Here is a 72,089-nt window from a genome sequence, read left to right on the forward strand (position 1 = left end):
GCTCTTTTAGCGGAGGTAAGTGCGACTAGCAGCGCCGTTTTCCACGAGAGGAAATGCAAAGGGATTGAAGCCATGGGTTCAAAAGGTGGTTTCATTAGCTGGCTTAATACTAGAGATAAACTCCAACTGGGGTACAGTTGTCGTGATGGTGGATGCAGGTGTAAAATTCCTTTCAAGAAGGATTTCGCAGCGGGGTGTGAGAATACAGACCGTCCTTGTATGTGAGGGTGAAAAGCTGAGATTGCTGCCAGGTGCACCTTTAAAGACGAATGAGTTAGCCCCTTTTCAGATAATGACAATGTATAGGCCAAGATTTGAGGCATAGAGGCAGACAAAGGTTTAAAGTTATGCTTGGTTGCGTAGATGGAAAATCTTTTCCATTTCATGGAATATGACTTTCTCGTTGATGGTTTTCGTGCATTTAATAGGACGTTTCTCACTCCCTCAGGGAATTCTGAGAAAGTATCCTCCAAGCTGTCAAGCGGAGTCTGTCCGGGTCGTGATGAAGAACCCTGCCGTTCTGTTGTGAGAGGAGATTTTTGGCCCGGGGGAAGTGATGGTAAGTATTGTCCGATAGGAAAAGGAGCGTTGTGAACCATGGTTGGCGAGGCCACCACGGTGTGATTAGAATACAATTTGTATTGTCCAGTTGAATTTTCTGTATTGATCGTGTTATCAGTGGAAACGGTGGGAAGAGGAAATGTAATGGACCTGTCCATCTCTGAATGAAGGCATCCCCTGCAGATTGTGGTGAGGGCGGACCTCTCATAAAGAAGAGAGCACATTGTGCATTGTCTGGTGCAGCAAACACATCTATTGATGGTGTTCCGAATTTCTGGAACACTGGTAGGAGGTATTGCCTGTGGAGTGACCACTCGTGGTCGTTGATGAGATACCTGCTCAATGTGTCCGCTTGTGTGTTCTGGGCACCGGGGAGATGTACTGCAGTGAGATGGATCTGATGCGCGATACTCCAGTGCCAGAGGTGCATTGCTCGCTTGCAAAGACGGGTAGATGCAGTCCCTCCTTGCCTGTTTATATAGAACACAGTCGCCACGTTGTCGGACGCTATTTGAACGTGACGGCCGTGAAGAGTTGGCAGGAATGATTTCAGAGCTCTGTGGACGGCTAAGAGCTCCAGGCAGTTGATATGGAGCGACTGTTCGTATGGCGTCCATTGCCCCTGGACTGAGAGGGTGTTTAGATGGGCTCCCCAGCCCCACCTTGATGCATCTGTTGTGACTACCGCTGACGGGCTTGGTCGTAAGAATGGCATGCCTGTCAGCAAATGATTTCGAACTGTCCACCATCCCAGAGAGGGAAGGATGTTGTTTGGGACAGTTAGGAGGGTTTGTTGAGATTGGTGTTGGGGACGATATGCACGAACAAACCAGATTTGTAGGGGCCTCATACGGAGTCTTGCATGTGGTAGGACCGCCGTTGTCGCTGCCATGAGTCCTAACATGCGTTGAATGGTGAAAGCTGTCTGTTTTGGCTGTTGCATTATTTCTGTGGCTAGTGTGTGAATAGAGGCTATTCTGTCTGTTGGGAGGTACGCCCTGTGGTCCGTGGTGCAGAGGCGAGCCCCTATGAATTGAATGTCCTGTGAGGGGATTAAATTCGATTTTTGCTGGTTGACTTGGAGACCCAGGTCTGCTAAGAGTGCAAGGGTTATAGCAATGTCTTTTTCCAGTTGTGGCCTTGAAGGCCCCACAAGGAGCCAATCGTCTATGTATGGGTAAGTTGCAATTCCGCGCTGTCTGAGGTATGCAGCGACCACCGCCATACACTTTGTAAAAGTCCTGGGTGCTGTGGAGAGTCCGAACGGAAGCGCTCGAAACTGATAATGTCTGTTTCCCACGGCAAATCTCAGGAACTTTCTGTGGCCTTGATGGATTGTTAGGTGAAAATAGGCATCCTGTAAGTCTACCAGCGCCATCCAAGCATTTTGAGGGATTAGGGGCAAAATGGATTGGAGGGTGACCATCCTGAATTTTCTGTGGTGGATGAACTTGTTGAGAGCCCTGAGGTCCAAAATCGGGCGCTGACCTCCATCCCTCTTGGGGACTAGAAAGTACCGGGAGTAGAAGCCTGTCCGATGGTACTGATCTGGGACAGGTTCTATGGCCGCCTTGGCCATAAGAGTGATGATCTCTTCTTGGAGGGGAGGGGATGGAGGGGTTGCAACAAAGTGGTGTCTTGCAGGGGGAGAATGAAACTCTATTGAATAACCTCTTAAAATGATATTCAGGACCCATTTGTCTGTGGTAATTAACTTCCAGTTCTCGTAGAACGGTAGGAGTCTGGAAGTGTTGTGAGGTGGCAGAGGTGGAGAGTCAAAGAGACTGCTTGGATGCAGTTGCAGTCTTTTTAGGTTGTTGTGGTCTTTGCTGCCGCTGGTTAAAAGGTTGCTTAGATGGTGGAGCCTTACGCTTCCAGTATTCCGATTGTCGAGGGGACCTGGAGCGTTTGAATGGCATTGGCTTCCATGGTCTGGCTTTGTAGCCCTGCTGTTGCTGTTGGGTCACACCAAGTCTTTTTGCCCGTTTGCGGCTGTCGTCGACTGTGGTGAGTATGTCGTCTGTCGTGGCATTAAAAAGGCCTTGGCCGTCGAAAGGGAGATCTTCGATTTTGAATTTAATGTCGGGTTGTAGGGAAGAGGAGCGAAGCCAGGCGTGCCTTCTCAAGGCAATGGAGGCAGCCATCGCCTTGGAGGTGCATCCCACGGAGTGACGAATGGTATTTATCTGTTGTTTGGAGACTCTATTGAGCTCCTGTAATAATGTGCATGCCTGTTTTTGAGCAGGTTCTGGTAGAGCCGAGACAAGCGTGCCCAGTTGGGAGGACAGATTGTGGGAGTAAGCAGCAAAATATGCCAAATAATTATTGATTTTGGCGTTTGCTGTGGAGATGGAATACATCTTCCTTCCCAGTGTGTCCAATTTCCTGCCCTCCTTCTCCGGGGGTACAGGATGACGAGTCTGCTTCGATTTGGAGGAAGAGTGGACTATCATCGAGTTCGGAGCCGGGTGACTGAAAAGAAACTTCGACTCCGTAGCTTGGATCTTGTATAGGGATTCGATGCGCTTTGACGTGGGAGGAATAGATGCCGGCTTGTCCCAGGCTTCTTTAATGGCATCTAGATGCACCGGAAGCATTGGCAGAAAGGAACCAGCGGGTAGGTCCGAATGGACCAAATCGTGAACTACATCCGTGACCTTGGGCGCGTCCGATGTCAGCTTTACATTAAGAGCAGAAGCCATGTTTGCGACCAAGTCCAGATATGTTTTGGCTCCGTCGGATGGTGACAAATCTGCAGGCTTTGCAATATCTGAAGCTGGGGATCCAGGAGAGGACATCGATTGCATCGAGTCCGATGACGCGTCGGATTCGACATCGGAGTTGTCAGGTTCGGGTGCTTGCGGGTCCGGTCTGGTTGGACTCGTGTTCTTAGGTTTAGAGGTCGAAGTGGAAGGAGTCGGAGATGGCTGTTTCGTTGGCTGCTTACTCCGTTGGACGGGAGTTGCTTCCTTGGATTGGTTCCCGTGGTGATCTGCACGGTACCGAGAGTGGTGGTAACCGCAGCATTGATGGGAATCCATTGATGGAGACCTCGAGGTGTAGTAGCGTCTTCTCGGGGACATGGATGGAGACCGAGATCTCGGGTTGTAGCGATAGCGGTCCCTCCCCCTGCTAGGGGATCTCTCCGGGAAACGTGTATGATGGTACCGATGTCTCTCGATGCTCGGAGATCTGGCTGGGAATCGATGAGTATCAAAGTAGCGATGAGCATCGTGTCTATATTGGATGGGATTCGACATATCGCGGAACGATCTGGGGTTGATGTGTTGTTGAGTCCACTGCAGCGGGTCTCGGATCTTCTCCAGCGAAGGGTCTGGTATGGATCCTTGCAAAGAAGGGGATCGGGACGGAACCGGGATAACTTCCTCCGTCTGCTGATGCGGTGAGTCCGTAAGCGGAGTGGCCGCTTCCTGGGTATCGGATCCGGGTGTGGACGGATCACCATGTCTGTCAGACTCGTGTTGTTCCGAAGGTTTGTTCGGAGCGGTAGGTTTTTTCGAGTCCTTCGGGTCGGTAGATTTTTTCGGCTCCTTCGGGTCGGTAGGTTTTCTCGAATCCTTCGGGCCCTTCGGATCGGAGTGCTTGTGTTTCTTGGTGTGCTTCCCAGTTTTCAATTTAATAGGCGCGACCGTTTGTTGTGACGTCTTCGCGCCGTCGCCGGTTTTCGCGGCATCGCCGGGCTTATGCTTGCTGGGAACAGTGGCCACTGAAGCTGCCGACCTTGCGCCGTCCCCTTGGGGAGACAGAAGGGGAGGCGACTTACTTGTAGTAGAGGATTGCGACATTTCAGGGTGAAGCACAGACTCCATAAGATGACTTCTCAGTCTAGCGGCCCTGTTTTTCCGCGCCTGTTTGCCGAATTGAAGGCAATGCGCACAGGCGTCTACTTTATGGGCTTCTCCCAGGCAAAATAAACAAAGTGAATGTCCGTCCGATGTAGGGATTTTTGCCCTACAACGCGAACACCTTTTAAAGGTTATTCTACTATCCCTTCCTTCCATACGCCCGGGGGGGGAGGGGGGGTAGGGGAAGGGAGGTCTGAGGTAAAAGCAGGAAAGATATTTTTTTCTTTCTTTTTTTTTTTTTTTTTGAAGAGTAATGAAGAGTATAAGAATATAAGAAGGAAAATGGAATAAAAGAGAGGAAACGACGAAGAAGCGAAGGCTAGGTTCTGAGGTAAAAGAGGAGCGCAACGAGGTAAGACTATCCCGGGCGACGGTTGGAAAGAAACTGGCTGGGTGGGGCGCCTCCCTCCCGTTCCAGGCATGCGCAGTGGATGCCTGCTCCCCAGGACGGAAGGGAGTGCGCGCCAAAAATAACGCCTAGGCTAGCTTTTAAAATCTCCGAGGTAGGGTTCGTCCTGACGGGAAAACCCATGTGTGGGACTGCACAGAGACCACGAAGAAGATCAAAAAGATGCTAGTCCTGACGAAAACTCTTAGAGCGACTCAAAACAATAACGCACGCTTAACATCCAAAGCGTGCCACCGACATTCCTCATCCGAGGAAGGTGTGGGATAAAACATGGGTAACCAAATGTCCAACTTAAGGTGAAACTAGGAAACCACCTTGGGAAGAAAAGAAACATCAGGAGCCAACAACACTCCAGACTCATGAAAAACTAAATATGGATGGTCACAACAAAAACCATGAGCTCTCCTACACGGCGTGCTGACGTGATTGCTACCAGAAAAGCAGTCTTCCAGGACAGATGCTGCAGAGAACATGTAGCCATTGGTTCGAAGGGACACCGAGTCAACCTGTCTAATACTAAAGACAAATCCCACAACTGTGGGGGTGATCTTGACGGGGGATGCAATCTGAGTAGTCCTTTTAGAAACCTCTTTGAATGAGGATGAGCAAAAACTGAATGCCCCTCAACAGACTCATGGTATGCGATATTGCTGATAAATAAACTTTAAATGAAGCAAAAGAAAGTCCAGCATCCACCAAAGATAACAGAAAGTAAAAAATCACCGATAGACCCACCCGTTGGGGTGAGACTGTAGGGTCAGCCAAAAACTGAAAAAACTTCCCCCAATTCCTGTCATAGGAAGCACGGGTAGACAACTTTCTACTATTTAGAAAGACGTGTTGGACTCTGCTGGAGAACTCATAGGGTCGATAAACCACGCCGTCAGCTTCAGATGAGGCATGTTGTGAAGAAACATGTGTCCGTCCTGGGCCGACAGAAGGTCCAGTTTCGCCGGAAACTGATAACCCCCCCTCGCTAATTGAAGCAAGATGGGGAACCAGTTCTGCCGAGGCCACCGTGGTGTCACTAGAATGCACCGTGGTCTCTCTCGCGCGATTTTGTTGACAACCCTTGTCAGCAACGGCAGAGGCGGAAACAGATATAGGAACCAATCATTCCACGGGAACATCAGGCCATCTCCCAATTACTCTGGATCCGAGCCCCCCCCCCACCCTCCCCAGGAACAGAACAGAGGACACTTCCAATTCCTGGCTGTGGCAAACACATCCACCTGAGGATACCCCCAGAGCTGAAACACGGGTTGAAGGAAGCACCACTGCATCTCCCACTCATACGGAGATGCTGCTCCTCTGCTCAACGAATCTGCCTGCAGATTGAGCACCCCTGGAAGATGCGCAGCCTTTATGTAGATGCCATGCTCCAGGCATTCCATCCACAGTTCTATTGCTAGCACACAGAGCCATCAAGAGACTGTCCCTCCCTGCCTGTTGACATAACAAAGGGCTGTGGTATTGTCTGTCAACAGGACCACCGCCTTCCCCACCACCATAGGACAGAAAGACCAAAGGGCGAAATGAATTGCCAACAGTTCCAAATACTTTATGTGGCAATGAGTCAGCTGTGGAGGCCAAGGGCCCCCCATACACAGAGAATCCATGTGAGCACCCCAGATCCACAAAGACGCATCCGTGGTGATCGTAACTGTCGTTACAGGTAGATGGAAGGGAGCTCCCTGACAAATGTTGTCTCTGGATTTCCACCACTGTGGGGTCCAGAAGATCAAGCATGGAATTGTAAACCTCTTCTGAGGTGAGTCCCGTAAAGGCCAAAACTGTCTGAGAAACCACAGCTGAAGTCCTCTCATTCTCAATTTTGCAAACAGCAGCATGCTTGTAGTTGCCGCCATCAGCCCCAGCATCCGCTGCAGTTGTTGAGCTGTGCCCCATTTTCGACTTTGAAAAAGATAGATGAGATTGATAATGTCCATCGCTCTCTGCTAAGGCAGAAAAGCGCGGTGAAGGTTTTTGTCCAGCAAAGCCCCTATAAATTGAACTGTCCTCAATGGTGTAAGATGAGACTTTGTCATGTTGACCTGCAGACCTAAGGTGTGAAGAAGGCGAAGAGTAGTTCAATATGGCCAGATAGATGTTCTTCCGACTCCCCCACGAGGAGCCAGTCGTCAATATATGGAAAAACAACTGTGTCTTGAAGCCGAAGATGTGCGGCTACAACACTCATCATCTTGGTAAACACCTGTGGTGTAGTGCACAGTCTGAATGGAAGGGCTTTGAACTGAAAATGGTTGTAACCTACTGCAAAACGAAGGAAATGCCTGTACGAAGGATGGATGCTGACATGGAAGTGGGCATCCTTGAGCTCCAATGTTGCCATCCAGTCCCCTTGGTTGATGAGGGGAAGGATTGTTTGCAGGGTCGACATTCTGAATTTCTGGTACACGATAAACTTGTTCAGATTTCGAAGGTCCATAATTGGTCTCAATCCTCCATCCCGCTTGGGAACCAGGAAATAACAAGAATAGAACCCCTCCCCGTTCTGGCCTCTATCGGGACCGGTTCTATGGCTTGTTTCTGCAAGAGGCTGCTCACCTCCACCAGCAGAGGTGGGGAAGGAGGTGTTGGGACAATCACTGACTGAGTCGGAACCGGAACAAAGTCTATCTTGTATCTTTCTGCTATGATGGAAAGAGCCCACCTGTCTATGGAGATGGACTCCCAAGCTGGAAGATATTGATGGAGGCAGATATGTGATGAAGGAGGGGCGACAATGAGTGCTACAGAAAAGTCAAAGGACCTGCTTCTGTGGGCAGGTACCCTTAGATTTGCCGGTGGTTGCAGATGCTGAAGCAAATCTGTTTTTGTTATATCTCCTATAGGGAGACCTACTCTCTTGCGAAGAGCGAGGTCTCCATGGCTGATCGGGGGAGAATTTCTGGTAGGGCCTCTTGGGCCAAGATTTATTCCATTGCTTAGGCTTGCCAGCCCTAGAGGAAGCCGGGACACCTACGTTTCTTGAGGTCTTTATGCTTTTGTCCATCTCTTGAAGGACGCTGTCAGTGGTTGAACTAAAAAGACCTTCACCCTCGAAAGGAAGGTCTTCAACGTATGCCCTGGTATCAGGCTGAAGAGCTGTGGACCGTAGTCAAGAGTGACGATGCAGGGAGACGGCGGAAGTGAAGGTCTTAGCCGATACATCCACCATATGCTTTGCTGCAGCCGGTTGTTGCTTAGCCACAGCAAAGCCCTCTTTTTGCAGCTTCTTGAACGAAGATTGCTTCTCCTTGCTCAACGAAGACGTTAGTGGTGTGAGTTGCTCCCAAATTGAGTATTGGTAGCAAGCCATGCACGCGGCATAATTGGAGACCTTTACTCTCAATGCTCCAGCTGAATAGAATTTTCTGCCCACATTATCTAATTTCTTGCCCTCTTTGTCAGGTGGAGAAGAATGGGTTTTACGTGTCTTAAAGGACGAGGAGACCACCACCGAGTTGGGCTTGGGGTGGGCAAACAAAAACTCGGCACCAGCTTCCTGAACGCGATACATATAATCCAGTCTTCATGTAGAGATTGGTGTAGATGCCAGCTTTGCCCAGGGCTCCTTCACCGCCTGCAGTATAACTTTGGTCACTGGAAGGGCCACCGTCGTCGATGTGTCTCTCTGCATTATGTCGAAGATGGTGTCATCGACGACTGGCTGCGGTTGAACTGAGGGAGAGGGAGTGTGCCATCCGCTTCACCAGGTCTCCATAAGACTTCAGATCTTCCGATGGAGATATGGGAAGGTCCTCAGCAATATGTGACTCTGGTGAAGGTTCCATTGCCCTTTCAGGATCATCGGTACTGACCTCAGAGTCCGATGATGAAGAGTCTCCTCTCACCGAGTGCTCAGAAAGTATCGGGGTCGACGCGCGATTGGGTGACCGGAGCGATACTGACGAGCGAGCTTGCACTTCCTCCATCCGCTCTCTGTGTCTCTCTGGAGGGATCAACACTGATGCCGATGCACGATGCGTTGAGTGATGTGAATCCCTCAAGAGATGCGAGGCTTCCGACCGCTGATCCCATTCTGGAAAGTCACGTGGAGGGTACCACTGGTATGGCGGTGGGTATGGGTATCCATAGGAACAAGGATACTGACGTTGATCCCATAGCGGAGGTGGCAGGAAACGTCAAACCATAGCAGCCGGTTCAAGCTCTCTCCGTCCCATAGTCAGTGGAAGAGGTGCCAGGGGTTCGTTCGGTGCCGGAGCCTCGATCTCTGATACCGAATCACTGTCACTCCGACGATGCAATCCCGATCTTGATGAATGGGTGTGCTGGGTCAGGTCTATCTCCTGCTCAGATCCCAACAGATGGATCGGCTGTGAGCCTCTGCTTCTCGACACCGAAGGACTCCGTGGACCCGGAGACTCCAGGATCTTCCGGGGTGGAGCAGCTTGAGTTGACATCAAAGCATCCCGAGAAAGAGTGCGGGAAAGTCTGTTCTTCCGCTTCTCCTTCAATTTAGACTTCTTCGAGAGGGGACCCCGAATCGTCCCAATGTTTCTTAGCCGGAGTCACCACTAACCCTTCAGAGGGTCGTTTTGTGGGTCGGCATCGCTCGGTCGGCATGTCAGTCTGCACCTGTGATTATGGATCGACCGATGTAACCATCGGAGCCTGGGTGGCTTCCCCCATTGATACCGATGGGCTCGTTGCCATTTTCAGCAGACGAAGAGCTGATTCTACAAGTGCTGCCGATAGCCTTGCCACCCGGTTTTTGCAGGTTTGCTTCGAGAAACTCGAGTAATGCGGGCATGAGTCGACTCGGTGTCCCTCGCCCAGACACAATAAGCAGAGGGAGTGACCGTCAGGAGGTGCAATTTTGCTACCACACTTGCGGCAACGTTTAAAAAAACCCCAACGCCTTTCCATAGGCATCAAAACCCACACAGAAAGATTTCTTTTATGTAAAATAATTTTATTAATTTGCAATATATTGTTATAATATTCTTAAAAGAATCCATACAAGTTAATACCAATACATTAGACTTTTCCCCCCTCCTCCTCTCCCCCCTTTTCATGGCCCCCGCCAGTGTTTACTTAAATTGGTAAAAATACAAGATAATTTTATCAAGCCAAGAATCTCTATATTAAAACCTTATAACAATAAAAAAGAAAAAGAAAGAAATGAGTATAAAAGAAGTCAAACCCTATATGTCCATCATTCTTATCCTTTTACCTTAAACAAAAGGAAATTATTTCTTTATAAATTTTAGTCCATTATTCCGCCACACTTCAGTTATTGTCAAAAGTCACTAAATGTCCCTTTACCTTCCAATGCTTTTCAACATATTTTTGATATTTCTCCCATTCCTTTCTAAACTTCTCCAAATCATAGTCTTTTAAGATTCTTGTAAGTTTGTCCATTTCACTCCAGGACACAACTTTTAAAATCCATTCCCATTTTTCTGTTATTTTATCTTGCTTCCATAACTGCACATATAATGTCCTTGCAGCTGAAAGCAGATACCACACCATCATTCTATCTTGTTTCGGAAAACTTTCCATTTGTAGTCCCAACAAAAAAAGATCTGGAGACCTCTTAATGTCATAACCTAAATTTTTTGACATTTCTTTCTGAATCATTTGCCAAAATTATCTTGCCTTTTCACAGGTCCACCACATATGATAGAAAGATCCTTCATGCTTTTTATATTGCCAACATCTATCTGACACCTGATTATTCATTTTTGCCAGTTTCTTAGGTGTCATATACCATCTATATAGCATTTTAAAGCACTTTTCTTTAATGTTGTAACTAATGTTGTAACAATAGCTTCATAGAGTTCTTCCATAAATACTCCCATGATTCCATTTGTATTTCTTTGTTAAAATTAATTGCCCATTTTATTTGAGATTTAACTACCGTACTTCATCAGTATACCACTTCAATAGTAACTTATATATTCTTGAAATCAACTTTTCATTATCACCCAACAGCATTCTTTCCAATTCTGTTTGCTCCTGTCTTATACCTTCATTTTTAATGTCCTGTTCCATCAGACTCTTAATTTGTTGCAGTTGAAACCAATTATATTTGTACTGTAATTCTTCAGCTGATTTTAGTTCCAACTTCCCTCCCTGTATCTTTAATAGTTGATTAAACATTAACCACATCCCTTCATCCATTTCTGAGGATAATTTTATTACTTCCGTTGGCACAATCCATACAGGCTTTCTCTCATCACCTTTTTTTTTTGTATTTTAACCAGGTACTTAACAGATTCCTTCTTATATAATGATGTGAGAAAAAACCATCCATCTTATTTTTCCCATAATACATATATGCATGCCAACCAAAAATATTTCCATGGCCTTCTAAAACCAACCATTTCTTATTTAATAATGTCATCCTTTTCTTAATCTACACCAAACACACTGCATCATGGTACAATTTTAGATCCGGCAGTTGGAAACCTCCCCTTTCTTTTGCATCAATTAAAATTTCATTTTGATTCTTGGTTTTTCCCAGGCCCATACAAATTCTGAAACTTTTCTTTGCCATTTGCTGAATTGTTTATTGTACTTCACAATTGGAATTGTTTGAAATAGGAACATAATTCTTGGTAGAATATTCATTTTAATTGCAACAATTTTGCCCATCATAGACAAGTTCAATTTGTTCCATTTTATCAGATCTCCATCAATTTTACACCAGAGCTTCTCATAATTATTTTTATACAAGTCTATATTTTTCATAGTAATTTCCACAACCAGATATTTTACTTTTGAAGTAACCTCACACTCTGTTGCACTTTGCAGTTCTTCCTGTTGACGTTTTGTCATATTTTTGCACAAAATTTTCGATTTTTCTTTATTTATATAGAAGCCTGCCAATTCTCCATACTCTTGTATCTTACAAAGCAGCAATGGTGTTGCACACATGGGATTTTCATTGATAAACATTACATCATCAGCGAACACTCTGTATTCATAAGAAAAACCTTTCAATTTCAATCCCTCTATTTCTTTATCTCACACAGAAAGATTTCTGAGGGAATGGGGGAAAAAATAAAACCCCGAAGGGCAAAGTCCAACAACAAGTCTTTTTTTTTTAAACAACTAACTATAACACTTAACTACTAACTAGGCAAACAACACATGAGCAATATAACAGTGAAAAAACCCAAAGGATTACCAGTACCGACCGGAGCAATCGAAAGGACATCCTATCAACGCGGCGGTCAAAAAGGAACTGACGGGATCCTCGTGCTGGCTCCGGTGAGCATGCGTACTGAGACGCCTATCTCTCTGGGTTTTTTTTCTTCTTTTCTTCTTTTCAATTGGCTCTTGGGTGTGGTAATAATTGGGATAGAGATATATTTATGTATTACTGAATGAGTGTATTAAGTCTGTAATATTGTAACATGTAATGATGAATTTTTCTTTATTGAATAAATTATTTTAAATTAAAAAAAAGGAACTGACGGGATCCTTGTGCTGGCTCCGGTGAGCATGCGTACTGGGACGCCTGTGCATGCCCACTGGTGCTGAGCATGAAAAATCCCAGGCTTTTTAGGTACCGATTCGGGGGGATCGGCGCAGGTGCTATATCCCATGAGTGTGAAGCACAGAGACCATGAAGATCTGTCATGGGTTTAGAAGAGGCAATCTTGTGGAGTCACTAGATTCGAGTCCAGGAGCAACAAGATTTTCAGGATATAAGCTTTCGAGAGTCAAACCTCCCTTTGTCAGATTTTCACACACGCCTCAAAAATCTTGATTTGAGTCCAATAGCGCCTTCGAAGCCAACAAGTTTTCATGATGTAAGCATTCGAAGGTTAAGAACATAAGCGATCAGGCCAAGGGCCCATCCAGTCCAACACTCTGTGTCACACAGTGGCCAAAAACACCAAGTGCCTTCAGGAGGTCCATCAGTGGGGGACACCAGAAACCCTCCCACTGTGGCCCTCCCAAGCACCAAGAATAAAGAGCATCACTGCTCCAGACAGAACAGGAATCAAGTTGGATCTTTAAGACAACAAAATTTTATCTAGAATGTAAGCTTTCGTGTGCTCTCTAAGCACACTTCATCTGATCAGACCACTTTTCCATTTCATCCAGCATCCTGTCTCAAACAGTGGCCAAGCAGTTCTTCTGGAGGGCCAACAAGTGGGCACAGAGGCTGAGGCCTCCCCGTGCCGCACACCTGATGCTGCTACTGAAGTTATGGAACAGCAGAAGCCTATGAGAAATGCTATCAGATATTCTCTTTTAATCTGCCAGCAACGATGACTCACAGATTGATTACCCAGCCTGCTGTGCAGAGTATCAGCATGACAGTCGGGAACAGGCCTTTAAGAAATATTGGGGGTGGGATGTACGGATGTGTTATTCTTTGGCTGCGATTTTTGTATGACGGAATGGGTAACTAAAGGACGACTAAGCCGTGCTGTGATTTTGCAAACACTTTCTTTACTTAAGTGTAGCGACTTCAGGATTGGAGGCAGGAGTTAAGGAAACACATTGCAAAAAACCCCCCAACAGATTTTGAAAAGAGATTTGAGGGAGAAGAAAGGCATCCTTTTCAGTTCGAGTCTAATCTGACAGGTTCCTGTGCAAAAAAAGGACGGCTGTTGCTAAATCGGCTTCTCCAGTCTGAGCAAGGCTTCTCATTTAGAACTCGGAGGGACGCGTTTTCCGAGCCATCACGATTTTTCATAAAAGTTTCCTTTTGAAGAGAGATTAACATGCCTAAATTGGGCTCTAACCATTTCGCAAAAGAACAGATGGTGTTTTTCCATATCAAATGGGACTACGAAACAAGGCTGTCTTGGATTCTCAGCACTGGGGAAAATTTTTTTTTCAACAAACGAAAAGGCGTCTAGTCCTCATGGTTTTAGATAAATTTGATGTGTACAATTTAGATATGTACCAGCAGGAACTATTTGCAGCCCAGCAGGAACTCATTTGCATATTAGGTCACACCCTCTGACATCACCATTCTTTCACACAGGGCTTTTGTAGAAAAAGACGAGCAGGAACTCATTTGCATGTTAGGCCACACCCCTGATGCCAAGCCAGTCGGGACTGTGTTCATGCTAAAAAAAAAAAACACGTGCAAAGAATTTTAACCATTTTTTTGTATTTTATTTTAACGGTATGTATTTTAACCGTGGTGCAGAGTGGTAAAGCTGCAGTACTGCAGTCTGAACTCTGCTCACGACCTGAGTTAGATCCCAGCGGAAGCTGGTTTCAGGTAGCCAGCTAGAGGTTGACTCGGCCTTCCATCCTTCCGAGGTCGGTCAAATGAGTACCCAGCTTGCTGGGGGGAAAGTGTAGATGACCAAGGAAGGCAATGGCAAACCACCCCGTAAAAAAGTCTGCCGTGAAAACACTGTGAAAGCAACATCACCCCAGAGTCGGAAACAACTGGTACTTGCACAGGGGACTACTTTTACCTTTTTTTTTTTTTAATTTTAACTGTTGTTAGCCGCCCTGAGCTGACAGGGGAGGGTGAGATGTAAATATGATAAAATAAATAGAGATATATCCAGAATACCAGGACTGCCTGCAAAAGGCTGAGCCATTCAAGGGGAAAGTATTCATTATTACTTCATCCCCACCTGCCCGCCCTCCCCCCCCCCCCCCAATTTCTGTGCAATGAAGACCCAAAACAGCATATATCCTTCTCCTCGCTTCCATTTTAACCATTCCATTTGGTGTAGTGGTTAAGTGTGCGGACTCTTATCTGGGAAAACCAGGTCTGATTCCCCACTCCTCCACTTGCACCTGCTGGAATGGCCTTGGGTCAGCCATAGCTCTCATAGACCTTCTTCCCCTGTAGTGGTTAAGTGTGTGGACTCTTATCTGGGAGAACCGAGTTTGATTCCCCACTCCTCCGCTTGCTCCTGCTGTAATGGCCTTGGGTCAGCCATAGCTCTCATAGACCTTCTTCCCCTGTAGTGGTTAAGTGTGCAGACTCTTCTCTGGGAGAACCGGGCTTGATTCCCCACTCCTCCACTTGCACCTGCTGGAATGGCCTTGGGTCAGCCATAGCTCTCATAGACCTTCTTCCTCTGTAGTGGTTAAATGTGCAGACTCTTATCTGGGAGAACCGGGCTTGATTCCCCACTCCTCCACTTGCACCTGCTGGAATGGCCTTGGGTCAGCCATAGCTCTCATAGACCTTCCCCTGTAGTGGTTAAGTGTGCAGACTCTTATCTGGGAGAACCGGGTTTGATTCCCCACTCCTCCACTTGCACCTGCTGGCATGGCCTTGGGTCAGCCATAGCTTTTGCAGGAGATGTCCTTGAAAGGGCAGCTGCTGTGAGAGCCCTCTCCAGCCCCACCCACCTCCCAGGGTGTCTGTTGTGGGGGGAGAAGACATAGGAGATTGTGAGCCGCTCTGAGTCTCTGATTCAGGGAGAAGGGCGGGGTATAAATCTGCAATTCTTCTTCTTCTTCTTCATTTTATCCTCGCAACAAGCCTCTGTGGTAGGCTTTCGAGAGTACGTGACTGGTTCAAGGTCCCCAAGCAAGCTTCCATGGCAGAGTGAGGATTTGAACGTGGGTCCCCAAAGCTCCTAGTCCAAAGCTATAACCACCACCCCACAGTGGGAAGGGCTGCAGTGGATGTTTTTGCACCCTGCACTTGACAAGGCCTTCCCATGTTTCTCTAGATATTACCAACATGCCACTTCTTTTTCACCATCTTGATTCAAGTAAGATTGAACGTGCACTTGAATATCCCCATTTGTATGAACCTGGGCAGTATAATAAAAAGTAGACACATCAGCATAGCAACAAAAGTCCGTATAGTCAAAGTGATGGTATTCCCAGTAGTAATGTATGGCTGTGAGAGCTGGACCATAAGGAAGGCTGAGGGCAGAATAGATGCTTTTGAGCTGTGGTGCTGGAGAAGACTCTTGAGAGTCCCTTGGACCGCAAGAAGATCATATCAGTCAATCCCAAGGGAAATAAACCCAGACTGCTCCCTGGAAGGTCAGATGCTGAAGCTCAAATACTTTGGCCACCCAATGAGAAGGGAGCACTCACTAGAGAAGATCCTGATGCTGGGCAGAAAGCAAAAAAAGAAGGGGACGGCAAAAGATGAGATGGCTGGACAGCGTTACTGATCTAACTAACACGAATTTGAGCAGACTTCAGAGGATGGTGGAAGACAGGATGGCCTGGCGTGACTTGGTCCATGGGGTCGCAAAGAAAGAGCAAAAGACTTCAATGAGGTATAATGCCCTGGAGTCCACCTTCCAAAGGTGCTATTTTTTCGGAGGAGAGGCTGCTGACACTGCTCTCTGGAGAGGCTGCAACAGGAGGGTTCCCACACTCAAGGTGTGCGAGTCTTGGATATTAGAGGAAGGAAAATGTATACATAGTCGTGTTAGGGCTGTTTATTTGCACCACTTTAAAGAGTCGGACTCGACTGTGCAACTGAACAACAACAAGTTTCTTATTTCACTGTTGTACTAATGTTTAACTAACCACTTGTTTTTCTAGAGCACTTATGTTATAACTTCTTGTTAAACTGCCTCGGTCCTCATCTCTCTTTGGTCATGGTGAAAAGGTTTTGTTAAAAAAGATACAGTGGTTGGGTGCGTGCTCTGGGCCCTGCCAGACAGATCCTTACCAGAGTGGTGGCGTGGCAGCAGGCAGAAGGCCCTCCCTGGTCCCCTGCTGTGTGACGGGTACAAACAGTGTCATACAGAAAGAAGAGGGAGCTTCAACACTTAGCTCCCAACTGCAGAGATGGCTATGAAAATGAAGAAGTGTACATTTTGGCAGGATGAAAACAACTCTTCTCTTTTGCTGTAATAAGAAAACAGAGGCCAGATGGTCATCTGACAGCAGTGAAGATCCTGTGAATTCAGGGCGATGTCTTTGTAAGTTTCCTGCTTTGTGCAGGGGATTGGACTAGATGACCCTGGAGGTCCCTTCCAACTCTTATGATTCTGTTTGTTGAGCTTTCCCCTTCATTCCTCCTAACCTTTTAGCCACAGGATATAGTGGGCACCACCAAGGAAGAATTAATCCCAACTAAAAAAAGGCATGCTTTCATTAACAGGGCTGACAAATGCAGAAGCCTGGTTCAGAAAAACTTTTCAAAGGATCGATTTAGGCGGGGAGCTGTGTTGGTCCGAAGCCACAGAAAGACAGGTTGCTTACCTGTAACTGTAGATCTTCGAGTGGTCATCTGTGCCGCCATGAGTGTGAAGCACAGAGACCGCGAAGAAGATCCAAGTTTGAGTCTAGTGGCACCTTTTTAAGACCAACAAAGCTTACACCCAAAATTTAAACCTTGCCAATCTTAAAAAGTGCCACTGGACTCAGACTTTATTTTCAGAGGACAGTGGTTTCAGGGGGTGTGAGTGGCTTGTATCCACCCACCACAAAGCAGGCAGGGACATAATTCCACAGCTCCACTCTACACGGTCACTGTCATATATCTAAACCAAGAATCGATCTTACGTTTTGAAGATCTCTTGAGGCAATGTGGTGGTGGGGGGTCAGCATGCAAGACAGGATACGAGAGACCCCGGTTCAAATCCCCGTGGTGCCATGAAATGTACTAGAGAGACACGGGCTAATCACTCATCTCGCAGGGTTGTTGTGCAGGTAAAACGGGGGAAAGAATGATGTGCACCATCCTGAACTGCTTGGAAGAAGATGGGACAAACACGCCCAAGGTTAAGTGTGATGGGTTGTTATGCACATGCCAAGATTTGACCATCAAGTGGAGGTCTTTCAGATAATATGCATGCCTCTACCCTGTGAGGTCAAGCCCAAGCGCACTGCTCAAATGGTTAGGAATTACTGTGTGTGTGGAAAGTGCCATCAAGTCGCAGCTGACTTACGGCGACCTCAACAGGGTTTTCAAGGCTAGATACTAAGAGGGGTTTTGTCACTGCCCGCCTTTGCAACCCTGGCGTCCCTTGGTGGTCTCCCATCCAGATACTGACCGGGGCCGACTCTGCTTAGCTTCCAAGATCTGATGAGACTGGACTATCCTGGGCCCTCCAAGTCAGTTAAAAATTAACATGGGAGACAAAAGATCATAGACGAAACCAGAGGTGGAATTCTAGCAGGAGCTCCTTTACATATTAGGCCACACACCCTGGATGTAGCCAATCCTCCAAGAGCTTACAATGCTTTTTTGTAAGCTCTTGGAGGATTGGCTACATCATGGGTGTGTGGCCTAATATGCAAAGGAGCTCCTGCTAGAATTCCACCCCTGGATGAAACCATGGCTGTATCTTTGACTGACTTGGCATTCAGTTTGGTGTAATGGCCAGTTTGGTGTAGTGGTTAAGTATGCACTCCTATCTGGAAGAACCGGGTCCGATTCCCCACTCCTCCACTTGCAGCTGCTGGAGTGGCTCTTGAAAGGGCAGCCTCTGCGAGAGCTCTCTCAGCCCCACCTACCTCACAGGGTGTTTGTTGTGAGGGAGGAAGGTAAAGGAGATTGCGAGTTGCTCCGAAACTCTGAGACTGGGAGTGGAGGGCAGGATATAAACCCAGTATCATAACCACCTTCACAACTGAGAACCAGTTTGGTGTAGTGGTTAAGTATGTGGACTCTTATCTGGGAGAACCGGGTTTGATTCCCCACTCCTCCACTTGCACCTGCTAGCATGGCCTTGGGTCAGCCATAGCTCTGGCAGAGGTTGTCCTTGAAAGGGCAGCTGCTGTAAGAGCTCTCTTAGCCCCACCCACCTCACAGGGTGTCTGTTGTGGGGGAGGAAGGTAAAGGAGATTGTGAGCCTCTCTGAGACTCTTCGGAGTGGAGGGCGGGATATAAATCCAATATCTTCATCTACCTCACAGGGTGTCTGTTGTGGGGGAGGAAGGTCAAGGAGATTGTGAGCCGCTCTGAGACTCTTCGGAGTGGAGGGCGGGATATAAATCCAATATCTTCATCTACCTCACAGGGTGTCTGTTGTGGGGGAGGAAGGTAAAGGAGATTGTGAGCCTCTCTGAGACTCTTCGGAGTGGAGGGCGGGATATAAATCCAATATCTTCTTCACCTTCTTCTACTTATACATTATTTATGACCACTAAACCTGGTTTCGCTCATGATCCCAACCCTCCAAAAGTAACTTTTTATTGCAGGAAAACTACAGCAGAAGAAATACTTTCTGCACCCCCCCCCCCAATGAAATCCTTACTTGGTAGTAAAAGTTACTGAAATAGAGACAGTATTTATGAGCCAGAATGTGTCCATATAAGGAATGGTCAAAGAGATAACTTTGTGAGTGATGGATTTCCTCTCCTACTTATGTAAAATTATCTGGTTCCCATTTTACTGGTTACAGGCCAAGACTCCAGACCTCATTGATGTTCAAAAGCAAACGGGCATCTGCGGGCAGCGAGAACCAAGCACCACCATTCCATCCATTTCTGCCCACCTGATTGACTGATAGAGCAGAGAAATGACCCACTTTAATGTGCAACTGGATTTCAGCAACATCGACATTTCTCTCCAAGGAAACGCAGAAAGCGGGAATGTTTTCGAACACCCGCCTTCAAAACGGGGCCTCCCAAATTGGAAGTGTTGCAAGAATTCATGTTTATCAACGCTTCTCACATCCGATGCGGGAAGTCTATGTTGCTTTGGGCAATGTTTTTGGGCTTGGCTTAGACATCGCTTTCAACAGATGCTGAAAAGCACTGTCCAGTCAATTCTCATCGGTATTGCGATCTTGGAGCAGGCCTCGCTGGTGGGTTTAAACAGCTGCACATCAAAAAGGTGCTGGGATATGTCTTTTTCCTCACGGCAAGGATTATACTCGGGGAAAAGGCTTTCCAGAAGCAAAGGGCGGGAAAATACCAGACGTCGTCTTTAAACAAAGATAACATTTACAGTGGTGGACAGCTCCATCGAGTCACAGCCGACTTGTGGTGATCCTGCCTGGTTTTCAAGACAAGAGGCATTCAGAGGTGGTTTGCCATCGCCCGCCTCTGCGTAGCAACCTTGGCTTTCCTTGGTAGTGTCTCCTCCAAATACTAACCAGAGCCAACCACGCTTAGCTTCCAAGATCTGACATGATTAGGCTAGCCTGGACTATTCCAGGTCAGGATGACAGCATTTACACTGGCAAGTTATTGCCTTCAGAACCACAAAACATCACTTCATATAGCTTTCAATGCTGCTAGCAACTCCTATTCATTCAGGGCAGGCCAGAGAAAGTACGTACTTCTTTACACAACTCATAGTCAACTTAGGGAACGCAGTGCCACAGGATGCGGTGAGAGATGGCTTAAAGCTTAGTTGGTTTTAAAATGGAATGTGTTCATGGGCAACTGGTCAGTTTGGCCATCCCTTGATCTCTCTGCCAGAAAATATCAGGGACCTTTAATGCAACTCCAAAGGGCCTGTAAGGCAGAGATGTTCCTCCAGGTTTGTAGTCGAGGGCTGGAGCAGTTTGTTTATCTGGCTGGCAACTTCCTTTCCTACTCCCCCCTCCAAATGCTTTGTCCTCCCGCCCACCCCCACCCACCAAGCAAGATGCCGATGGGCATTTAGAGTGGCATCTGAGCTTTATAATTTTAACCCGCTGTGAGCCAGGATGGGCAATTAATTACATAATAATCTTCTTCATCATCGGGTTAGAAGCCAAGATGGGTGAATGGGACTGCAATGTTGGGAGATACTGTGCCTCCATCCCACATGATGTTGTTGGCATACTATGCCCTTTTAATGCCAACAGGGGGCTTTGTCTCCCTTGAGTCTCCCCACAGCATATCAGAGTTGGAAGGGGCCCCCAGGGGTCATCTAGTCCGACCCCCTGCACAATGAAGGAAACGCAAATACCTCCCCCTAAAATAAAATCATAGTTGGAAGGGACCTCCAGGGTCATCTAGTTGCCTGCTGTAGGAAACAGGATGCTAAGACCAGCGTTCCGACCCAGAAAGGCTTTTCTGATGCGTTCTGAGAAGTTGAGACTTTAGTCTAGAACACATGAACAGCTAACAGAGGGGTGAAGAACTCAGAAAACTCAAGTTATCTTCCACTGTGCCCCAATGCTAGTTTGTTCTGCTATCGCTGCAATGTGTTTTATCACTGTATCTAAAGAGCGTCTTGCACCAACCACAAAAATAGCTAAATTGGGCCACCCATTAACCAAGTATTGGGTTCTACCTGGAAACTCCTGGAGGAGTATTTTGTGAAGGGGGAAGGTTTCAACATTTTTTTCCTTTCTCCCATGATTCCTTGCAGATCCTGCCCCCCACCCATTGCATGTCATGGAGAGCCAGTTTGGTGTAGTGGTTAAGTGTGCGGACTCTTATCTGGGAGAACCGGGTTTGATTCCCCACTCCTCCACTTGCACCTGATAGCATGGCCTTGGGTCAGCCATAGCTCTGGCAGAGGTTGTCCTTGAAAGGGCAGCTGCTGTGAGAGCCCTCTCAGCTCCACCCACCTCACAGGGTGTCTGTTGTGGGGGAGGAAGGTAAAGGAGATTGTGAGCTGCTCTGAGACTCTTCGAAGTGGGGGGCGGGATATAAATCCAATATCTTCATCTACCTCACAGGGTGTCTGTTGTGGGGGAGGAAGGTAAAGGAGATTGTGAGCCGCTCTGAGACTCTTCGGAGTGGAGGCGGAATATAAATCCAATATCTTCATCTACCTCACAGGATGTCTGTTGTGGGGGAGGAAGGTAAAGGAGATTGTGAGCCGCTCTGAGACTCTTCGGAGTGGAGGGCGGGATATAAATCCAATATCTTCATCTGCCTCACAGGGTGTCTGTTGTGGGGGAGGAAGGTAAAGGAGATTGTGAGCCGCTCTGAGACTCTTCGGAGTGGAGGGCGGGATATAAATCCAATATCTTCATCTACCTCACAGGGTGTCTGTTGTGGGGGAGGAAGGTAAAGGAGATTGTGAGCCGCTCTGAGACTCTTCGGAGCGGAGGGCGGGATATAAATCCAATATCTTCATCTACCTCACAGGGTGTCTGTTGTGGGGGAGGAAGGTAAAGGAGATTGTGAGCCGCTCTGAAACTCTTCAGAGTGGAGGGCGGGATATAAATCCAATATCTTCATCTACCTCACAGGGTGTCTGTTGTGGGGGGGAGGAAGGTAAAGGAGATTGTGAGCCGCTCCGAGACTTTTCGGAGAGGAGGGCGGGATATAAATCCAGTATCTTCATCTACCTCACAGGGTGTCTGTTGTGGGGGAGGAAGGTAAAGGAGATTGTGAGCCGCTCTGAGACTCTTCGGAGCGGAGGGCGGGATATAAATCCAATATCTTCATCTACCTCACAGGGTGTCTGTTGTGGGGGAGGAAGGTAAAGGAGATTGTGAGCCGCTCTGAGACTCTTCGGAGTGGAGGCGGAATATAAATCCAATATCTTCATCTACCTCACAGGGTGTCCGTTGTGGGGAGAGGAAGGTAAAGAAGATTGTGAGCCGCTCTGAGACTCTTCGGAGTGGAGGCGGAATATAAATCCAATATCTTCATCTACCTCACAGGGTGTCTGTTGTGGGGGAGGAAGGTAAAGGAGATTGTGAGCTGCTCTGAGACTCTTCAGATTGGAGGGCAGGATATAAATCCAATATCTTCATCTATCTCATAGGGTGTCTGTTGTGGGGGAAGAAGGTAAAGGAAATTGTGAGCCGCTCTGAGACTCTTCGGAGCGGAGGGCGGGATATAAATCCAATATCTTCATCTACCTCACAGGGTGTCTGTTGTGGGGGAGGAAGGTAAAGGAGATTGTGAGCCGCTCTGAGACTCTTCGGAGCGGAGGGCGGGATATAAATCCAATATCTTCATCTACCTCACAGGGTGTCTGTTGTGGGGGAGGAAGGTAAAGGAGATTGTGAGCCGCTCTGAGACTCTTCGGAGCGGAGGGCGGGATATAAATCCAATATCTTCATCTACCTCACAGGGTGTCTGTTGTGGGGGAGGAAGGTAAAGGAGATTGTGAGCCGCTCTGAAACTCTTCAGAGTGGAGGGCGGGATATAAATCCAATATCTTCATCTACCTCACAGGGTGTCTGTTGTGGGGGGGAGGAAGGTAAAGGAGATTGTGAGCCGCTCCGAGACTCTTCGGAGAGGAGGGCGGGATATAAATCCAGTATCTTCATCTACCTCACAGGGTGTCTGTTGTGGGGGAGGAAGGTAAAGGAGATTGTGAGCCGCTCTGAGACTCTTCGGAGTGGAGGGTGGGATATAAATCCAATATCTTCATCTACCTCACAGGGTGTCTGTTGTGGGGGAGGAAGGTAAAGGAGATTGTGAGCTGCTCTGAGACTCTTCGGAGTGGAGGGTGGGATATAAATCCAATATCTTCATCTACCTCACAGGGTGTCTGTTGTGGGGGAGGAAGGTAAAGGAGATTGTGAGCCGCTCTGAGACTCTTCGGAGTGGAGGGCGGGATATAAATCCAATATCTTTATGCCTGAATGTAGAAAAGAGCAAGCCCAGGAGCACCTTGAAGATTTGTGGCAGGTGAGCTTATGTGAGTCACTGCTCGCTTCTTTAGATACAGGGTTGTTGCAATGGGGGAGAGGGGAACAATGTAGGCTGCTTTGGGTTCCCCCCTGGGGAAAATGGCAGGGCATAAATGTGGTAAATAAAACAAAGAATACCGTCAATAGTGGGCAAGCGCTGGAGGAGCTACAGTGAAATGAGAGAACTGAATCCTGAGGGGGATACTTGACTGGAGAAGAAGCAATTCGGCAAGCAGAGTGGATTCTCTACTGGGTTGAGAGACCAGCTTAGCAGCAGACAGAACAGACAGGCAGGGAGAGAAATGCACAGGAACAAAAATAGCAAAGGAGAGTGCGTAATGAGAGACGACACAGCCTCCAAGCTGATGTGCAGAGGTTCTGGGCATGCAAGCAGCGCAGGGCGATTTTAAATGCTTCCCACCGAAGTTCAGTTCGAGAAGAGAGCTACCGCACACTTGCATTTTTTAAAAAAGATTCGTTGCGCGACGTTCACGCACATCGGTGTGTAGCGGAGGGCCAAAACTGCCGCTGGGTTTGCAGTTTCTGAAAAGGACTTTTTAAGAGAGCCAGTGTGGTGCAGCAGCTGGAGTGTCAGGCTAGGATCTGGGTTCGAATCCTGGATCTGCCACAGAAGCTTGCTGGGTGACACTCTCAGCCGAACCTCCCTCACTGGATTGCAGCGAAGATTTAAAAAAAAAAATAAAGAGGAGAATGACATAAGCCGCTTTGATGCTCCACTGGGTAGAAAAGGCCAGGTATAAATGAATGGAGGTCTCTTAGATTTTCAACTGGGGAGAAAAGCCAGGTGTAAAAAAATAATAACTCAGCAGAACACTAGATCGCCCCCTAACCTTATCCAAGGACATAGAAATACTGGTCTTTTTTTTTTAAATACCATCTTAAGAACATAAGAGAAGCCATGTTGGATTAGGCCAACGGCCCATCCAGTCCAACACTCTGTGTCACACAGTGGCAAAAATTTTTATATATACACACACACTGTGGCTAATAGCCACTGATGGACCTGTGCTCCATATTTTTATCTAAACCCCTCTTGAAGGTGGCTATGCTTGTAGCCGCCGCCACCTCCTGTGGCAGTGAATTCCACATGTTAATCACCCTTTGGGTGAAGAAGTACTTCCTTTCATCCGTTTTAACCTGTCTGCTCAGCAATTTCATCAAATGACCATGAGTTCTTGTATTGTGAGAAAGGGAGAAAAGTACCTCTTTCTCTACTTTCTCCATCCCATGCATTATCTTGTAAACCTCTATCATGTCACCCCGCAGTCAACGTTTCTCCAAGCTAAAGAGTCCCAAGCGTTTCAACCTTTCTTCATAGGGAAGGTGCTCCAGCCCTTTAATCATTCTAGTTGCCCTTCTCTGGACTTTCTCCAATGCTATAATATCCTTTTTGAGGTGCGGCAACCAGAACGGCACACAGTACTCCAAATGAGACCGCACCATCGATTTATACAGGGGCATTATGATACTGGCTGATTTGTTTTCAATTCCCTTCCTAATAATTCCCAGCATGGCGTTGGCCTTTTTTATTGCAAACGCACACAGTCTTGACATTTTCAGTGAGTTATCCACCACGACCCCAAGATCTCTCTCTTGGTCAGTCTCTGCCAGTTCACACCCCATTAACTTGTATTTGTAGCTGGGATTCTTGGCCCCTATGTGCATTACTTTGCACTTGGCCACATTGAACCGCATCTGCCACGTTGATGCCCACTCTGCCAGCCTCAACAGATCCCTTTGGAGTTCCTCACAATCCTCTCTGGTTCTCACCACCCTGAACAATTTAGTGTCATCCGCAAACTTGGCCACTTCACTGCTCACTCCCAATTCTGTTCATTTATGAACAAGTTAAAGACCATGGGACCCAGTACCGAGCCCTGTGGCACCCCACTGCTTACCGTCCCCCACTGCGAAGACTGCCCATTTATACTCACTCTCTGCTTCCTATTACTCATCCAGTTTTTGATCCACAAGAGGACCTGTCCTTTTACTCCATGACTCTCAAGCTTTCTAAGGAGCCTTTGATGAGGAACTTTATCAAAAGCTTTCTGGAAGTCAAGGTAAACAACATCTATCAGGTCTCCTTTGTCCACATGTTTGTTCACCCCCTCAAAGAAATGTAACAGGTGAGGCAAGATCTTCCCTTGCAGAACCCATGCTGAGTCTTCCTCAATAACCCGTGTTCATCAATGTGCCTACTCATTCTGTCCTTGATAATGGTTTCTACCAACTTTCCCGGTATTGAAGTCAGACTGACTGGCCTGTAATTTCCCGGATCTCCTCTGGAACCCTTTTTAAAGATGGGGGTGACATTTGCTACCTTCCAGACCTCAGGAACGGAGGCAGATTTCAATTAAAGATTACAGATTTTTGTTAGAAGATCCACAAGTTCAACTTTGAGTTCTTTCAGAACTCTCGGATGTATGCCATCCGGACCTGGTGACTTATTAGTTTTTAATTTGTCTATCAGTTGTAGGACCTCCTCTTTTGTCACCTCAATCTGACTCAGGTCTTTCAACACCCCTTCCAAAATTAGTGGTTCTGGAGCGGGCAAAAAGTTCTCATCTTCCACAGTGAAGACGGAGGCAAAAAATGCATTTAGCTTCTCAGCCATTTCCCTATCCTCCTTCAGTAATCCTTTTACCCCATGGTCATCCAAGGGCCCCACTGCCTCCCTGGCTGGTTTCCTACTTCTAATATATTTGAAGAAATTTTTATTGTTGGTCTTTATGTTTTTTGCAATATGCTCCTCATAGTCCCTTTTTGCCTGCCTGATCACAGTCTTGCATTTGATTTGCCACAGCCTGTGTTTTTTACTAATCTCACTTGGACTGGTTTTCCACCGCTTAAAAAGTCTTCAAAAGTCCTTTTCCCCTAGGAACCTCCTGCTCCAATAATATCTGTTCACATTTAGCCAAGAGCTCTCTGCAACGTGATCATTACCCTGTTTACTTGTCTTAGCTGAGCACATAACAGATAAGCCCCTTCCAGCAAAAGTAACCTATTCTAGGTTACTCTCCCTGTGCAAAAAGCTCCCCCCCTCCAACACCTAGAGGAAAAAAAAAAGTTTGTGCAGCACAAAAGTAGAGGAAACTCTTTTTATTTACGTCTTTGCAAAGTTACAGCAGTAAACAAGTACACATCCGAGAGTTCAAACTGAGGTCTGGAAAAAAACAAAACCAAAGAATTCTGTTGTATTAGGAGCTCTCCGACACAGCAGGGTGAGTAACTCAAAGTGGACTTGCAGCTAGCTTGCTGGCTGCTGTTTCCTAGGCACGTCGGTGAAGGCAGTGTGTTTGAGTCTGTCCGTAACAGCGTGTGAAGCCCCTGGAAAACAAGAGAACAAAAAGACACACATCTGGATATATTCTTGGAGGTAATCATTATTGGCGACTCCAGGGAGACACTCACATTGCAGGTGGTGAAAAGTAGCAATTAGAAACCTTACTGATTTAGGTGAGAGAAAACAACAGTGGGGTTGGATATAACCATATTTTCCTATCACTGTAAAGAAGGGAGGAAGGGTGTGTGTGTCCCTCCCTTTGAGCACAGAAAAGGCTCTGCTAGAGGTTATGGGACACACGCAGAGGAGCACATGGGATGCGGAGAGCTATAATAAGGAGGATCGATTTAAGCTGACCGGATCCAAGTATTCTCTGCAAATAAAGAGATAGGATTGTTTCTCTCCTCCCACCCCCCCCTGCTGTGTGCTGGGAAAAAAGATGGAATTGAACTGTTAAGTGATGACCAATGGCTTGAATTCTGGAGAGAGCACATTAAATCAAAGTCTTCAAAGGTGGGATAAAAAAGGTAGTCCCCTGTGCAAGCACCAGTCGTTTCCGACTCTGGGGTGACGACTCATCATGGCAGTTTCACGGCAGACTTTTTGCAGGGTGGTTTGCCACTGCCTTCCCCAGTCATCTACACTTTACCCCCAGCAAGCTGGGGACTCATTTTAGCAACCTCGGAAGAGTGGAAGGCTGAGCCGATCTCGAGCCGGCTACCTGAACTCAGCTTCCAATGGGATCGAACTGAAGTCGTGAGCAGAGAGCTCTGCAGCTGTACCACGGGGCTGCTTAAAGGTTCAAAGGTGGGATACACCAACTTATAAAACTCACATGGCTGATGAAACACAGTGACTGCCTGTTGGCAGGGCTTGCCTTAATTCTACCTGGCCACAAGTTCACTCGTCTCTGTATTGTGAGCCGTTAAGTCACTTCTGTCTTCTGCCAAGCCTCCAAATTAATCACCACCCAAAATGTCTTAGGCAGAACAGCATTGTTCACGTCTTGGCAAATTGAAGGCTGCGGCTTCCCTTACTTGAGTCAATCCAGGTTGAATCTTCCGCTTTTCCTGCCGCCTTCAACATTTCCAAGCTTTGCATAATGAACATATGAAGCTGCCTTAAACTGAATCAGACCCTCGGTCCATCAAAGTCAGTATCGTCTACTCAGACTGGCAGCGGCTCTCCAGGGTCTCCAGCTGAGGTTTTTCACACCTACTTGCCTGGACCCTTTTTAGTTGGGAGATACCTGGGACCTTCTGCTCACCCAAGCAGATGCTCTACCACTGAGCCACCGTCCCTCCCAACATGAACATACACACATGAACATGCATGAAGCTGCCTTCTACTGAATCAGACCCTCGGTCCATCAAAGTCAGTATCGTCTACTCAGACTGGCAGCGGCTCTCCAAGGTCTCCAGCTGAGGTTTTTCACGCCTCCTTGCCTGGACCCTTTTTAGTTGGAGATGCCAGGGATTGAACCTGGGACCTTCTGCTTCCCAAGCAGATGCTCTACCACTGAGCCACCGTCCCTCCCCCAAGAGTTACTGCCTTCCAGTGACTCTCGCCTTCTCACAATGTGACCAAAGCATGATAAGACTCGGCTTAGATATTTTCGCTTCCAGGGAGAATTCAGATCTGATTTGGCCTCACGCCCACTTATTTGACTTTGGGCAGTCCGCAGTACCTGTAACGCTCGATGTTCTCCCTGTTCGCTTTCATGTCCATACAAAGTTGTGAGGGAGTGCTAAAGACAAGTCCATTGCATCACAAACGTATCTAAATCAAGGAGCCCAAGCCAGAGGAAAGGGTAAAGGGTCATAAGGGTCAAGGTAGTCCTCTGTGCAAGCACCAGTAGTTTCCAACTCTGGGATGACATCACATCATGACATTTTCACAGCAGACGTTTTTATGGTGCGGTTCGCCATTGCCTTCCCCAGCCATCTACACTCCCCCCCCCCCCCAGCAAGCTGGGTACTCATTTTACCAACCTCGGAAGGATGGAAGGCCGAGTTAACCTGGAGCCGGCTACCTGAACCCAGCTTCCACCGGGATCGAACTCAGGTCGTGAGCAGAGCTTAGGACTGCAGTACTGCAGCTTTACCGCTCTGCGCCACGGGCCCCTTAAGGGGTCATAGCTCAAGCTCGTCTGATCCACACGTGCGCCAAAGTGCACTCACAACTCCATGCTGCAGACAGAAGATACCATGTCCAAAATATCCAGGTCTTTTTCTGTAGCAGGAACTTCTTAGCATATTAGGCCACACACTCCCTGATGTAGTCAATCCTCTAAGAACTTACAGGGCTCTCAGTAGAGGGCCTACTGTAAGCTCTAGGGGGACTGGCTACAATGGGGGGGGGTGTGGCCTAAGATGCAAAGGAGATTCTGCTAGAATTCCTTACACGGCTCTCAGTACAGGGCCTACTGTAAGCTCTAGGGGACCTGGCTACATCAGGGGTGCGTGGCCTAAGATGCAAAGGAGATTCTGCTAGAATTCCTTACAGGGCTCTCAGTACAGGGCCTATTGTAAGTTCTAGGGGGACTGGCCACATCAGGGGTGTGTGGCCTAAGATGCAAAGGAGTTCCTGATACAAAAAAAGCCCTGAAAATATCTAAGCTAAGGAACCAACCGACCGACCAGCACAATACTGGAGGAGAAAGGTATCGGAGCTTGGCCCGTTCCCCCAGCTGTGCTGGTTTTTGACTTGTGGGAAGAACATTTTATGCAAACTTGAATTCTTTTTTATCACTTCATTCTACAGCCTGTGTAACCTTAGATCAGGAGTCACCAACACAGTGCCCATGCGGCCAGCTGATGCTTTCCTGGTGCCCACCGTTTTTAGAAACTGGGCAGGGTTCGGTGGCGATTCGGCCCAGTAAGGCTTCTGATTGGCTGTGCAGATTTTTTTTTTTTAAAAAGAAGATATTGGATTTATATCCCGCCCTCCACTCCGAAGAGTCTCAGAGTGGCTCACAATCTCCTTTCCCTTTCTCCCCCACAACAGACACCCTGTGAGGTAGATGAAGATATTGGATTTATATCCTGCCCTCCACTCTGAAGAGTCTCAGAGTGGCTCACAATCCCCTTTCCCTTCCTCCCCAACAGACACCCTGTGAGGTAGATGAAGATATTGGATTTATATCCCGCCCTCCACTCTGAAGAGTCTCAGAGCAGCTCACAATCTCCTTTACCTTCCTCCCCCACAACAGACACCCTGTGAGGTGGGTGGGGCTGAAGAGGGCTCTCACAGCAGCTGCCCTTTCAAGGACAACCTCTGCCAGAGGTATGGCTGACCCAAGGCCCAAGGCCACTCCAGCAGGTGCAAGCGGAGGAGTGGGGAATCAAACCCAGTTCTCCCAGATAAGAGTCTGCACACTTAACCACTACACCAAACTGGCTCTACACCAAATGTGGCTTTGTTGCAGTTGTCGCAAACAGATCTCCTCTCCGGAGGAGGTGAGGGCCCTGCGGAACCTTGAACAGTTCCGCAGGGCCTGCAAAACAGCCCTCTTCCGGTTGGCACATAATTAATTGTTATCGGAATGCCTGAACATTCAAATCTCGAACATCAGATTATTCAATACTGGAATATTGAAGAACTGATTTAAGGAAGGTAGCATAGTACATACTGAAGTGAGTTTTACGTGTTTTTATGTATTTTATAAGTATTTTATATATTTTATTGTATAATTATAATTATTAATGTATTATTAATGTATTTTAAATTGATTTTGTTAGCTTTTTGTGTTGTGAGCCGCCCTGAGCCCGCCTCGGTGGGGTAGGGCGGGATATAAATCAAATCAAATCAATAAAAAATCTTTACTGAAGGTAAACTGTGGCAGCCATTTATGTGGCCAGCTCCGCCTCTAGAGGAAGCCATTTTGTGGCCGCACCCACCACACTACGGCTGAACACTCCATGCGATCAGAATTCCAAAGGCGCCTGCAAGCTGGGGACCCCTCTTCCTTAGATTTTTTTTTAAGCATTAATTGCGTTCATAGGAAACACCCACTGAGGTCTGCGGATGAATCCAACGGAATCTCCCCATTCACAGGCAATATATCTTCCACACCAAGATGCTGGGGAAGACATGGGCTTCAGTGCGGTGGTAAACCTGTGCGTGATTTGTACCATATGTATCGAGGCGCAGTTTAGTTTTAGCGTTGATGTTCTGATTTTTTAACCGCATTTTAATTACGTAATGCAGGGGACCCCAACCATTGGTCTGTGGACCGTAGCCTGCTAGCAACCGGACCACGGAACAACGCGGAGGTGCTGCACTGCCCCTGCCCACCCAGGTGGATGAAACAGGCAGTGCCGCCTCAGGCGAGGGTCTTTAAATGGGAGGGGGAGATTGGCCTTCTGCTGCCTGGATACCTAGCGGGGAGGTAGCAGAAACAGCCCAAGTCTCCCCCTCATTTAAAGACCCTCATGGGAGCGGGGATGGGGCATGGGCAAGACCCCCAGTGCTGCCCCCTTCTGATCTGTGAAAAAATTATCTTCCACTAAACCGGTCCCTGGTGCCAAAAAGGTTGGGAGCCCCTGATGTAATGGATTCGATTGTGTGGTTTTACGATGGAACCCACCCCCGAGCCTGCTTGCCGGGAGGGTAAGATACAAGCGAAAGCAAATACATATACCATTTCCATCTACAGGCAAGAACCTGCACAATCCATACTGAAATATTCCCTGCACGTAAAGAGATAGATGTCAGAGGAAGGGTTCGATAATACTCTTTCTATTAGGGTTTGTAGAATCTTTCGGGCTCAAGTGCCGTGTTCTACTGGAGAAAGTTTTTCTTCCAGACGTTTTGTTCTCGGCTGCGGAGAGCATCCTCAGTGGCGTTGACCTCACTCAATGCACAGCAGCCAAGAAGGTCAGAGCGCCTGCTCCGGGTGCAACGCCACTGAGGATGTTCTCCGCAGCCGAGAACGAAACGTCTGGAAGAAAAACTTTCTCCAGTAGAACACGGCACTTGAGCCCAAAAGATTCTACAAATCCTAATGATGTTACCAGCCGTGAAAACCTGAAATCTTTGATAATACTCTTTCTCTTTGACATTTTGTTTTCCATTCTTTTTTTTTTAAAAAAAATACGGAGCACCATCAAAACCCATCTACGGTCTGAAGCAATACAGTCCAACCACGGGTCTACCGTGGCAGCAAGAATTATGCCTGGAGGAGTGGCCGTGACCATCTGGCCCTGCATGTAAACCTCCAGGACCATTTGGTTAGTTACCATTGGAGACAAAGATGGCCTTTGATCTGATTAGACAACTGGAGTTCTTACATTCTAGCAATTATGTCTTGATGGAAGAAAGCCTGGAGTGTGAAAACCTGACCTGGGCTGGCACTGTTATTCCAGAGCACAGGAGTCTTTTCACTCTGGTGTCTTCAAACTTCTAAATTTGTCTCCTGAAAAGCTACTGTATTCCCAATTATATCTCACAGCCCCGTTCCCAGGAAGGTGATATTCAATAAAAGTTCACGACAGGCCATTTCCAGATGTACTGCAACATCTTGTTTGGGCTGTCTTTTAATAGCTGGGCTTAAACAGATAAAGATCATTTTAATTCTAACACTGTAGTTAGGAGATCAGCGGGTATTTATGAATTGTGACGCTGCTTGGAATGAGACAAAATGAAGACGCGCAATTTCACAAAGGTCCTTTTTTTGGGAGAAAAAAACCCAAACCTCCTAAACCTGGCTTTATCAATTAATGCAAGGGTCCCTAACCCTCAGGCTGTGGACTGTTAGCGACTGGACCGTGAGCTGCATAATTATTTCATTATATATTACAATGTAGTAGCAATAATAATAAGACGATGACATTGGATTTATATCCTGCCCTCCACTCCAAATTTCAGAGTCTCAGAGCGGCTCACAATCTCCTTTACTCCCCCCCCCCCACAACAGACACCCTGTGAGGTGGGTGGGGCTGTGAGAGATCTCACAGCAGCTGCCTTTTCAAGGACATCCTCTGCCAGAGCTATGGCTGACCCAAGGCCATCCCAGCAGCTGCAAGTGGAGGAGTGGGGAATCAAACCCGGTTCTCCCAGATAAGAGTCTGCACACTTAACCACTACAGGGGAAGAAGGTCTATGAGAGCTATGGCTGACCCAAGGCCATCCCAGCAGCTGCAAGTGGAGGAGTGGGGAATCAAACCCGGTTCTCCCAGATAAGAGTCTGCACACTTAACCACTACAGGGGAAGAAGGTCTATGAGAGCTATGGCTGACCCAAGGCCATTCCAGCAGGTGCAAGTGGAGGAGTGGGGAATCAAACCCGGTTCTCACAGATAAGAGTCCGCACACTTAACCACTACAGGGGAAGAAGGTCTATGAGAGCTATGGCTGACCCAAGGCCATTCCAGCAGGTGCAAGTGGAGGAGTGGGGAATCAAACCTGGTTCTCCCAGATAAGAGTCTGCACACTTAACCACTACAGGGGAAGAAGGTCTATGAGAGCTATGGCTGACTCAAGGCCATTCCAGCAGGTGCATGTGAATGAGTGGGGAATCAAACCCGGTTCTCCCAGATAAGAGTCTGCGCACTTAACCACTACAGGGGAAGGTCTATGAGACCTATGGCTGACCCAAGGCCATTCCAGCATCTGCAAGTGGAGGAGTGGGGAATCAAACCCGGATCTCCTAGATAAGAGTCTGCACACTTAACGACCACACTAAACTAATAGGAATAAAGCGCAAAATTGTATCATCCTGAAATCATGCAATTGTCTTCCATAAAACTGACCCCTGGTGCCAAAAAGGTTGGAGACCGCTGAGTTAATGTACTCAAAGTCCTTTTGGGGGGGGGGATTATGGAATTAAGTTGCATTTATACTTCTACAAATAGAAACATTTAGATGCAGGACGAGTCAAAGATCTGAGGTCCTGTCTGAATTCTGGGAACACTAATTAGTTTGTTTAATCAATTTAATTGGCTGACAATCAGAATGATGGCGCTTTAGACTGTCAGACTGGAACCTGGGAATTCGGGTTAAAATCCCTACTATACTAGGGAAGCTCTCTGGATGACCTTGTGCCTGCCACACTATCACCCTAGCCTGTATCTTGGAGCTGTTGGTAAGAAAACAGAGCCGAGAACAACACTGTAAACTGACTGGGGAGAAAAGTAAATATCTTGTTATGGTCAAGGCATTTCACTGTAGGGAAAACCATTCACCACTAGCACTTCACGCAGGTCAAATGTCACAGAAACAGCTTCCATACAGCTTCACTTCCAACAGGGGTGCTTTCTAAGTTCACCTGCCAACCAGAGCAAGGGAGCATGAGGCAGAGTAGTGGGCGCCACCGTTCCCTCTAAGCTGCAGAGTCCTGTGAGCAAAAATTGCTTCGTGAGCTCCTGGCATTAAAGTTGTGAGCTACTGCATGTTTTACTGTGCTCTGGGGTCATCCTCCTTCCAGAGCAAAGACAAAAATGGGCGAGCTGGAGGCTAAAAATCTGTGATCTAGCTCACGCGAACTCAGCTTGGAGGGAACACTGGTGGGCGGACATGTTGAATCAGCTGCTATTCGTAACACGTACTCCTGTCTCTAGAGCGAGGCCGACAATTTACTTTCATGGGGTGCTCTTCCACGCCCTTACTCTCTGGGGATCAGACCATTTTCGCAGACGACCAGGATGCCAATTAAGCCTGTCGAACACTCCCTAGCATTTGGCTGCAACAACTGTTTCGTTTAAAAACACATTGGCAGAAATCAGCGACAGGAAAACGTAGCCATGGAGTTGGCACGATGTCGTATTTAGAGATGGGAATGAACCTGGAAAATGGAGGTTCGACCCCACTTCGTGGTCCATGAAGTCACACGAAACACGAACCTTCATAAACCTCCCTGTCTACTGAACTGATTAGATTGGTGAGGTTCGAAGTACGATCTGAAATCTTCCCCCTCTTTCTGCTGGGGAGGGGGCTCCCTGAGGTCAGCAGAATTGGGGGGGGGGGGGAGATCTTGCAAAAGCCATTTAAAGGGAACATTCCCTTTAAATGGCTTTTGCAAGTGGGTGCCACGCGTGAGTGAAGTCCAAGCGGTGAGTTCATCACTTCCAACTGTGTACGCTGCCTGCTTGCAAAAGCCATTTAAAGGGGATGCTTGGAAGTGGGAAGGGGGAGGAGCGAAAGGGACGGCTTAAAGGGCTTCCATCTATTTCAGCCTAACAGAAGAAGAAGAAGATATTGGATTTATATCCCGCCCTCCACTCCGAAGAGTCTCAGAGCGGCTCACAATCTCCTTTACCTTCCCCACCCCCAACAGACACCCTGTGAGGTAGATGAAGATATTGGATTTATATCCCGCCCTCCACTCCGAAGAGTCTCAGAGCAGCTCACAATCTCCTTTACCTTCCTCCCCCACAACAGACACCCTGCGAGGTGAGTGGGGCTGGAGGGGGCTCTCACAGCAGCTGCCCTTTCAAGGACAACTTCTGCCAGAGCTATGGCTGACCCAAGGCCATGCTAGCAGGTGCAAGTGGAGGAGTGGGGAATCAAACCCGGTAAGAGCCTGCACACTTAACCACTACACCAAACTGGCTCTCCAAACTAATAGTTGACAGGCACACCAGCCCCTCTGTTAGGCTAAAATGAATGCAAACCATTCCAGCGTTCCCTCTCTCTCTCTTCCCCTGCATCCTTCCATGGACTCCCAAAACCTCTGAAACCATGAGGAGGGTTCGTGGGTAGGGATGGGCACAAACCTCCAAGTTCTCGAACCAGCTATGTTCTTCAGGAAATTAGGTTTGTGCCCATCCCTAGTTTAGAGAGTGTTGGACTAGCATAGGAGTCCCAGATGGCCCCTTGGATTCCTTTATTAATCACCAGTTGAAAAGAATCCAACTGGACAGCTATGCAGAATTTACTAGCCTGTAAAATGAAATTGCTAGCCTGTTTGTCTACACATAATCATAGCGGATATTTGTGGCACATGGAAGGCATGGGGAAAAACCCAGTTTTTTCCCATTTTAAAGACAGTTCCAATTCAAGCCTGAAGGAGAAAATTATCTCTACCACAAGCAAAAAGTCAAGCCTACATTCTGATACTTTAGTTGTGTTACTGAACAAATATGCAATGATCAAAAGACCAGAGTAAAAGAAGATGTTGAGATTTGGCCCCTTTATTTCCTTTCAGAGGTAATAAATGTGCAGCACTTGAAGAATCACAGAGATACGACATAACAGCAAAGACCCCAATGCTCAGGGATACTTCCAGAATACTAAATAAGCAACAGTGTATGGCAGACTATTTTCAACCAAAACAGGCTGGCCATGTCTTGCTCTTGTATTGCTGTAATTTGCCTTATTGTCTTTGGATCAGGCCAAGCATAAATGCACATAACAGGTTGTTGGGTATGAAGTTCAGTTGCCTGAGACTTTTTTTTTTTTTTAACAGCAGGTTTCCATTTCTAACTTCTGCAAAAGTGCGCTGGAAATGCTTACTGAATTCTCAGAAGCCTCTGGGCTGGAAAAATAAGATTTCCAGCACTGAAGGGTGGGACTTCAGTGCCCTACACTTTGGCCTTCTCTGTAACGGTCACCAAAACCAGAAATAAAATTATACAACAGAAGGGAGGTCATGCAAATCTACACAATGTGTGCACTGAGCAACTGCCCTTTCTTTGGTGCAGAATTTTAATTTTCTTAAAAGCACAAGGACTGCAGATTTATACCCCGCCCTACTCTCTGAATCAGAGACTCAGAGTGGCTTACAATCGCCTATATCTTCTCCCCCCCCCCCAGCTACAACAGAAACCCTGTGAGGTGGGTGGGGTTGAGAGAGCTTTTACAGCAGCTTCCCTTTCAAGGACAACCTCTGCCAGGGCTATGGCTGACCCAAGGCCATTCCAGCAGCTGCAAGTGGAGGAGTGGGGAATCAAACCCGGTTCTCCCAGATAAGAGTCTGCACACTTAACCACTACAGGCTCCCATCAAGCCCCCGAGCAACTGGCTGTAGTCTACTTCCTTCTCCCTCTCTCTTGCTTCCTTCTGCATCTCAACTTGATTTGCAAGGCTTGCTTAATTGCACAGGAGCTACAGAGCAAAACCTCGATTTTCTCCATTGGTTGAAGCTCCTCCCCCTCCCAGTCCCCTGGGGAGGGAGGGAAAGAGCCAGAGCTTCCTTTGCCCAGTTCCCTGGATCCCCCGGGAGAAAGACAAAGAAAGCACCTAAAAGAACAATGTTTTAAGCATGTTTTATTTTTATTTTTAGTTGTGTTTGTCTGTAATTCATATCTCTGCTACCTAATCTTAAATAGGTATATGCATGGTCCAGCCTGACAAGGCCTCATTTATGTCAGATCCAGCCCTCATGAATTTGATGCCCCTCCTCTAAGTATTTCTAGCAAGTACAACCTCTCTGCTCCTTTTTGGTGCAACCTCTTCATAAGCAGATGACTATTTTCTGGCATTCAAGCCAAGAAAAGAGTCACCTACACCTAGAAATGATAGTGTCAGGTGGGTAGTCATGTTGTCCTGCAGCAGAAGAACAAGATTCGAGTCTAACCGCGCTTGAAAGACCCACGAGATTTCCTGGGTGTGAGCTTCTCAGTCATGACCTGGATAGCCTAAGCTACTCTGATCTCAGTGGATCTTGGAAGGGAAGCAGAGTTGGCCCTGGTGAGTACTTGAACGGGAGGACACCAAGGAAGTCCAGGCTTGCTCCACAGAGGCAGGGAATGGGCAACCATCTCTTGCCTTGAAAACTCTACGTGGTCGCCGTAAGTCAGGTGTGATCTGATGACACTGGGGTGTGAACTGGCAGAGACTGACCAAGAGAGAGATCTTGGGGTCATGATAGATAACTCACTGAAAGTGTCAAGACAGTGTGCGTTTGCAATAAAAAAGGCCAACGCCATGCTGGGAATTATTAGGAAGGGAATTGAAAACAAATCAGCCAGTATCATAATGCCCCTGTATGAATCGATGGTGCGGTCTCATTTGGAGTACTGTGTGCAGTTCTGGTCGCCGCACCTCAAAAAGGATATTATAGCATTAGAGAAGGTGCAGAGAAGGGCAACTAGAATGATTAAAGGGCTGGAGCACTTTCCCTATGAAGAAAGGTTGAAACGCTTGGGACTCTTTAGCTTGGAGAAACGTCGACTGAGGGGTGACATGATAGAGGTTTACAAGATAATGCATGGAATGGAGAAAGTAGAGAAAGAAGTACTTTTCTCCCTTTCTCACAATACAAGAACTCGTGGGCATTCGATGAAATTGCTGAGCAGACAGGTTAAAACGGATAAAAGGAAGTACTTCTTCACCCAAAGGGTGATTAACATGTGGAATTCACTGCCACAGGAGGTGGTGGCGGCCACAAGTATAGCCACCTTCAAGAGGGGTTTAGATAAAAATATGGAGCACAGGTCCATCAGTGGCTATTAGCCACAGTGTATGTGTGTATATAACATTTTTTGCCACTGTGTGACACAGAGGGTTGGACTTGATGGGCCGTTGGCCTGATCCAACATGGCTTCTCTTATGTTCTTATGTTACCCTCTGATGAAGGGAGCTCTGACTCTTGAAAGCTTATATGTTGGAAATCTTGTGAGTCTTGGAAATCTTGTGAGTGCTGCTGGACCTGTATTTTGCTACACCTTCTAGGCATAGAAAGCAAAGTTCTTTGATGAAGAAGTTGCAGGGATGGAACTCCTCTCTATTCCCCCCACAGACTAAAGGAAAGGAGGTTCTTTATATCATTTGTTTTGAGAATCAGTTTGGTGTAGTGGTTAAGTGCTCGGACTCTTATCCGGGAGATCCGGGTTTGATTCCCCACTCCTCCACTTGCACCTGCAGGAATGGCCTTGGGTCAGCTGTAGCTATCATAGGAGCTGTCCTTGAAAGGGTAGCTGCTATAAGAGCTCTCTCAGGGTGTTTGTTGTGGGGGGGGGGAGAAGTTAAAGGAGATAGTGACTGCTCTGAGATTCTCTTAAGATTCAGAGTATAGGGCGGGATATAAATCCAATATCTTCATCACTTTGGCTTGTTTCTGACACAGTGACCATCACAGATCTGAAGAACGAAAGCTAATGCGGCTTGCACAATCTGCTTAAGTCTCAAATTCAAAGTATTTCTTTCTACGCCTATTTTGGCAGGGACCAGAAATCATGCATCATGTTGTAGCAGGGGATTGCTCCCATGAAATATATACCAAAACAAAACTCACTAAGAAATGTTTGTGACAGTTCAGTGTTTATCTGAGCCTCGCACGGATTTCAAGGGGTGATGGAGACAAACTAAAACTAATTATCTGAAAAGGAGTGTGTCCGATAAAGGGTGGGATCAAAAGAACCAACGAATTCAAAGTCTTGAGCACGACAATCGGGGCTTTCTATTTTTGTCTTTTTGTTTTAGAAGCTCAAGCCAGTGGGCAGCCAGTGCCGTGGAATCAAGTTTCAGATTTATTTTAATTTGCGATTTATACCCCGCCCTATCCTGCAAGTGGGCTCAAGGCGGCTTACAACATTAAAACATTACAATAACAATAAATAAAACATACCAAATTAAACGTATAAAAAACCCATCAAATTTGGGCCTGGGGGGACCCAGGTTTGAATCCCCCAACTCTGCCATGAAATCCATTGGGTAAGCTTGAGCAGCCGTGGCCTAACCTACCTCACAAGGTTGTTGTGAGGACAAAATGGAAGAGGCGAGAACCACATGTGCTGCGCTGAGCTCTTTGGAGGGCAGGATAAAAATCTGACAGATAAGAAGCCCCCTTCATTTACTAACGAGGAAATCCCTGGTGTATCTGTAACCCAAACTCTGGGCTTTCTTTTTTTGTAGCAGGAACTCCTTCGCATATAAGGCGCACACCCCTGATGTAGCCAATCTTCCAAGAGCTTACGGGGCTCTTCTTACAGGGCTTACTGTAAGCTCTTGGAGGACTGCCTACATCAGGGGGGTGTAGCCTAATATGCAAAGGAGTTCCTGCTATAAAGAAAAGCCTGCCCAAACTCAAAATAAAAATGGGTACCTACCAGCCCACCTACGGAAACAGGTTGTCTTCTCGGTTCTCCAAGGTGTCCAGCGTTTCCTAACAAGAGAAAAGATTTCTTTTTACAAACCATAACAGCTTTAGACTTTCAAATTCTAACAAGTCAATAAATAAAAAGTCATGACGTTGCAATTTAAAAAAACAAATAAACCAAAAACCTAAGAGAAAGTTTTAGGGGAAAAAAAAAAGACAATTCTAATGTTTTAAGTTCTTAGTTACATTATTTGTCCATAAATGCTAGGATTACCAGTTACTAGTTATGAGGTTTTACATTTGTTTAATAGGGAATAATTGGCACCAATTAAACTGACCGAGCTAAGGCTTTTTAGATGCCTAAAACAAATTAAGCTTTTTAATATGAAGTTTTAGGTGGAGATCTTAAAGCCTCTCTCTCATCTAAAATAGAACTTGCTAATTGGCACGCTTCCTGCTTTTTTTATTGGTTATATTAAGATAAATTAAGTGAGATTAAAATCTTATTTGATTTATTTACCTTTTGCAAATGAAGACCGTTTTAAGGGTTACACATCCTCAGCATCTGACGAAAGCGACCTCAATTAGTCAAATCAGAAAGTCTTTAAAAGCTTTGCATTTATTGCTTCCAGCACGGAGCGAGGTGGTCATTAACGTACCAAAATTCTCAAAACACAAAACAATAAAAAAAGTCCAAAAGTTGTGCTAGTGAAGAAATGCTCAACAAGATGAAAACTAAATCCACAGGTTTTTTTTATTATTTGTTTTTTCTTTTCATAAAAATGCATTAACTATTTTAAACCAAGATTTTTGTTTGTTTGTTTCATTTAAAGATGTGGTGTTCCAGCAAATCGAGACCATTTGGATATTTCCTCTAACAAGCCTTTAGAAGTCTTTATTGCATGTATATAAGATGAAAGTATAGGCGTATATATAAATATATATATATATATATGAAATATACCTTTAAGTTTATACCATTTTTTTAAAGAAAAAGATGCACAACGTTTTAATAGAAGTCATTTTTATGTTGATCGCTGTTAAAATCGCTGTCTCCCTGTTTACCACTATTTATGAAGGTTTTAAAATAAATAATGCATACTCTCACACACACTTGGTTTGCTTTTTTTCTTTCAAAAGTTTATTTAGTATCAAGCAAGAGTAAACTTTGCTTAACACTACAGAACATTTTCAAGACTCAAGTTACAAAATACCACATTATTTGCATCGGTGATCTGCCTTCCCTTTTTACGCATGTTTGCAAAGAGAAAGACTTAGCAAAATGGTCGAAGGATAAAAACTAGAAGAACTAAACTGCTGAAAAAACCTTTAAAATAAAAGGTTACGCTTAAGGTTAAGAGAACGGATTAACATATTTAAGTAAACCTAGCTGGTTTTAACGCTAGTTAAATCAAATGCTATTTTTTTTCTCCCCCCCCCCCCCTTCTCCTTTTGATCACCTACTCTCCCTTTCCCCCCCTCCCCAAAATACAATCTGGAAATAACAAAGCTCCATAGGGTTTCACGCATCTTCCTGTCCGGGTTTTTCATTCAGCAAAAAATAGATAAAGCTCAGTCCGTCCATTCAGATTAAGCACTTTTGACTTTAATAAAAAGGGAGATTGTTCATAGAAAAAATTACTTTGAACAGTATACAGGACTGGTGGAGATTGGGTATTTCACAACATCAGACAGTATAATCAGTATCTGGCATATGGCTGCTCTCTGTAGGCTCCTTTCGCTGTCCGGGATGGAGGCGCCTTGTGTCTTGAGTTGGCCCAGTCTTCCTGCCCTGAAATAAGGAAGCACAACAACAGCGTTACGACTTCTCCCCCCAAAAACCCGTGCGATTGGTTTTTCCCTGCTGGAGATAAACAGATCGATCTGAAGGTATCCATCCCACTCAACAGTCCCCAGCCCCGGTGCCCACCAACGCATTTTCCAGGCACATAGTTCACTCTTCCTTAAAGCAAAGACCCAACCTTTGCCATCTGCAAAGGGCTTCGGCCAATCTTTGCTTTCCTCCATTCTCACTGGAGCAGGAAAGAGCTTGGGAGGCATCATCATCATTATTATTATTACCTTTAATTTATACCCCGCCCCCTCCGCAAGTGGACTCAGGGTGGCTAACAGTTCAAAATTTCAGACAATAAATACAATTAAATGATCAAGCTACAAACAATAAACACTTTTAAAACATTTTAAAACCATTTTACGGGATTGTCCTTTACTAACAGTTAAACTCGTAGTAGTTCCAATATTTCAGTAGTATAGGTGGCCGTCCTCTCCCGGTTTAAGTGCCAAAGGCCTGTCAGAATAACTCGGTTTTGCAGGCCCTGCGGAATTGAGAGAGGTCCCGCAGGGCCCTTATGGCCTCCAGGAGTGCATTCCATATTTCAGGTGCTACCACTGAGAAGGCCCTAGACTGTGTAGAGCACAGCCTGGTTTCCCTTGGTCCGGGGATTGAGAGCAGATGTTGCGTCCCTGAACGCAGTGCTCTCTGGAGAACATGTGGAGAAACGTGGTCCCAAAGATAGATAGGTCCCCGATCATATGGGGCTTTAAAGGTCAATACTAACACCTTGGAAAGGACTCAGAACACAATAGGTAGCCAGTACAGTTCTTTCAGCACCAGCTGAATGTGCTCCTATCAAGGGAGCCTCATTAACAGCTGTGCTGCTGCGTTCTGCACTAGCTGCCGTTTCCGGGTCAAGGGTAGCCCCATGTAGAGAGCATTACAGTGATCTATTCTCGAGGTGACCGTGGCATGGATTACCATTGCTAGGTCGTCGTGTTCCAGGAAAGGGGCCAACTGCCGAGCCCGCCGGAGATGGAAAAAGGCGGATTTGGCAGTGGCTGCAACTTGAGCCTCCATTGTCAAAGAAGACTCAAGAAGCACTTTCCAAGCTCTTGACCTTAGGGGCCGGTATCAGTGGCACCCCATCATCAAGACAGCCATCTTCATTATAGAAGAATGTTTCATTTTGGAACCTGCCAGCATTCTGTGATTGGCCACTGTGATTCTGTGATTGCACCCCCACCCCCATGACAGCCATTTTGTGATGGCCCTTCCCACCTGACCTGTTTTCTAGTATCACAAGTGCCCAGTGTCTCATCAAGGTTGGGAAAACTGATTTTGCTTCCAAGCCACATATGTATTCTTCTCTGACATCAGCATCCCAAAGTCAAGGATCAAGACATCAGCACCCCAAAGTCAAGACATAGTTCTCATTGAGGCTAACCGGGATGTACTACTTTAAATTTCCGGGGGCTTAAAATAACTGAAAGCTCCTCTCTCATTTGAGTGTGGACTATTCCATCACAAGCCTCCGCAACACTAATATAAAACAGCCCGGACCCAGGTTTCTATATTTACTTCATTCATAGCCTGTCCAGCATTGAGCATCTTATAAATGTAATAGGACTTAGATTAAATAATTAGAAACCAAAGGAAAACAAAAAAACAAAAACTGCCTATGACAAACCTTAACGTGGAAAATGGGTTACAAAAGTAGGAGGCAATGACACAAAAAAAGCGAAGTGACCCAATAAAACAATATGACAGATAAAAATCCTGTTCTCCTATACAAGCATCGTTTTGAGCAATTCCATTACACTGCAGTTCTAATCCAGGGGTGGCCAAAGCGCGGCTCGGGAGCCACATGTGGTTCTTTCACACATATTGTGTGGCTCTCAAAGCCCCCACTGGCCCATCAGATGGCATGGAGAAGGCATTTCTCTCTTTAAATGCATTCTCCAAGAAGCCACTGGCAAGCTTGGTTGAGAGTTCTCTCAACCAAGCGTGCCAGTGGCTTGGAGAATGCATTTAAAGTTGCTTTCTTTCCACCTCTTCCTCCCTCCCAACTCAACCATCTGATTGATGTTCATGACCTGCGGCTCTCAAACATCTGACATTTATTCTATGTGGCTCTCATGTTAAGCAAGTTTGGCCACCCCTCTTCTAATCCTTTTATTAAAATGCTCTCCTGAACATTCCTTTGTTGCACCATCTAGGGCAGGATGTTCTACAAAGTGTGAGCCGCAGCAGAGAACGTGTGAGAAAGGGATCGTTGCAGACCTTAGCTATTTGTTGGGCGGAACCTTCCAAAGGCTCTTGCTCAGATGTCCAAACGGGGGTGTCTATGGGACCGCCTTTCTCCATATGTTCTCCAGAAAGCACTATGCTCAGGAACACGCCTATTATCTATCCCTGGACCAAGGGAGGCCAGACTGTGTTCCACACGGGCTAGGGCCTTCTCAGTGGCAGCACCAATAATGTGGCACGCCCTCCCAGAGGCCATAAGGGCCCTGTGGGATCTCTCCTAATTCCGCAGGGCTTGTAAAACTGAACAGGCCTTTAATACCTAATGGGAGAGGACTGCCACTCCACACTGCTGAGCGACGTCACCTATGAGAAATTATGTCCACCACAGGATCACTGTCAGAAGAACTTTTAAGTAGCACCATGAAATGTATTTTAATTGTTAATTGTTTTAAAATTGCAATTTTAAATTGTGTTTAATTGACCGTTAGCCGCCCTGAGTCCGCTTGCGGAGAGGGCGGGATAGAAAACTAAAGTAATAAAATAAACAAAATAAGTCTCAAGGACACCTTCGCCAAAGAGAGCATGGGGCAAGAATCCGTTCCTCAAATTCCATTATCCCTTAAAAAGTTCCTGACAAATTTTGAATAAGCAACAAAACAACAAATTTCAATGGGTGACCTCAAGGTAGCTGTTTTACTGCAAAGGAACTTCAAGAACAGAATGGAGAGAGAAATTGCTGAATTACGAATTGTTATGAAACTTGGCACAAACACCTCCCCAGGACTGAACAGGGATATTGGTTTTTTAATCTAATTACATAAGCTAACCCCGGTCTCAGTGAGTATAGCTATACATCCACAGTATTCCAATGTATTTCTCTTTAATAATAGTGTATCAGAATAATATTTTATATACTCAAATAAGGGATATTAGGCTTTTTTTATTTTATTTATTTTTTTATGATTTATATCCCGCCCTTCCCACCAAGGTGGCTCAGGGCGGCTTGCAACAGGTAAATTATCTCATTACATAAATTATCTCATTACATATTAATTAATTTATCTCATTACGTATATTTAACCCATCTTCATTTTATGTATTCTTTTTTCTAATGGCAAACTAGAATAATGTTTATAATGTATAGATTGATGTTGAGAAGTAAATTAGGTGGACAACAACAAGGAAATACATGTCCTTTTGTAATTTACCTAGACTTGCAGAAACACCAATTGGCAGGCAACTTTTATTACTTTTTATGGCTATCCAGACCAAACGGCCTTCTAAACTGCCACTGTTCCACCATATGACCCCAGCTTTGTATGGGTTTGCCCTCTTAATCGACAAACTGCATGTATTTCAGCCCACTGTACCTGATCCCCTCGTCTTAAGAAGTGTGCTTTTAGCACGTGGAAATTTGCGTTCTGAATTAAACTCTGTTGGTCTTAAAAGTGCAACTCGACTCCTGCTTTGTTCAACTGCTTCAGACCAACACGGCTGCCCCACTTGGATCTATCTGAATATCCACCGTTCATCTTTCCCTCTTTTAAAAAGCAAAGAAACACACAAAGCATCTTGTTGCGTAAAGACGGGGTTGGGAGAGGGCAAAAAAAGATGGTTTACACATTCATTTAATTTTTATGATGTTATTGTATAGTGTATATTTAATGAGTTGTAAACTCCTTTGAACAATGTCTTTTGGGAAAGCAGGGCAGAGCGTATTTCTTTTAACGCACGAGGCAATTATCAGTGATTTGTCTGCCACGCTGGAGCTCCCTAACACTGTGCCTGCACTTTTTTGCTTAAATAGAGGAAAAGATTTTATTTATTATTCATATCACGTGATTTTGGAATTTACAGTCTCAGGGAAGGGAAACGCTATACATAGTCAGGCTTATAGGTTGGACTTCAGAAAGGCAAACTTCGATAAACTTAGAACTATGTTGGGTAAAATCCCATGGTCAGAGATACTTAGGAGGAAGGGGGTTCAGGAGGGGTGGGAGTTTCTTAAGAGCAAAATACTGAAAGCGCAATCACAGATGATTCCTATGAAAAGAAAAAATGGAAAAAGCCTAAAAGAAGCTGAAGAGGCTCCATAAACAGCTCTCTAAAGACTTGAGAAATAAAAAAGACTTCTTTAGGAATTGGAAGGAGGGCCTTATAACCAAGGAAGAATATAAATGAATCACCAGTGTTTGTAGAGAAAAAGTTAGGAAAGCTAAAGCTCAGTATGAGCTTAGGCTGGCCAAAGATGCTAAAAACAACAAAAAAGGGTTCTTTTCCTATGTTCAGAGTAAGAAAAAAAGCAAGTACACGGTAGACCCATTGTGAGGGCAAGAAAGTGAAATTCTAACAGGTAATGAAGAAAGGGCGGAACTGCTCAATTCCTACTTTTCCTCAGTCTTCTCTTCTGAGGGAAACGGCGCTCAACATGGCAAAAACAGAACATATAAGGAGGGTATGAAATTTCAACCTAGGATCAGCATAGGGGTAGTACATAAACACCTAGTTTCTTTAAATGAAACTAAGTCCTCAGGGCCAGATGAATTGCATCCAAGGGTTCTAAAAGAGCTTGCGGATGTAATTTCTGAGCCTCTGGCAATTATTTCTGAGAATTCTTGGAGAACAGGAGAGGTGCCGGAAGATTGGAGATGGGCAAATGTTGTCCCCATCTTCAAGAAGGGGAAAAAAGATGATCCGGGTAACTACCGACCCATCAGCTTGACGTCTATACCTGGAAAAGTTTTTGAACAAACCATCAGTCAGTCCTGGAACATTTAGAAAGAATGGATGTGATTACTAAGAGCCAGCATGGTTTTCTCAAGAACAAGTCATGTCAGACTAACCTGATCTCTTTTTTTGAGAAAGTGACTGCCTTGCTGGATCAGGGGAATGCTGTAGACATCGTTTATCTTGATTTCAGTAAGGCTTTTGATAAGGTTCCACATACTATCATTGTTGACAAGTTGGTAAAATGTGGTTTGGATCCTGTTACTGTTAGGTGGATCTGTAACTGGTTGACAGATCACACCCAAAGAGTGCTTGTGAATGGTTCCTCATCCTCTTGGAGAAGAGTGACAAGTGGAGTAACCTCAAGGATCTGTCCTGGGACCTGTTTTATTCAACATCTTTATCAATGATTTGGATGAAGGAATAGAGGGAGTGTTTATTAATTTTGCAGATGATACGAAATTGGGAAGGGTTGCAAACACAGAAGAAGACAGAAACAGGATACAAGATGACCTTGACAGGCTGCAAAACTGGGCTAAAATCAATAAAATGAATTTTAACGGGGATAAATGTAAAGTTCTGCATTTAGTTAGGAAAAATTCAATGCATGGTTATAGGATGGGGAGACTTGTCTTGGCAGTAGTATGTGTGAAAAGGATCTTGGGGTCTTAGTGGATCATACGCTGAACATGAGTCAACAGTGTGATGCGGTGGCTAAAAAGGCAAATGCAATTTTGGGCTGTATCAACCGAAGTATAGTGTCCAGATCACGTGATGTGATGGTATCGCTTTACTCTGCTTTGGTAAGACCTCACCTGGAGTATTGTGTTCAGTTTTGGGCACCACATTTTTAAAAGGATATAGACAAGCTGGAACGGGTCTAGAGGAGGGCGATGAAGATGGTGAGGGGTCTGGAGACCAAGTCCTATGAGGAAAGGTTGAAGGAGCTGGGGATGTGTAGCCTGGAGAGGAGATGGCTGAGAGGTGATATGATCACCATCTTCAAGTATTTGAAGGGCTGTCCTATAGAGGATGGTGTGGAATTGTTTTCTGTGGCCCCGGAAGGTAGGACCAGAACCAGTGGGTTGAAATTAAATCAAGAGTTTCCAGCTCAACATTAGGAAGAACTCCTGACCATTAGAGCGATTCCTTAGTGGAACAGGCTTCCTTGGGAGATGGTGGGCTCTCCTTTCTTGGAGGTTTTTAAACAGAGGCTAGATGGCCATCTGACAGCAATGAAGATCCTGTGAATTTAGGGGGAGGTGTTTGTGAGTTTCTTGCATTGTGCAGGGGGTTGGACTAGATGGCCCTGGAAGTCCCTTCCAACTCTATGTTTCTATGATATCAAACGTGTCACTTATCATCATCTTGTGCCGTGAGTGGTGGTGGGGGGGGGGGAGGGACCCAAATATTATTCAGGCAGAGGAATTAAGACGGGGGTGAAGCCAAGAGAAAGGTGAAGGCGGGCACGCTTGGGGAAGAAAGTGAAGTCACTCAAGGAGCTTGCAACTGAGGGTTTGCAGCTGGGTTGGCTGCCGTATGCCAAGGGCTTGGACCGAAGGGAAGTCTGGCCCAGCAGCTGGTTTGGAAAGCGCTTGAACCACCTGCCCTGACTCTGTGAGGCCAGAAGAATGAGTTATGACAGCTTTAAAGTAATATAAAGCCGTGTTTAAAACAAAAGAAGACAAAAACTTGAGGTCCTACCACTAAGAGCAATTGCTTCTCTCCCTTAAGTAGCGTCTGCAGGCATTACAGGGACATTTGTAATGTCTGCAGAGTCAGTTTGGTGCAGCGGTTAAGTGTGTGGATTCTAATATTGGAGAACTGGGTTTGTCTCCCCACTCCTCCACGTGCAGCTGGGTGACCTTGGGTCAGACACAGTTCCTGGAAGAGCTGCTCTCTCTCAAGAGCAGTTCTCTCAAGAGCACTCTTGTCCCCCTCCCCACTTCACAGAGCATCTGTTGTGGGGAAAGGAAGAAGAAAACTGCAGATTTATACCCCGCCTTCTCTCTGAATCAGAGACTCAGAGCAGCTTACAATCTCCCTTATCTTCTTCCCCCACAACAGACACCCTGTGAGGTGGGTGCAGCTGAGAGGGCTCTCCCAGCAGCTGCCCTTTCAAGGACAACCTCTGCCAGAGCTATGGCTGACCCAAGGCCATTCCAGCCACTGCAAGTGGAGGAGTGGGGAATCAAGCCCGGTTCTCCCAGATAAGAGACCACGCACTTAACCACTACACCAAACTGGGGATGGAGATTGCAAACTATTTTGAGACTCCAAGTGAAAGGTGGGGTTATAAATCCAATTTCTTCTTCGTTTGAGGTCAGCTGGTTTGGGAGGCTCTATTTCTTTTTTACTTCCTTTATACCCTTTTCTCTCCCCCCCCACCACCCCAAACAGGGATGCAAAGTGGCTTAAATCTCCTCTCCCCCGTTTTATCTCCACAACAGCCCTGTGTGGTAGGATAGGCTGAGAGTGTGCAACTAGTCCAAGGTCACCCAGCAAGCTTCTGTGCAGAGAGGGGATTTGAACCCAGGTCTTCCAGACATTACCACACACTGACCACTAGAGCACACACTGACTTCTCAAGGTTCTCCCTGCAAGACAGTGTTTACCATGGAGGAAGGATCTGATCCCCCACTCCTCCATGGGCAGCTGGGTGACCTTGGGACAGTCACAGTTCCCGGAAAAGCTGCTCTCTCTCAAGAGCAGTTCTCTCGGAGTCCAACACTCTAACCAGTACACCACATCATAGTCCACCACTCTAACCAGTACACCATATCACCCCAGCTCATAAAATGCTTGCCTGGTCAGGTTGCAACCGAATCCCAAAGCAGGAAATTTAAGTGACCCATGCTCTGCAGCGTCTAGTTCTAGCCTGTCCCTCAAAGGTAGCAGGCTCACAACTCCTTTTGTCCCATGCTTGCTACTACAGACACCTCCCACTTCAAACAAGTGCAACGTTACGAAATCTCCTTTCTCCCGCAAGCGACAGCCAATAAAGCTGAGTGGGCTGCCAGAGCAATGCTGTCACATCGCATATTTTTTTAAGAGGAGACATGGGGGAAATGGAGGAGGAGGAAACGTAGGGCTGAGGCTTTGGATGGCAGCGAGCTTCGCAACATGCGGCTCCAGCCTTAGCGATTTTGGGGGAGACCACTACGACGGGGGGGCTGCAGGCTTTCAGATGCCACCATAAATAAACCAGTTTGCTCCAGTGCAGGAAATTCTGATGACTCTACCGGTGGGGAGGGGCAACCCAGATTATAAATACATGCCACCATGTCTGCTTCCCGTTTCCTTTCTGCCTCCAGCAGGGAAGACATTTCTTCCCTCCTCTGGATCTCGGTACCCAGTGCAAAGGGCAGCCACTGCACAACAAACCAGAGTCTGTGAGCTTACAGTTAGTGAAAACTAGCTACGAACTGCATTTTAAAACCTTGATTTGGAGCCAGGTAAAATGAGGCATGGGTTAGAGAAGGTAGAGAAATAAGTCCTTTTGTCCCGTTCTCAATACAATAACTTGCGGTCACTCAATGGAATTAAGGAGCAGCAGGTTTAAAACAGAAAGGAAGTCCTTCATTTAAAAAGTAACAGACATATAGAATTCACTGCCGCAGGAAGTGGTGGTGGCTACAAGCACAGGCAGCTTCAAGAAGGGAATGGATAAACATATGCAGCGGAGGTCCATCGGTGGCTATTAGTCACAAGGTATAGAGGGAACACTGTCAGGGGAAGTCATGCTCTGTATTCTTGGTGCTCTGCAGTTCTCCCTTACATTATATCTGGGGGTCAACAGTGGGGGGCTTCAGGAGTTCTGACCCTGCTGGTGGACCTCCTGATGGCTCCTGGGTTTTGGCCACTGTGTGACACAGAGTGTCGGACTGGATGGCCCATCGGCCTGATCCAACATCGCTTCTCTTACATCCTCTTACGACAACCCCACAGTTTGTTGGGCAGTCTGCATTTGGGCAGCCGTAACTCACTGGCGGGTTTGATCAAACCACGGCTAGTCACGTTGTCCGAGCACCGCCTTGTGCTTCCTTGCTGAAATCAGTTTGTTTGAATGTGAAAATATGAAATAACCGAAGGCATGCACAAGTCTAACAAGAGCAATTTAATGCTGTGAAGGGCGGGGGGGGGGGGGGGAGGGGGGTCCAAAACCCTTCCCCTTCTGATATTATGACATCATCAACTGCTCCCCCCTCAAGGTTGGCTGGTGGACATTTAAGTCCACCTTCTGCAGACAGACAGCATTTTATTTATTTATTTATTTTATTTAGGCAATTTTTGTTCTGCCCTTTCCCAAAGTGGGCTCAGGGCGGATCACAGCATTCTAAAAGCAATATAAAACAACAGTTAAAACCAAATCAATGTGACAAGACGATTTGATAGATCACATATGTTATAAACAGTAGCTCAGTTGGGAACGTTATATAAACTGGGAGTATAAGAAGAAGAAGAATTGCAGATTTATACTCCGCCCTTCTCTCTGAATCAGAGAGCAGCTTACAATCTCCTATATCTTCTCCCCCCCCCACAACAGACACTCTGTGAGGTGGGTGGGGCTGAGAGGGGTCTCCCAGAAGCTGCCCTTTCAAGGACAACCTTTGCCAGAGCTATGGCTGACAGATGCAAGTGGAGGAGTGGGGAATCAAACCCGGTTCTCCCAGATAAGAGTCCACACACTTAACCACTACACCAAGACAGTAGATAGAGTGAAATTACAGCAGAGATGGTACCATAGCATAGGGCCAGCCGATGGAGTAGGAAGCCCGCTGCCTCAGCCAAAGGCCTGGCGGAATAGTTCCGTCTTGCAGGTCCTACAAAAAGGTAACAATTCAGTGAGGGCCCGGATCTCCAGATGGAGCTGATTCCACCAGGCCGGGGCCAAGACTGAAAAAGCCCTGGCCCTGGTTGAGGGAAGCTGGACATCCTTTGGGCCAGGGACGGTCAGTAGATGTTGTCTACCGGATCATAGTGATCTCCAGGGCATATATGGAGAGAGACAGTCCCTCAAATAAGGGATATTGGCTATTTATCTCATTACATATACTTAACCCATTTTCATTTTAGGTATTCTTGTATGTTTTCTAACGGCAGACGAGAATGATGTTTTAATGTATAGACTGATGTTGATAAGTAAATTAGGTGGACTACAACTAGGAAATACACGTCCTTTTGTGATTCACCTAGATTTACAGAAACACCAATTGGCAGAGGACTTTATGGCTATCTAGACCAAATGGCCAAGCCACGCTGGTTTACTATGTGATCAGCCTGCATACTTAATCAACAAACTGCTTGTATTTCAGCCCACGATACCAGATCCCCTCGTCTGATGAAGTGTGCTTAGCGAGCACACGAAAGCTTACGTTCTCAATAAAACTTGGCTGGTCTTAAAGGTGCAACTTGACTCCTGCTTTGGTTCCAGGCCGCATACGGCTTTAAAAGTCAGAACTAAAACCTTGAAACGGACCTGGTACTCAATTGGCAGCCAGTGAAGTTGGTGCAGCGTTGGCCAGATGTGTGCCAACTATGCCAAACATCCAACTATAACAAGCACACAGGGCAGAGGGGACCGCTGCTTCTGGTGCAAGGCACCATCAAGCACAACATCAGCCACCTCACTTCAACAACAGCAACAAAAAAGCAGGCCCCGGCAAATGGTTTCCAGCCACGTTCCTGAAAAGTGCAGCAAGATCCATTAGCGAGAAAATTGTGAGTCACTCGCTGTGGAAACAGGCAAGCTGTGCGGCAGGCAGAAGAGCTCAGCTTCATGACTGATCGAAGTCGGAGTCCCTCTGATCTCCAGCCAAAGGTTTAACTTTTATTCCCGAAGCAAAAGGTGTCTTTTCGCCATACACTTTGTGTGGTCTAATCTGTAACAGGTTTCATTAATTAAACCTGTACCACCGAATTCTTTTTCTTTAATCCTCACCACGGGTTTCAGCACATGGGTTTCTGCTCTGGAAATTATGACACGTCGACAAGAATCCTGGCTGCTCTTAACATCTCCTGCCTATCTAAAGTATCCTTTATAACCTCCGTGTAATGACTACCTGCTTGAATTGGTTTGAGTGGCAGAGAGAGACAAATCTAAAGAGGAAAAAAGCCCTGAAGGCCAAATAAGAATGCTCTCTGGGAGTCTCTGATTTAGCAAAGAACTTGTGTTGAGAACCAGGTGAAGAGCACTCAGATACATCAGCCTAAGTCAGAGAGACCAAAATGGCAGCCAGGAGTACCAACAACTAGAGGGGTGGTTTCCATGTAGGTCCAAAACAGACAAACATGGTGGTGCCAACCTGAATTTCCTTGGGCTTTCCCCCGTCATCTTAAATACCTCAACTGTAAGTCAAAGTATGTCGACTGCTGGGAAGTATCCCGCCTCTTTGACCAGTTAACAGTGGGGCACTCCTACAACTCAAGGAGACCTTGGCCAATGCAAGAGACCTTGCGGGCTGGGAGTCCTTCCTTCTCCCTGGTGGGGGAGGAAAGAGGCTCCTTGCAATGGAGGAAGGGCCATATCTCAGAGTGGGAGAGCAGCTGCTTGACATGCAGAAGGTCCCAGATTCCTAGCATCTCCATATCAAATTTCACATCGTTACGCTAAGGCGGGGTGGCCAAACTTGCTTAACGTAAGAGCCACATAGAATGAATGTCAGATGTTTGAGAGCCACAAGACAAGGAAGGAAGGAAGGAAGGAAGGAAGGAAGGAAGGAAGGAAGGAAGGAAGGAAGGAAGGAAGGAAGGAAGGAAGGAAGGAAGGAAGGAAGGAAGGAAGGAAGGAAGGAAGGAAGGAAGGAAGGAAGGAAGGAAGATAGGGAGAGAGAGATGGAAAGAAAGCAATTTTAACTTTTAATGCATTCTCCAAGCCACTGGCTGGCTTGGCTTGGAGAAGTGTTTTAAAGAGACAAATGCCTTCTCCAAGCCAGCCAATGGAGCCGTGGAGGCTCAAAAAGCCACACTCTGGCTGATTACAGACCAGCACTGTGGGCCGACTCATAGACGCCTCTGAAGTTGGCCCAAAAATTCCCTCCACACGCCAACATCTGCTGGGCGTCCCTATCCCACACTCACCTCGTCCTTCAGGCTCGCTCCACCTGGCTCAAAAAGCTACCACTTTAAAAGTAGTAGCAAACATCTGAGCCGGCTGTCAGTCACCGGATTGCCGTCTGGACAGGGAAGGGCGCATGTGAGACAACGGGGTGGTCTGGAGCTGTCAAGCTGCCCCAAGCTGTTCCTGGATTTTTTTTTTTTTTTACCGAAACCAATCAGAGCGCTGGTGTGCTTATGTTTTCCCCACCCCGGGAAAACAAAGGAATCCGGCTTCCGGGTCACCTTCCTGTGCGCCCAGCCACCTCATGGATGGGATGCCGGTGGCATGCGGGTGAGCGTGGGGAGGCTCTCTGGGACGACTTTTTGGGCCTTCCTGATTCGGGACGCCTCCCTGTTGTCAGGCTCTGTTCATTTACAACATTGATAAAAGCTGTTACTAACCATATTGATCAATGCCTACAAACGCTCACTAACATAGAGGCCGGGGTAGCAAGGAGGGAGGGGGGAAAAGTAGAGAGTAGCTTCCCAGGAATATCAAAGGTTGCCAAGGTCTCTTTGAAGTAGACAGTATGTGCCAGATTCTCACCTCCTCGCCAGAGGCCTCCGGGAAACGTAACCACCAACTGAAGAGATAAGGGGGGGGGGGGGGAGCGTTGGAAAAAATCTCACATGCAAAAAAGCAACCTTTTGTTTTGGGAAATGAGGGGTAGGAAAGATTGCTTTGATGTAGAATGTTAAACGCCAATGATTCGAGCTGATCTCCATCAGTTCCAACGCCTTTCTAGCTGGAGTAACTCTGAAGTATCCAATAAATGCAACTTTGTTTCAAATACTAAGTCTGCTTACTTGTGAGCTTCAATGAACCCACGCCTGACACCTGTCGCCCCACAATGCCTGTCTGTTCTCAGCCAACATGTGTGAAAAAGCCACAGTGCAGCCACCCCCCTGCGCTAAGGCCTCACTCTGTTTCTTACCTTGTAGGTGCCATGAATACTGAAGGAGCTATTTTTATCCAAACAGGGCTGCAAACGCTCGGGGAGATCAAAGGAAGACAAAAACAAACAAACAAACCAGGTGCAGAGTGGAAACTCAGTGAGTTTCACAAAGCTCAAAGCAGGGGCACGCAGGGAGCCTATTACAGAGCTCAATGATGCTCATGGAATGAAACGCTTTGGTGACGAAGTTAGAACCATGGCCCTCCTCTAAGCCAGGCTCTTCCACATTCATGGAAGAACAAGGGAAAAAAGGATTCAACATGGCTGCAACAGCAGACTCTGGATTTTCCATTGCCTGCTCGCTTCCTTCCAGCCAAGCTGAAATACACCCCCCCAACACAGGAAGACGGTGTACGCAGGAATATCCCCGACCCTCCCAATTTACCTCTGCAACAGTGGTCATTACCTAGTCACAAAGATTTCCGATTTCATCTTTCAGGCCGTGGACTTTTTTTTAGTGCTCGGAAAGGCAGCTAGATGAAGTGGAGTGTGTTATCTTGGGCTCATAATATATCTGAGACAGCACAAGCTACTTGCTTAGGGTGAAAGCAACATAGCAGGGTTATCGTGGCAGTGTTAACCGCAGTGCACCGGCTTCTAAGAATAACATACAGCTAACAACACAGCACTCTTTTAAAGTTAGAAAAAAACACTACTGTGACCAGACGGAAGAACAGCAAGCAGAGGCAGGACTTGCAAACTTGACCAAGGAAGCCCAATGAGTCTGAAGTCCAAAATCAGGTCAAAACGGCCAAACGCCCTCTCCCCCTCCCCCACTTTGATCTTCAGAACATCTCATGCCATGTATGTTACATATAACTGCAAAATTTGAAAAAACGTGAGAACCCCTTTCACAATCTACATAAAATGACTCCTTTCCTGTTGATAGAGCCCCGTGGCGCAGAGGGTTAAAGCTGCAGTACCGCAGTCCTCAGCTCTGCTCACGACCTGAGTTCGATCCCCGGCGGAAGCTGGGTTTTCAGGTAGCCGGCTCGACTCAGCCTTCCATCCTTCTGAGGTCAGTAAAAACTTGCTGGAGGTAAAGCAGATAACTGGGGAAGGCAATGGCAAACCACCCCATAAAAACTCTGCTGTTGTGAAAGCAACGTCACCCCAGAGTCGAAAGTGACTGGAGCTTGCACAGGGGACCTTTCCTTTCTATTTATAGATCAGGATACTGACGTATACTACTCACTGTAAGAATCGTATGTCTCCTCAGTCAAGCCATGGGCGTAGTCATAATAATCAGCCCCACTGTTTGGAAAAAGAGAAAGAGAACCAGGATATCAGCAAGAGTTAGCATTAAACAACAGTTCATGATAAGTTATGAAAAACAGAATTATAGCTTGAATCTTCTAAAATCTTCTACAATGCTCAAGAAATGCGTTGTGAAATAAAAAGCGAGCAATACCCTCTGGAATCAATTCTGAATTATGATTTAGTATTTATTTCATTAACTTTTGACTATTAGGATGCCCTCACTGAAAAACAGGGTTTAGGGCAGTGTACAATAGCGATAAAATTAAAAGACAGATTAAAAGACAGATAAAATTTAAAAGATAAAATTGAATTTAAAAAAAAAATTCACAAAACACAGTTTCAGTAGCCAATCCTGGTGGTGTCAATTCCTGGAATGTCACTTCCTCATAGAGGAGAGAGATGGAAAACGGTTGCTGTCTTCAACCAAGCACCTGAACATTTGTGCCTTACATGAAATGAATCACACAGACAGCTGTGTACAAAGGACCCCTCTGCATATTGATGGAATGGGAAGAGGAGGGCTTGTAAGACAACACTGTTTCAGTTAGCATTTAACTGACATGTTGACCAACACCGAGATGCTAGATCCAATGGATGGTTAAGATCACTGAACGCCATCTTGAATCTGTATCGAAACTAGCACCAAATTATTTTTAAAGAAGATGATATTGGATTTATATCCCGCCCTCCACTCCGAAGAGTCTCAGAGCGGATCACAATCTCCTTTACCTTCCTCCCCCACAACAGACACCCTGTGAGGTAGATGAAAATATTGGATTTATATCCCGCCCCCCACTCCGAAGAGTCTCAGAGCGGCTCACAATCTCCTTTACCTTCCCCCCCCCCCACAGGCACCCTGTGAGGTAGATGAAAATATTGGTTTATATCCCGCCCTTCATTCCGAAGAGTCTCAGAGCGGCTCACAATCTCCTTTACCTTCCCCCCCCCCCACACAACAGACACCCTGTGAGGTAGATGAAGATACTGGATTTATATCCCGCCCTCCACTCCAAAGAGTCTCAGAGCGGCTCACAATCTCCTTTACCTTCCTCCCCCACAACAGATACCCTGTGAGGTGGGTAGGGCTGGAGAGGGCTCTCACAGCAGCTGCCCTTTCAAGGACAACCTCTGCCAGAGCTATGGCTGACCCAAGGCCATTCCAGCAGGTGCAAGTGGAGGAGTGGGGAATCAAACCCGGTTCTCCCAGATAAGAGTCCACACACTTAACCACTACATCAAACCCGGTTCTCCCAGATAAGAGTTCGTACACTTTACTACACCAAACTGGCTCTCCAGTTTAATTAAACTGTTTAATGCTTTTTAATGTAAATGTTTTTTATTGTAAGCTATGTATTGTGAGCCACCCTGAGCCTGCTTCGAAGGGGAGGGTGGGATACAAATCCAATACAATAAATAAATAATAGATAAATTGCAGCAGGACCTCCTTTGCATATTAAGCCATACACCTTGATGCAGCCAATCCTCCTGGAGCTTACAGCAGGCCCTGTACTAAGAGCCCTGTAAGCTCTTGGAGGATTGGCTACATCAGGGGGGCGTGGCCTAATATGCAAAGGAGTCCCTGCTGCAAGCCCTGCAGGAGAGAGAGCAGGCATGAGTACAGCGGCCCCAATCTTCCACACGTCTGTGATCATCAGATTGTGAGCATGGTGGCAGCATCCAGGCGCATGCTCCCTTCCCACGATCATCAGGGAATCATGCTTTTCAAAATGACCACAACGATCACAAGGATGGAGCACATGTGTTCATATTGCCTCCATGCGGAGGCACCCCTGCTCATGAGCTGGAGGACACATTGCTTTCCTCTCTGCACATTCAGCCAACCAATACAAAGAGGGGTCACACTGTATGTGACTCTTCTCCTCAATACCAAACCTGTCAGTACAGAAAACACTGGGGCTGATTTGGTATATAGCTGGCTTCTGTTATCCAAGGAGTTTGAAACCTTGTGCTCAAAAGCAACTGAATGTTCTGGAGAGTCTTTTATGTTCTTTTCCCTATTATGCATGCTCTTTAATTTATTTATGCGCCGCATTTCTCATCTACTTTTCTCACAGAGGTTTGAAGTGGGTTACAGAGTTATAAGAATAATGCATGTATAAGAGAGAGAGAGAGAGAGAATGGTATAATGTAAAGAAAACTGCAATAGAACTGGGTAACACAATCAAAGCACAACAGACTAACAGCAGAAGTGCATACAGGAGTCTTGGATTTAAAACAATTAACAGAGCTGGGTTTCCACAAACAAAGCCAAGACGGTATAATACTCGTTACCGGAGAACCAACTTCACAGGGGTACGCAGTTTGAAATGTCAAGAAGAAATGGAAGGGTTCAGACCAATGGACAGTTTAATCTGATAAGCCTCATCTGGCGGAGGATCTCAAAGCCAGTTTTCTCCATACACCTCAGCCCTGCAAAATGACCCAAGATGCAGGATATTCATGGGCCTGCCACTGAGCTTCTGACCTTCTGACTGGCTCAACGGAGATCATAAAGAAGCTTTTTGAGTAAACAGAGCACTTGGATGCTTAAAGAAGGGACTTGCTTTTGTAGAAAAGTTCATAAGCTTCCTAACCTACAGAAAATACCACATAAATCTCACCTGCCATAGACCCCTGTGCGATGCAGAAGACTGGGGGACGTTTTGAGGGCAAACATTCAATTCATGCGAGGCAGTGGCCAGCATGTTGAAGGATGATGGTATTTTCCAAACTGTCCTCTGGAAAACACTGGGAAGGTTCCTCAGCCAGAAAGCCAATATTGGTTCATTAGCTTCCCTGAAAGCTAATCTGTCTACTATTTTCTCTTGCAGTCTGTATCTTTGGGGTGCATTATTCATTTTAAGGCACTCTCTGGGAATTGCATACTTTAAGGCTGACGAGGAAAAAGAAGATTATGATATTGGATTTATATCCCGCCCTCCACTCCAAATATCAGAGTCTCAGAGCGGCTTAAAATCTCCATCTCCCCCCCACCCCCAACACACACCCTGTGAGGTGTGTGGGGCAGAGAGAGCTCTCCCAGAAACTGCCCTTTTAAGGACAACTCTTGTGAGAGCTATGGCTGACCCAATGCCATTCCAGCAGGTACAAGTGGAGGAGTGGGGAATCAAGCTCAGTTCTCCCAGATAAAAGTCTGCGCACTTAACCACTACAGAGGAAGAAGGTCTATGAGAGAGCTATGGCTGACCAAAGGCCATTCCAGCAGCTGCAAGTGGAAGAGTGGCGAATCAAACCCGGTTCTCCCAGATAAGAGTCTGCACACTTAACCACTACAGGGGAAGAAGGTCTATGAGAGCTATGGCTGACCCAAGGCCATTCCAGCAGCTGCAAGTGGAAGAGTGGGGAATCAAACCTGGTTCTCCCAGATAAGAGTCTGCACACTTAACCACTACAGGGGAAGAAGGTCTATGAGAGCTATGGCTGATCCAAGGCCATTCCAGCAGCTGCAAGTGGAAGAGTGGGGAATCAAACCTGGTTCTCCCAGATAAGAGTCTGCACACTTAACCACTACAGGGGAAGAAGGTCTATGAGAGCTATGGCTGACCAAAGGCCATCTCAGCAGGTGCAAGTGGAGGAGTGGGGAATCAAACCTGGTTCTCCCAGATAAGAGTCTGCACACTTAAGCACTACAGGGGAAGAAGGTCTTTGAGAGCTATGGCTGACCCCAGGCCATTCCAGCAGCTGCATGTGGAGGAGTGGGGAATCAAACCCGGCTCTCCCAGGTAAGAGTCCTTACACTTAACCACTACACTACACTGGCTCAGCACAGAAGTGAAATTCGGGACAGTATCTGCCTAGCACAAATTCCCTCACTCACAAAACAATGTATCTTCTGACAGGGAACTTTAGATTGACGCTTGCCATCACTCCGCGTGGTGCCTGATTTGTTATTGTGAAGCTCATCAGGACTGGAGGCATAAAGCAGCTGAGCCCCCGTTCCCATCCCTGTCGATCCTGTCAGAATTGCTTTGGCTGGGCCTCATTTTATAGAACTAAGCGCCTGTTAAACCAAAAAATGACCTGCCTTCCGTGGCACGTGAACAGCTAAGGCAATAATCTGCGGTAGGGAGGAGAAATCACTTATTTACACTGAAGGTACATGGGAGGGGAAAAAGTAACTCCAACTTGATTAACCGTCAGACCCTTCCGCATCAATAATCACATCAAAAAGTTATAATACGAGTTGATTGGTGCCGCTTGCGAGTACAGGGCCTGCATGGGCATACATTTCAAACCATAACCCAATGGAGCTAACTCCCTGACAAGTGGAAAAATACAGAATTAACTACTTGTTAAACGTAGAACTTTACAGGAAGCAAAGCGGCTGCAGCCAGGGAAGTAGAATAGCAGGCCAGTTGCCAGAACAGAATGCGTAGAGTGAGAAATATCTATGTCTGTCTTGTCTGGGTAAATGGTGCTGTTACTTCCTGTCAGGGGTGGAATTCTAGCAGGAGCTCCTTTGCATATTAGGCCACACACCCCTGATGTAGCCAATCCTCCAAGAGTTTATGAGGCTCTTTTTTGTCAGCTCTTGGAGGATTGGTTAACCAGGGGGTGTGGCCTAATATGCAAACGAGCTCCTGCTAGAATTCCACCCCTGCTTTCTGTTATTATTATATTTAAAATGTGGGATTCATATCTAGGAGAACTTTAGAGACCAAGAAGATTTTAGGGGGAGAAGTTTCCAAGAATCAAAGCTACCTGAGTCAGATACTATATCTGATGAAGGGAGGGTTTTGACTTTTGAAAATCTGCGCTCTGGGAAAACCCTGCTGGCCCTTTAAGGTATTGCTGGACGTGAATTTCCCTTTTCTACAGCGGATCACCAGAGATACCCTCCTGAAACTGGTCGCTCTTTCAGTTTGTTAACTGTACTGTTCTGCCAAGCCTGGTAAAGATTGTTCATCGTTTGGCACGACACACACACACAAATCAGGACTTTTCTAACCACTGCTTGTAACTTCTGCTGGCAGAGAAAAACACGCGTCCCTACTACTACAAAAGAGAAAGTGAGGACGACGAGATTACTAAAAGAGAACCATCAGATTCTTCCAAGAACCGCCTGCTAATCTCTCGGCTTTAAGGAAGCAATGGCGATGCCAGGCTGTTAATACCGAGGAAAAGCTTCTGGGGTCAAACGTTCTAGTGGTTGAGCTGTTGTGGATCTTCCAGTTGCTTGACCTTTTGCAAAGGCCTCCGTGCAGCGCTTAACAAGATCACTTGTGTGGAACGGCTGGGCTGTTTGAGGCAAGAGCTTCGAGTACACCGGCTGCACGGAGCCTCGAGTTCCTAATGCCTGGTCAAACAGAAACCGGACTGCCTAATGGAGTTAAGCCAATGGCCGCTGAGAAACAACCCAAGTCAAAACGAGAACATTTGACAAGCTTGGCTGCCTGATGAAGGCTCTGTGTAACTGAAGAATTTAAATTTGCCCATACAACCTGAGGGCTGTTTTGTGTATTAAGAGTGGAAGCCCCAGGTCTTGCCAGTGAAGTACATTCAGAGAGCCATAACTGGCCCTTGATAAGCAGGCATGTATTCATGCATTTGTAGATAAGTCTCTTCTCAGTTATTATTTACAGCAAGAGTTCCCAATTCCCGGGCCGCGGACTGGGCCACGGAGTGAAAACCCAGCTGCAGGACCTGGATGGATGAGTCACAGTGTGGCCTCGCTCTGAGGCTGCCTTCCCTTGCAGGGGAGGCAGCCTTGGAGCGAGGCAGAGCAACTCTGCCACTCCTTCCACCCACCTGGGACATGGACTAGAGGCAGCGCAGCCTTGGCACCATCTCTTTAATCCACCTGGGTCCTGGGTGGGCAGAAGGGTCAGCGCAGCAGTGACCATCACCTAACCCCTCATTTAAAGACCCCCCATGGGGGGCAGGGATGGGGCTTGGGTGGGGGAGGTAGCCTGGGGTGGGGTGGCAAAACCCCCAGCACCCCCCAGCAGTCCGTGGAAAAACTGTCTTCCACAAAACCGGTCCCTGGTGCCAAAAAGGTTGGGGACCACTGATTTACAGCTTACATCGCCAGGTACATACTTAACACCCCTCAGGTGTATATCACAACACAAACACACACACACACACGAGAGGTGTATATCACAACACAAACACATACGAGGGAGAGAGAGAGCTCTAATAATCTCTACCCTGACTTGAAGGGTCCAAGCAAGCCTGATCTCATCAGATCTTGGAAGCTAAGAAGAACCAGCCCTGGTTAGTTCTTTGAAGGGAGACCACCGAGGAAGTCAGGCAAAACCATCTCCAAATATTTCTTCCCTTGACAATCCTACAGGGTTATCCCATAAGTTAGCTGTGGCTCAACAGTACTTTTCAACATCATTCCCTGATCTTAGTCCAACTCTCTAATCACTATACATGCATCTTAAATGCATCAATACATTATGTCTGGGAATCTGGATTTAGCTAAGGGTCCCGGGTGTTTGAACACACGACATGAACAATGTGCTCGAATTGTTCCTTGGAATTAATTTGGCAGACACCACCATCTGATGGAACAACCACAACAATTCTCCCACAAATCCAACCCAGTACTTGACGTTATCGCAGCTAATCGAGTATTTATGATGTTCCTCCTTTGTACCCGAGACCTCTAGTCCAGTTCCCGCACTGCCTGTTCAGGCAAAGCACTGCTCCCGAAAGATACTGGTTCCTCCACGAGCTAGAGGCAATGAGATTAGGGTAACTGCCTTCTGTCTGTTCATTTTTTGGCTTCCTGACTTTCCTCTTAGAGAACCAGCAACACCACTTTCTCCTCAGCTGTTACAAAACGCTATTAGATCTACACGGGATAATCCTGTGGATTATCCATTCTAAACCTGCTTATTTTAGCACAACACCAGATATACTTAGGAAAGCTCTGGAGTTTGAGCAAGCAGATTTGAACACCCAGTCCAAAAACGCCTTTGCAAGCTTCACAAGAGAATGAAATGAATGATAAAGTGAACAACACGCATACAAATTGTGACTGTTTGCATGGTTTAATGGATCGATTAGAGTATCTGGGTTCAAATCCCCATTTGCTGGGCGATTCTGGGCCAGTTGCATACTCTTAGCCTTATCCACCTCACAAGGCTGCTGTGACTGAGATATAAATGGGGAAGAGGAGAATGATGCAAGCTGCTCTGGGAACTTGGTGTGTGTGATGTGTGGTAGGGGGAGGTTGAGTTCTGCCTTGCATTTCTAGGGAGGACCAGAGAAACTGGCAATGCTTCCTGAGGCCTGTTGCAATTGCAAAAACAAAATGCTCAAAAAAAAAAAAATCTAGCGCACTTCTTTGTGACTAACACTGAACAAGGCCTTTCAGCTTTCCAGCTCTTTCCATGGGGCAGCATCTGCCGTGTGGAACTGAGAAAGTCAAAATGCATATTTTACTTTTAACACAGTGCTGCTTTATCGGGAACGGGCGTGTTTTCAAAAGGACAGAGAAGGCAGATGGCTCATTAAGGCCTGCTCTTAACGCCATTACTTACTTCCCTGGTAAAAGGCAATGGATAATTTACTGTCGAGCAGTATATTCTCGAGTCCTGTTCATGCCTCCACTCACAAAACATAAATTCCTTCAACTCCATCACAGGAAGACAGACACAAAATACAGGCTTGCTGTACAAACGTTCATCCCCGCTGGCTTTCTCCACTGTCAAAGGCAGCCTCTCTCACACAGTGCAAGCTACTTAAGGCTATTTTTAATTCCCAACATTTAAAGACAAACACAGAGCCACTGCTGTAGCAATTTAGCCCTTTTGCACAGACCAGCAAGAAGAAGAAAAAGACGACGACGAGGATGAAGCTTACTGTAAGTGGAGGAGTGGGGAATCAAATCCGGTTCTCCCAGATAAGAGTCCGCACACGTAACCACTACACCAAACTATCTAGAAAGCACTGAAAAGCTCATTAGAAATACTTCTTCAGTGGGAAGGCCATTATCAAAACACATAGTTTTAGAAGGCAGCTCTGTTGTTCTGCAGTAGAACAGGTAGATTGGAGTCCAATAACCAGGGCCGGATCTTGGGGAGGGGGGGACAGAGGGGGGTGCTTGCCCCGGGCGCCAACAGAGGGGGGGCGCCAAATTGGGTATGCAGTCAACTGTATTCTATGGGACTGTAAGAGAATGGCCCATAAGGGGGCACCATTTTTAATTTTGCCCCCCTCCCCTCAAAAAGACATGTAGATCCAGTTCTGCCAATAACACCTTTGGGACCAGATCCAGGTGAGCAGCCATGTTGGTCTGAAGCAGCAGAACAAAGCAGGAGTCACGTAGCACCTTTAAGACCAACAAAGTTTTATTCAGAATGCAATCCTATTGCAATCCATCCTATTGTCTGATGAAGTATGCTTCTAGCACACAGAAGCTTACATTCTGAATAAAACTTTGTTGGTCTTAAAGGTGCAGCTTGGCTCCTGCTTTGTTCTACCTTTGAGACCAGCAAGAGTTTCGTGGTATAAGCTTTCGACAGTCAAAGCTGCCTCTGTCAGACACCCAACGAAGTGAGCATTGACTTTTGAAAGCTTGTACCCTGAAAAACTTGCTGGTCTCTAAGGCAGGGGTGTCAAACTCATTTGTTATGAGGGCCAGATCTGACCTAAATGAGACCGTGTTGCACAGGTCATGTGTATACCTATTTAAGAAAAGGTAGCAGAGATATAAACTTTTTAAAGGACAGAGACAAACACAACTAAACATTTTTTTTTTAAAAAACTCTTAAAACAAAACACGCTTAAAACATTAGCACTCGTTGGTCTTAAAGGTGCTTTCTTTGTATCTCTCCCATGGGATCCAGGGAACTGGGCAAAGGAAGCTCTGGCCCTTTCCCTCCTCCCCAAGGGGACCAGGAGGGGAGAGGAGCCTCAACCAATGCAGAAAATCGAGGTTTTGCTCTGTGGCTCCTGTGTGGTTGAGCAAGCCTTGCAAAGCAAGCTGAGAGGGAGAAGGAAGCAAGAGAGAGGGAGACGGAAGCAGCCAAGAGCCAGTTGGTCGGGGGCCTGATTCGGCTCCCGGGCCGCATGTTTGACACCCCTGCTCTAAGGTGTTGCTGGACTCGACTCTAAATATTAAAATGTCACATTTACCTCAGATCAATAACGTAATTTGTGTAGCCAATTAAGTCAACAGCCTTCCACCTGTTCATCATTGACGGCCCTCTGAAGAGACAACCCCCTTAGCTGGGACCTTATGCCGGCACGAAGGGGAACGTGCACGTGCAACACTGTTATGCGGACAATCTCTGTGTCTGGAATGGTACTGAATGGAAGCTTTGTGAACAGGCCACAGGAGAAGGGCTTTCCAGCTGCAATCATGGATGTCTAAAATGCCTAAATCAGCCCTGATTCAATGTGACTGATGGCTAACGGCACCCAGATTTCAACCACACAGGTACGCACACAACACCTGATGCCCGGTAAGTCCTCCCGTCTATGCTGCCTGTCAGTTCCAATCCCATTTGAAAAAGGTTACTTCCACGTTAGAAACATATGGTTGAATACAAACATATGAAGCTGTCTTAACGAGACAAACCAGTCATCTATCAAGGTCAGGAAGCACATCTCAGCGACATCCTCTGTCCCCCTGCTGTCTATTCAGACTGAGGGGGGTAAAAGTCCTCAGCCGAGGGCTTCTCAGATCACCTGCTGCTGCCTTATTAACCAGAGATCGAACCTGGGGCCTTTTGCATGCAAAGCAGATGACTGGAATGCCTAGAACATATTCCAGCGCCACTGACATCATTTCCTACTCTTCAGCCAATTCTCTACAGGGGAAGTTTGGCCTGGTATCACCCTTTGTCCTGAATAAAAACAAACAAAAAGGGTGGGGGAACATCACATCACTGAGATGTGTTTCCTGTCCCTTGTTGACAGGCCTGGCTCTGCGACTAGGCAATTGCCTAGGGCGCCCACCTTCTGGGGGCACTGAATTGGGTGCCCCCATGTGACCCAGTGACGTTATCAGTTCGGGGGGGGGGGGTGTGCCAGAAGTTAGCCTTGCCTAGGGTGCCAGACAGTCTAGGGCCGGTCCTGCCTGTTAATCATCATCTTGTTTGTGCAAAATCCATTTTGCATACTGAGAGAAGTTAAAACAACAGGACAATGCAAGTCAGCAGTACTCCATGTTCTCTATGCCTACATATGTGAAATAAACAATGGATACTCAGTATAGATTAGCAACACCAAAAAAACCCAAGTAGCACAACACTATATTCTTAAAGATACATTACCAATTTACAGTCATAAGAACATAAGAGAAGCCATGTTGGATCAGGCCAATGGCCCATCCAGTCCAACACTCTGTGTCACACAGTGGCCAAAAAATTTATATATATATATACACATATACACACTGTGGCTAATAGCCACTGATGGACCTCTGCTCCATATATTTATTTAACCCCCTCTTGAAGCTGGCTATGCTTGTGGCCGCCACCACCTCCTGTGGCAGTGAATTCCACATGTTAATCACCCTTTGGGTGAAGAAGTACTTCCTTTTATCCATTTTAACCTGTCTGCTCACCACTCTGGGTCAGAATTCCAAAGGTGCCCACAGGTTCAAAAAGTACAGGGAGCTGTGTAATCCGCTTTGAGATAGGTGCACTAGAAAATTCTTGTGTGGGAATCAAGTTCATTAGAAAATTTCACTTTTCTAGGTGCACCAGAAAATTCTTGTGTGGGAATCAAGTTCATTAGAAAATTTCACTTTTCTAGGTGCACCAGAAAATTCTTGTGTGGGAATCAAGTTCTCAGTATCGGTTGATCCTTGGTGTGAATCCAGGGAAGACAGCCATCCACGTGGTAATGCAGCACAACTGTAGTCCACAATACCGGTTTCGGACTTGCCTTTCTCAGTTGTAGACTCTAGCAGCAATCGATGCATCATAGTTTCCCAACATAAACAATTTTTCACACATGGAGGCACAGGTACAAACTGTTTTTTTGCAGGCACTCGAAGAGGGACGTTACCAGTAATGAAAGTGTGATAAGGTGTGCCTGCAAAAAACAGTTTGTACTGGTGCCCCATTTGTGACAAATTGTTTATGTTGGGAAACTATGATGCATTGTGATTGCTACTAGAGTGATTTTTGTTACACTTCACTGTAAATTGGTAATGTATCTTTAAGAACATAGTGTTGTGCTACTCGGTTTTTCTTCGTGTTACGTATGTGAAATGGCAAATGTCTCCAGAGACAAGTGCACACGCTTTATTTATTTATTTTCTATATTTATATTCACCAAGACTCAAAGCGGATTACACAGCCCCCTGTACTTTTTGAACCTGTGGGCACCTTTGGAATTCTGACCCAGGGTGGCGAGTTTAAGTACAAAATGGTTGCCAATAGATTCCTTAGTTCTAATGCCACTGAGTGCTGTCTTGCTCAATACCCTTTGGGGTTGGGCTGTAGCGCTCTGAGGAGTCTCATTAAGGCAGTCAACCACACTGTTGTCCCTTCATCTGGTTTCCTCCTTCTCTACGCTAGACATCAAGGCTTCTGTTAATGAACTTCACCCCTTCCTTGATTTCATGGAGAGTAGTAAATCCTTTCCTCCAGGCTCTGAGTCTTCTCCTCTCTTATCAAATTACATTTCTGACGTGTAGTCTTGTCTTGTCCTCGGGGAGGAAGACAAAAATGGCACAGTTTGCGTAGTGGTTAAGTGCACAGACTCTTATCAGGGAGAACCGGGTTTGATTCTCCACTCCTCCACTTGCAGCTGCTGGAATGGCCTTGGGTCAGCCATAGCTCTGGCAGAGTTGTCCTCAAAATGGTAGCTTCTGTGAGAGTTCTCTCAGCCCCACCTGCCTCACAGGGTGTCTGTTGTGTATGTGTGTGTGTGTGGGGGGAAGGTAAAGGAGATTGTGACTGCTCTGAGACTCAGAGATTCAGAGTATAGGGAGGGTTATAAATCCAACTTCTTATTCTTCTTCCTCCTCCTCTCCACAGGTGACTGGAAATCATGCTTGAGCATTCATCAACACTTCCCAAATAGATTCTTGCGCATATAAATACCCTGCAGTGTTGATGTACCCTAAAACTTAAGGGAACTAACCAAACCCACACCACAAGGGGTAAAGCACAACAATGTAAAATTTTCTTGCCCAATTACTAGGGCAAGAGTCATTTAGTTCTCACTCCTTGGCTTGCTCCTCTGACAAGGAGGAGCCTTGCAATTCAAAGGGGGGAAGAAGAAGAAGAAGAGACACCCTCTGAGGTGGGTGGGGCTAAGAGGGCTCTCACAGCAGCTGCCCTTTCAAGGACAGCTTTCTGCGATAACTATGGTTAACCCAAGGCCATTCCAGCAGCTGCAAGTGGAGGAGTGGGGATTTCTCCCAGATAAGAGTCCACACACTTAACCACTACACCAAACTAGCTCTCATCAAATCATGCCTCCCTACAATGCACTCATTGCTTTAAACTCAACAGCCAGAGTAAATGCAGACAGCGATCCAACATGGCTTCTCTTATGTTCTTATGTGACTCAGAGTGTTGGACTGGATGGGCCACTGGCCTGATCCAACAGGGCTTCTAAGTTCTTATGTGACACAGAGTGTTGGACTGGATGGGCCACTGGCCTGATCCAACAGGGCTTCTCTTATGTGACTCAGAGTGTTGGATTGGATGGGCCATTGGCCTGATCCAACATGGCTTCTCTTATGGCGGGCCCAGCAACCACCCCAGGCAAGCAAGCCCTCCTTTCTCAGCAATAAATCAAACAAACAAAAAAAAAACACAGAACCCCCTCTCCAGCAGGCTTCATGCACTCACTCCCCCTCTCCCACTGTTCTCTCACACAGCATCCTCAGTTAATGCTCTCCAGCAGTTTAAGGAAAGAAAAAAACGCTCGCCTCACCAGCACTTCTGTCCCAGCTAATTCCACCAGCCCAGCTGACTCAATTCTGCCTCCCGGCAAGGAGGAGCCTTGCGATTCAAAGGCTCGGAGCCCCTACCTCTCCACGGCCAGAGCAACAGCAGAGGGCAGGGCCAGCAACCAACCCCAGGCAAATAGACTTTAATATAATTCAAAGCACTGGAAACGCAATGCTTGCCATTAAATTTTAGTGCAACTTTTAAATCTCAACACCACCGCTTCTGAACATCTGCCTCCAATGAGCATCTCCAAACTCGGAATATTCTAACTGAAGCACGCTCTTTAAAAACAAAGCAAAGCAAAAAAAGAAGAAGAAGAAGAAGAAACTCTGCAGAATTTTACTGGCTTGCCTCCCCAGAAGCATAAAAACATTCAGCCTGTGATTGATAACTGCAAGGTGGCACAGACAACAGCTCTGGCGATCTCAGCCTCTTGCTAAGAGGCACCGCGGGCTTTGATGTATGAAACCATGCCTCCCCACAAGGCACTCATTGCTTTAAACTCGAGCTACTCTCTATTTGTCTCATGCGTTTCATTTAGTCCTCTGCTGAAACCGACGCGGTGGCTTCAAGCAGAGCATTTACTTGCCACGTGGCATTTTTACAAAAAGGGGCAAATGTGTATTTCTCAAACGGGTTTCTGTGACCACAGACAGACTAACAACCACAACTTTATAATACTAATAATACATTTTATTTATACCCCGCCCTCCCCGCCGAGGCCAGGTTAGAGCCTGAGAAAAGAAGGGGGAGGAGACAACCACCTCGCCACCCTGCAGCACTGACACCGGAACCACCCCGGGACAAATTCAGCGCACCAAAGAATTATTTTGTAACATCATCAGACGCAGCGCTCAACAAGAACTGAAACCCGCCATTTGGATCCTAGCGACTGTATTGGAAATTATACTGTAGTTTAAAATTGCTTTTAACTGCCAAATTGTTTTCATGATTTTATTGTATCTTGTTCTTAATACTATGTTTTGTCAACTGTTGTTAGCCACCCTGACCCCGCTAGGGGAGGGCGGGATATAAATGCAATACATAAAACGAATAAATAAAATGTATGAACCCCCATTTTGCCACCAAACTGGGGGGCCTCGGGCCAGTCTTGCACTCAATCTTGGCTGCCTTGTATTGTAGGGATATTGTGCAGATAAATGGATGTGAAACCAACATTGTCAGCCCCTCTGGGTGCCTGTTGAGGAGAAAAGGATAGTATAAATATGTGAATAAACATAAGTGGGGCAGTTAAGATAAGGGTACTACACGCTCTTAGAGCATGGCCCTTATAGCACTAAAAAAACTGGCAGGAAGAGGAGGAGATTAGGTTTTTATACCACCGATGGACCTCCTTGAAGGCACCTTGGTTTTTTGGCCACTGTGTGACACAGAGTGTTGGACTGGATGGGCCATTGGGCTGATCCACATGGCTTCTCTGATGTTCTTATGTGACACAGAGTGTTGGACTGGATGGGCCATTGGGCTGATCCACATGGCTTCTCTTATGTTCTTATGTACCCCATTTCTCTCTACTTTAAAGAGTCTCAAAGCAGCTTATAATCGCCTTCCCTTCTTCTCCTGACAATGGGCACCCATGTGAGGTAAGGGGGGGGGGAGGGCTGAGAGAGTTCTGAGAGAATCGTGCCTGGTCCCAGGGGTCACTCAGAAGGTTTCATGTAGAAGGTTTCATGTAGTCAAGCTGAAGAGGCCTTCGCCCTCGAAGGGCAGATCTTCAACGAAAGCCCTGGTGTCTTGCTGGAGGGCCATTGACCTAAGCCAGGAGTGGCGGCAGAGGCAGACAGTCGACGTGATCGTCTTCGCTGACACATCTACCATGACAACATGGCTACAGCAAAGCCTTCCTTCTGCAGCTTCTTCACAGCAGACCTCTTCTCCTCGCTCAGGGAAGACAGGAGGGGGGTGAGTTGTTCCCACACCAAGTATTGGTATCTAGCCATGCACGCAGCATAGTTAGATACCTTAACTCCCAACGCTCCAGCTGAATAAAACTTTCTTCCCACATTTTCCAGCTTCTTTCCCTCCTTGTCCGGTGGGGAGGAGTGTGTCTTGCGAGCCTTTGATGAGGAGGATACGACTACCGAGTTTGGCTTCAGGTGGGTGAAAAGGAATTCGGCACCAGCCTCTTGGACGCGGTACATGTGGTTCAATCTTCTTGATGACACAGGTGTAGAAACTGGCTTCGCCCAGGGCTCCTTCACCAGCTGTAAGATGACCTTTGTAACAGGCAGGGCAACCACTGTAAACCTATCCCGCTGCATGATGTTGAATATGGTATCGTCTACGACAGGTTGCGGTTGTGTCACTGGGAGGGAGAGGGAGCGTGCCATCCTCTTCACCAGGTCCCCATACGACTTCAGATCCTCCGATGGTGAAATGGGAAAATCCTTAGCAGTATGTGACACTGCAGAAGGTTCCAAAGCCCTGTCTGGATCGTTGGTAACGACCTCGGAGTCCGAAGATGAAGACTCTCTCCTCAAGGAGTGTTCCGAGAACACCGGCGTTGACGCTCTGACAGGTGACCGGATCGACACAGACAACCTAGCCTGGACTTCCTCCACCACCACGCTGTGTCTTTAGGGCAGGATGGACACCAATGCCGACGGACACCACCTAGCGTGCTGTGAAATCCTAGATATGTGAGACGCCTCAGATTGCTGGTCCCAGTCTGCAAATTCACGAGGGGGGTACCATTGGTACGGTGAGTATGGGTAGGCGTAAGGAGAAGGCCACTGGTGCTGATCCCACGGTGGAAGCGGTGGGAAGCGACGAGCTATGGTGGATGGTTCCAGCTCTCTCTGACCCCTCGCCTGATCCAGTGGTGCCGACAGCTGCATCGATATCGACACCTCTACCTCCGAGACAGAGTTGCTCTCACTCCGACGCCGCGACCCGGAAGAGTGGGAACGCTGAGTAAGGTTGATCTCTTGCTCCAATGCCGATAGATGCAACTGCTGCAAAGCACTGCCTCTTGACACCGAAGGGCTATGATGCGGGGACGCCAAGATCTTTCTAGGTGGAGCAGCCGGCATCGATGTCGAAGCGTCCTGAAAAGGGGAAGGAGTGCGGGACGATCTCTTCTTCTGCTTCTCCTTGGATTTCACCTTCTTCGGTATGGACGATCGGGTCCCCAAGTCATCCAGACGCTTCTTAGCCGGGGTGTCCACTGACCCTTCAGATGGTCGTTTTGTGGAACGCCCACGCTCGACCGGCATCTCGGTCCTGATCGGTGATGTATCGGCCGATGTGACCGTCGGGGCCGCAGCTTCTCCCATCGGTGCCGATGGGCCCAATGCCATCTTCTGAGGACAAAGTGCCGATTCCACCAACGCAGCCGAAAGTCTCGCCACACGATTCTTGCACGTCTGTTTCAAAAAACTCAGGCAGTGCAAGCAAGAATCAACGCGATGTCCCTCGCCCAGACAAAGGAGACAGAGGGAGTGGCCGTCAGGAGAGGCAATCTTCTTTCCACAGGAACGGCACCTCTTAAAAAAACCCCAACGCCTTTCCATAGACGCCAAGGAAAAACCCACACAGGAATAACTC

The 72,089-nt window shown here is 46.6% G+C and overlaps 1 long non-coding RNA gene across 1 annotated transcript; it reads right to left on the minus strand.

Annotated features, from left to right (window-relative positions):
• Window positions 1-26,366: 26,366 nt before the first annotated feature.
• LOC132574936 (uncharacterized) lies at window positions 26,367-39,676 on the minus strand. Its single transcript, XR_009555650.1, has 2 exons — window positions 39,554-39,676; window positions 26,367-26,609 (listed from the first exon to the last, which is right to left on the minus strand). It is a non-coding gene; the product is annotated as an uncharacterized LOC132574936 (long non-coding RNA).
• Window positions 39,677-72,089: the final 32,413 nt, after the last annotated feature.

This window comes from Heteronotia binoei, chromosome 7, assembly GCF_032191835.1.
Source record: "Heteronotia binoei isolate CCM8104 ecotype False Entrance Well chromosome 7, APGP_CSIRO_Hbin_v1, whole genome shotgun sequence".
NCBI classification, from domain to species: Eukaryota; Metazoa; Chordata; class Lepidosauria; order Squamata; family Gekkonidae; genus Heteronotia; species Heteronotia binoei.